The sequence below is a fragment of the Eupeodes corollae genome, chromosome 1 (assembly GCF_945859685.1).
Source record: "Eupeodes corollae chromosome 1, idEupCoro1.1, whole genome shotgun sequence".
Taxonomy (NCBI): Eukaryota; Metazoa; Arthropoda; class Insecta; order Diptera; family Syrphidae; genus Eupeodes; species Eupeodes corollae.
In genome coordinates this window covers 117,850,054-117,911,896 of record NC_079147.1, presented here as the reverse complement: position 1 = coordinate 117,911,896, position 61,843 = coordinate 117,850,054, and the positions used below count along the sequence as shown (strand labels likewise).

The window sequence follows — 61,843 nt, the reverse complement described above, 5'->3', positions numbered from 1 at the left end:
TGCAAAAGCGCTTAGCATACTCGTATGTCGTAGTCAATGCGAGAAAAACAGAGCATTCAATCGCAATTTTACTGCACATCAGCTTTTTATGCTGTATTATTCGGTGAACAGTTATATACTAATGGTAAACGTTGTAATATCAATTTGTATTATTTGTAACATAAATATAATCCATCTTTTTTAAATAAAGTGTTATCATGAGTGACGAAAAAGTAGAAGTTGTTTGTTTTGTCTGTAAAAAAAGTTATGAAGATCTAATAATATTTTCCGAGGAGACTTTAAAATTAAGAAAAATAAACCACCTGCAATATGAAAACATTATTTTACCCATTGAATATATAGACAGTGGTTATCATGGAGCATGTTATAAAGCGTTTACAGTTCCTATGAAAAAATACTTAAGCAGTGACCCGTTAAGTGCTGAAAAAAAGGAGAAAAAAAAATAAATTGTGTAGTTACCGGCAACTCATTTCCAACTTTGTCATCAACACCAAAGTTAAGTTCTGTAACAAACCAATACACTTACAATCCCCATCTTCAGAATAAAATCTCAACAAATTTTAATGCGCAGTCGATCGAGGCACAACCTTCAACATCATAAGATAAACCTGAGTTAAAGTATGCACCTATAGAATCTCCCACGACATCACAGCAAACTCCAATTTCTGAATTAATAGACCTACAATCTTCTACTCTTCAAGGTAATGTTGATTCATCTGAACCGGATGTCAGTGATAATAATATTGTAACTCAGGACGTAAATATTTAGACTGATAATATTGCTGGTAATAATGACACCGAGGTCGTTTGTATATTTTGTGCAGCTGATGTCCATGAAGTTAAAGCTAGTGTCAATTCCAAAATTGAAGTTCATAAAGAGTATAAAGATTTTTAAAATAATATGTAAATATACCTAAAGACCAATTATTAAACATTTCTTCAGGGAAGGTTGCATCACCGCCAGTAGAAGAGTTCTTGTTAAATATACAAGATAATGGAGATATCCTTCGAAACGCATTCATTTCTGAATGTAAATTTGACTAAAAACGATTTGAAAAACCTATTAAAAAACCATCCATCGAAAATTTTTCCAAAGATTACAAAAAGAAGTTCAAGTTGGTGGAAAAAATTAAGAAGTAAAAATTCAAAGGGATTTATTTGGACGTATGCTGAGAATCTCAATGCACTACAATATTAACATTTCAAAAATTTTATCCTACCCGATTACTTCAGTACCATTATCAATGTGCCATTTGGATGGGACCATTTGCAAGACCGACAAATCTGCTTAAATGCTTAGTGAAAGCGGTTTAGCATAGAGAGCCACCTCAAATTGATGTTTTAATAATTGACGGTTTTTTTGTTATCCCAAAACATTCGGTAACATTTCCAAAAAAAATGTTGCAGATGGTGACTCAATTAAAAGCGTCCAGAATTGATGTGGTCTTTGAATAATATTTTACACCATCGGTAAAAGATTACGAACATTCTCAACGATTTCAATGTGAACAATTGGAGTAGACCATACCTGGACCTGAACAAGCTCGACCTAGTGACTTTGTGAAAGAATTAAAAAATTCAAATTTTAAAGAAGCTCCAGTTGATTTTTTCATTTAACATTGTACTACTGAAGAAATGGCGCCATTTATTGGTAACAAAGTGACACATGTAAATCTCGAAAATTGTCATTTATTTACTGTTAATGAGGGCAACAAAGTAATGACAAGTATCATTGAGGAGTTATCTTGCCCGAAACATGAAGAAGCAGATACCAAGAAAGAGTGTCATGCGTGTAAAATCAACTAAGAAGCAAACATTGTAATCCGAACTGTTGATACTGATATTGCTGCTATAATGCTTAGTCATATGCATCGTCTAACTGTTGAATCGCACGTTTGGATTCTTACAGGAACTGGAAATAACTTAAGATATGTGGAACTAAGTAAGATACACGCACAATTGGGAGAATCTTTTTGTAAAAGCTTACCTAGATTACATGCCATCACAGGATGTGTTTAGAATCCTGCAATTTTCAGAAAAGCAAAATTAAAACCCTTTAAAATATTGAACAAATATGTATAAGCAAGCTTTCATGAATTTTGGTCACAGCAAAATAAAAGAAAATAATAAAAAACAGCAAGAGATCTTTAATGTTATTCAAAATTTAATATGCCATCTATAGTACTAACGCGAATGGAATTTTACGAGTGCTGTTGACTACCGGAGTGACATCACATTTTACTTTAAAATGACACTTTTCATTTAAACAACCTAATTTAATTTAATGGAGGGATTCCCATTGGTTATTCTCAAGGCTAGCTATTTCCGCGATAAATTTAATTTTTTCGATTTCAAAACGTATATTTTTCTTTTGAGAGAAAATAACGGCTGTCATTTTAGAAATGTCACATTGGAAGTGTCCTTTAAATCAACCTAGAAGCAGGCCTAACGTAACGCAGACGAAGCTGAAGCGTGTTTGTGTTTCAGCCATAAGGAGAGTGAGTTTTGTGTATAGCTTTGCTCACAGTAAAATATAAAGCCATTGACTTTCTTTCAATAAAATATGATCATAGTCTATTTTCCTTTCAAAGTTTGATGTCTGAAAAACTATTCCACCTCTGGCGAGAGAAAAAAAATGTTTGTTTACTTCGGAAAGATAAAATTAATAAAGTGTTTTTATTGTTGGGGACATTTTCAGTGCACCTTTAATAAAAAAAAAGAGGCTGGGATGCGACCCACACTGAATAGACAACAATATTCAAGTCAATTTGAATTAACGGGATTGTTAGTCAAAAACCAATTCTTACCAATTTTAGTAGTGTTTCTTAAAAGTTTTTCTTTCTTATATAAACAAATTCAAATTTGATGATAAAATTAATTTGAAATCAATGTCTTCTATTATTGACGAGAAAACCCAACCCAAAAAAAACAAAAACAACCGGAAACTTCTCTGTGAAAAAAATGATATTAACGTCATGCGAGTGAAGTATCTGAGTTATTGGACGAAAGCTATTTTCAAAGCTCACAGAGGACAGAGGCTAAAAATGGCGCATGCAGGTGCTGAAAAAGGTTTCCTGAAAAAATCCTTACTTTTATAAAAATCTGGAACAAAAACCTTAGACTATCACGACACCTTGATCTTCTGCAAATGGATCCAAGAACAAGATTTGCACAATTTGGAGGAACCTTCAGTTATTGTAATGTTGTCCATTACCACCACAATAAATACAAAAAAAATTACTTCTGCTACCAAGAAATCCAAGATGATGCAATGGCTAACCGAAACAAAACAATATTCCGTATACCATTCAGATGTTGAAACTTGAACTGTATGAGGTAATAAAACTACATCGAGCTACATACAACCCAAAGCATAAGATTGACGATATCATTTACGGCATGGGACATGAAGTTCTATGTTTACCACCCTGTCACCACGATCTCAATCGCATTGATAATTTTTGGCCAACTGTTAATGCACTGGCTCACAAAACACAAAATTCAAAATATTAGATGTTCAAAAATTAGCAGAGGAGGAATTTTCAAGAATAACGACTGAAGGTTGGCGAAAAGTATGTGAAAAGTCATAAGAGCTGAGGAAAAATACTTTTCTCCCGACCGAATGTGGGACACAATATCGGATTCGATTATAATTAATCCATGTGACGGTTCTTCAACCGAATGTAAAAGTGACATTAGTTCTTTTATTAATTAAATGGATAGTTTTGTTAACAAAAATTGTTTTTTCGACGTAAATATCTTTCTGTTTCAAACTAATTTTATCTTATAAGAAATATTGTGTTTGTTATGACCTTTTCAGAATTACCGATTAATCTTATAATAAATGTTTTAAGAAATATTAGTTGTTTCTATTTGATCTCTCAGTTTTAGAATCTTAAAATTAAATTTATTTATGACAAACTCAGATTATATATAAAAAAATGAGATCCGTTTGGCAATATAAGAAAGCTAATTGGGACGGCAAGGAATACTTCCGGAACTTTAACTCGATAGTGACGTGGATTCCAGCGCAGATATCGTTACAAATTTAATTCTTTGTGGCATGAGAAATTTTATTTCAAATAGAGTAAAATCTATCAAACCCAAAAAAAAACTCATGGTTTGATTTGAGTTGAAAAGGGGTTATTAGGATCAAAGATGTAAGTTTCCTTATTTATAGGCCAACCTCACTAAGGAAAACCGGAATAAGTTCAAACAAGCTAGAAAGACACGCAACGATCATATCCGACGAACCAAATTTTTGCTTGAACAGGAATTTAGGCAAAAAATACTACGATGTCCCAAAGGTACTAACACTGTCTGGTGATTTGTTACAAACGTACGAAATAACACGTCATCCTCAGTTCCAACGCTTGTCCACAATGACACTCCCTATGTGAGCTCGATTGATAAAACCAATTTGCTTGCAGCACAGTTTGCTGTTAATTCGACACTACTGGAAATTGAGAGTGTCATGAGCCCGCCTGTTCTTTAGAGCGAAAACGATTTTATGGGGCGAATCTTCTTTCGCACTCATGCAGTTGCAAGAGTACTAAAAGACCTTGACGTACACAAATGCGATGGCCCGGATAGTATACTCCCTATTGTTCTGGTGGGTTGTTGTTCAAGGCTGGCAAAACCATTGCGTAAGCTTTTTCATCTTTCCTACTCTACAGGTCTTTTTCCGAGCGGATGGAAAATAGCATCTGTCCAACCTAACCCTAAAAAATTCTAATCCTTTTCCCCCTCCAACTGTCGTCCAATAGCAATAGCGTCCAAGGTCATGGAAATGATCAAAAATGCGTGCTTTTGGTATTGATGGATCTTTTTTTCTTTGGATTAGAAACTACCTTTCGAATCGTTCAATATACTTTGTATTAGATGACTTCAAATCCTATACTATAATAATAAAATAAATGCTTCTGTTCTTCAGGGTTTCGTTTTGTCTCCGACTCTCTTCCTCATGTTCATGAACGATCTCTTGTCTGTCACTTCTAATCCATTAAACGACAGTACCCTCAGCTTTTCATATTCGTTTCTAGATTCACATCCTTGTCCTTCGGAACTTCAAGGGCAGCGTATGATAATCTTATTAAATTCTGATCTCGATAGCATTGTACAATGGGGAATTAAGATGCCTCAAAAATTTATTGCTATCTTCAATCTTTAAAGCGTAACCCACCCCGCTATCCATGAGCGGCACTTGCATCCAGGAAACTAATTAAATTTCAGTTCTCGGTATGTGTACCACAGATCACCTCTTATGGAATGATCACATATTCGATATCACCAAAAACACAGCAAGGTGCTTAGGATTTCTCCTACGGTGCAAGAAATACTTCATTCTTCTTATATGGCTATAATTTACCAAGGCTTTTTTTCGTCTAAAACTTGAATACAACTCACATATTTGGACAGGTGCCCTAAAACCAGTATAAGCTCTTTAAAAAGGACCCAAAACAGAGCTTTAAAACTTATAGGCGATAGAAGCATAATCCAAACATTTACATCATTTGAACATTGCCGCAATGTTTCATGCCTTTCGTTGTTTTACAGATATTTTTACCAACAATGTTCTGTCGAATTAGCCAAGTGCATTCCCACGCATAAACAATTCAGCCGAAATACTCGAACTTCCAGGAATGCTCATTAGTTTACCCTCGAACTCGAAAAAAAAAATACTTTTAAGAAATTGTTCAGTATAATAATTATGAACATTTTAAATGATACAAATCTTAGTTGAATTAGTTGTATGAACTAATAAATTGCAAAACAATTGTATGAAGCGTTTTCTTAACCCATTAGCTGCCATTGTACGCAATTGAGTACAGTATTTTTGAAAATTTCAGTTTAATTTTAATCGAATAGTAGGCCTTGATTTGAATTTCTCACAATGTGAAAGCAAGCATGGACATGTCTTTTGATTTGACATTATGAATAATTTCTTTTAGGTTGAAAGCTATTTTGAAGTTATTTGGTCAACTTTTGGGCCTTATGTTTTTTGTTTCAAGCTGTTTTGTGTCCTTGCGAAAGTAAAAGGTTAGTAAAATTTACAGTTTTGCCAAATTTCTGAATTATCAGTTCTGTTAAATACATTTTTTACCAAAGATCAACATTGTAAATAATTCACATTACGAAAATTGTTTTTTGCTCTGATAAGTGGTCTACAAAAGTGGTGTACTCAATTGAGTACACTGGCCAAAACCGTGCTAATTTTTTTCTCACAAAATTTGCAGAGAAATGGCTTTTCAACAATGAACTGCAAAAGTTTTTATGGTAGGCGCTACGCAAATCTCTTCATGGTTGTTGATGATATTCTAGATGATGGTAATGAAGTAGATGTAGTGGTTATTCCACCGGATGTTGATATACAAACGGACGAGGAAGATTTATGTGAGGATGACTTGCTTGATTCTCATATTCCTGTTGACATACCAGGAGCAGTAGAGGTTGAAGTCACCGATGAATTTGCCAGTGAAGACGATATTGCACTTGCTTGGCTAAGGGTAATCAACGAGAGGTGAGTTTCAAAATAACGCTCCTGAATGGTCAAAGCATGTGGTGTATTCGACTATTTGGAAAACATAGCAAAAATAAAAGAAAAAATAGCATTAGAAAACGAAGTTCAAATCCTTGAACAATTTTTCAATGATGAGGTAATGAACTTAATTGTTAAGCAGAGCCAAATATATGCACTGGACCAAAACTGTCACACGTTCATGTTTACAAAAGAAGATCTGAGAAAATTTGTTCGCATAATGCTTTTCTCAGGATATCATTCATTCCCTCAAAAAAAAATTTGTATTGGTGGCTAGACGGAGACACAAGAATTCCTTTGGTTGCTAACGCCATGTCCCGCAATCGCTTCAAGGAAGTCAAGCGTTTTATATATTTGGCCAACAATGAATGTTTTGATAAAATGGCGAAGTTTTGACAATTGATAAAAATCATTTGCAATAACTATCAAAATTTTGTTCATGAGAAACTATCAATTGATGTGGCTATGATCAAATACTTTGGTCACCATTCCGCAAAGCAGTTTATCCGTGGAAAGCCTATCCGTTTTGGCTATAAGGAGTGGATGTTGTGCAGTAGCGATGGATTTTTGTCGGTGCCAAAAATGTAATTCCAAGCAATAAGTGTTTACCACTTGGATCTCGAGTGTTCCTTGATTTACTGGAAGTAGTAAAAAGGCCAAGGGACCACATCGTTGTTTTTGACAATTATTTTACCAGCCATGACCTTATGGCTACGTTACGCAAAAAAGGATTTCGCGCAACAGGTACGGTTCGTGACAGTAGAACAAAAAAATGTCCATTGAAATCCTTGAAGATGGTAATGAAGGCCAATCGTAGTTACTTTCATTACAAATTCGACAAAAAAATAACATTTTTTTCGCGCGGTGGAAGGATTATGCTTTTGTTACAGTTGCAACAAACTACGACACCCTCGAACCTCTTGGAAGATTCAAACGATGGTCAGCAGTAGTAAAAGAAAGGGTAATCATTCCACAGCCAAAACCAAACCAAACAATGCCAAACTACTCTTTGTATGAAAAAAAATGCTTCAAAATATTTCATAACTAGGCAAGGAATGTACTCATATGTGGCCAGTGTACTCGCTTGAGTACACCCCTCTAAGGACCAAACTAAATTAAATATTTTTTTAAGTGTATTTTCGGTCAAATAAGGAACTCATTAAACAGGATTTTAAGGGTTTTTCATATATCATTATTTTTAAGGTGCTTGGTCTTTTTTATTTTAGTTTTAGTTTATTTATTTTTTAATTCGTTTATTTATTTATTTTTTTACTTTGAACTAATTGCTTTTAATAGTTTAATTAATACATACATATATTAATAAATAACAAATTTATTCGTTAATTTAATTTATTTGGTTCCTATTTATGTATTTATTTATTTCCAAGAATTTGGCAACTAAGTTCGACTTGCAATGCCTACACGAAGATCTTGCCAGTCTTAAAGTTCATCATGAAGAACTGACACAACGAGTAATCCAATTAGAATCCCAAAATACATTTTTGGAAGCGCAGGTCGACAGGATTATGCAAAAATCCACCGAAACAAATCTTGTTGTGCGGCTACAAAAAAACCATCCCGAAGCCTGTGAAAATGCTAAAGCTATCTGTGCTGGCCTTCTAAATGAACCCAACGCTGAAGCATTAGTTGATTCAGCTTACAGCGTTCGCACTCGTAACTCACAATCTGCAATGATTATTGTAAAAATAAAGTCTAGGGAATCAGCATTCAATGTTCTAAAGAAAGCTGGTACTCTGAAAGGAAAAGATATAAGCATCCAAAAGGATCTACCACGCAATGTACGTCAAAGGCGAGCTAAACTCTTGCGCATTAGAAAAGTGCTCCTTGAAAGAGCCCCGCATGCAAAAATTGCTGTTCGAGACTACAAAATGGTTATCCAAGACAGAACTTTTACCTGGGACTCCTCGCTGGGGCTGAAGTGTGGGGAATATGATGGCCTTAACATTTTAAAATTTATTTTTGGAGACATTTCTTTTCTAAATTTATTAATGAATGATCTACTAAAACAAAACAATGTGTACCAAATGTCAAACATCCCTAAAAACAATGAAGCTGTCAAAAATTTCGAACCAAGTGTCAGGCAAAACGTTAAGGTGGGAACGCAAAATCGATCTTTAACTTTGAATGCAAGTACAAGCAGCGGTTGTGTTCACGAAGCATGAGAACTCGCTGTCTACCAGAACAAAACAAAATGTAACGAAATTAGTATTTTAAGTTATAACGTGGCAGGTTTAAAAAATAAGTTATTGTTTGTAAATTTTTTCAACTATATACGAAAATTTGATATATTTTTCTTGTCTGAAACACATTTATTAGAAAATCAGGAAGTACAATTTAAGAACATTTTTAATAACTACGAATTGAAATATGTACCGGCAGTAAAATCAGCAATATATGGTCGAGGAAGTGGAGGTATATTATTTGCCTATCGTAAAAATCTAACTGATATAATAAGATTTAAAAGAGTGTCGGAATCATACCTATTTGATATAAGACTCGGTAAAGATATGTTGTACTTGGTTCCTGTTTACATAAATTGTAGCAACTGGCAGTCTGACTTTAGTAAATTAAGCGAAACGCTGCAGGAAGTAGATTCATCAAACTTAATGCTTATTGGAGATTTCAATAGAAGGGTTGGCGTATCCCAAAACAACTTTTTTTAACTACCAGTTGCCCTTCTTTAATACCGTTCGCAAATCAAAAGATGCTGTATGTGACAAGAAAGGTGAACAAATTTTGGATCTTGCCGATGCATACAACTGCCACATACTGAATGGCAGCTGCACAGGTGATTCTGAGGGTGAATTTACGTTCATAAGAGGTACAGCTAACTCAACAATAGACCTTTGTTTTATATCTGGTCTGTGGAACAATGCCGTGAAAGATTTTAGAGTGAAACTGAAACATTTTCAGACCATATGCCGTTAGAAGTTATGTTTGAATCTTCCCAAAATCTAACCCCAGCCGGAACTAAACGTCTTAACCTCATTCCAAAATTATTCTGGAACGAAAGAAACAAACAACAGTTCCAAACCAGCTTAAATAACGAAATACGTAAGCTTCATGAACTTAATGTAAGCTTTGAGTCTAAGGTTCTTATAACAATTATCAAAGATTCTAACCCTCAAATTCAACAAACAGAAAAGAAAATCATTTTTAAACAGTAGTGGTTCGACTCGGAGTGCACAAAAGCTAGGGAGACGTCTTTCAGTTTCCTGAAGCTCTTCCGATCTCACAACCTACCGATCTTCAGAAAACTCTATGCTGATGCAAACACCCAATACAAAAGAATTTGTCGCGCCAAAAAATCATCTTTTGAACAAAAGGCAGTAATGGCTATAAATAAAGCTAGCAACTCTGTTCAGTTCTGGAAAGCTGTTAAAACATTAAATGAATCAACGAATATCATCTCTCTTAATTTGGATGCACAAAGTCTTCAGGATCACTTTAAGTCCCTCCTTAATACAACATTATTTTCTCCTCTGTTCCTGTACGCGGCCCCAATTGTGATAGACAACTTCATTGATGCACCTTTTTCGATAGCTGAAGTTAAAAATATCATTGAAAACTGCAAATCAAACAAAGCACCAGGAGATGACCGAATTCCGTATGAATTCTACAAAAATGCCACTGATGAGTACATTGCCCTACTAACAAATGAATTTAACCGAATCTTCCAAAACTCAATAATTCCTGATGAATTCAAGAAGTCCATTATTTTCCCACTCTTCAAGAAAGGAAACGCTGAAGATCCATCTATTATAGGGGAATTGCTTTCTTAAACACCATCGCAAAACTGTTTGCTGGGATTATTGAAAATAGATTGTCGGATTGGGTTCGAAGAAAAAGAATTTTGTCAGAGTTCCAGGCCGGCTTCAGGAGGAGCTACTCAACGATCGACCATATATTTTCTCTATACAACATAGTTGACTATTATCTTCAGAACAAGAAAAAACTGTATGTGTTTTTCGTTGATTTCCGTGCAGCCTTTGACTCCGTCACCCGTGATCACCTCTTCTATAAGTTATCCACGATTGGTTTGTCAAGCAAAATAATAAATACGCTAAGAGCACTGTACACCAACAACACAGCTTATGTTTGGGACGGAAAATCTATCTCCGATGAATTTAGAACAGAAATGGGACTCAAACAAGGATGTATCCTAAGTGCTTTGCTTTTTGTCTTATATATAAACGACATAACAGATGCTGTTGGCGGTGGTATCTCGTTTGGAGGAATCAAAATACCAGCCCTAATGTATGCAGATGATATAGTTTTCTTCTCGGAAAGAGTAGATGGCTTGCAACTTATGATGAACAAATTGAAGGACTATTGCAAATGTTGGAACCTACAAGTCAACTTATCGAAATCGAAGGTAATGATATTCAGAGGTGGTGGTGGCAGAAATGCTAGAAATGAAAAGTGGTCTTATAATGGGGAAACGGTAGAAATAGTGCGAGAATATAAATACCTCGGGGTTTTATTTACTTCGAATCTTAATATGAAAAAACATCTAGAAGGAAAGTTGAAAGAAGCAAAGCGTGGAATTTCAGCAGTTTGGGAACGCTGTTTCAAAAATAGATGTATTGAGCATAGTGCTAAGCAAAAACTTTTTCGATCTACAGCGTCAGCTATCCTTCTATATGGCTCCCAGGTATGGGGATACAACTCTTTCGAACTAGTTGAAAAATGCCTCCGATACTTCATCAAAAGAATATTTTGTCTTCTAAATAATACACCAAACTAAATGCTGTATCTTGAGACAGGAGTCGCTCCAATGTTTATGGAAACATTATACCTACATTTTAACTACATCGTTAAAATTTTCGAAATGTCAGATGAGAGATTGCCAAAAATCATACTGAAAAACACCATTAGAACATCAGGAAGTATGCCAACAGAGTGGAGAAATCTTGCGGCTTTCTGTAACTCAACGCTAACGGTAAATCAAAATGAACAACTCGTTTTGCTCCAGGAAAAGTTCAAAGCATTATTAGAACGATTTGGAAAAGCGCTCTATGACAGATACTTATCCGAGGCACGAGAGTCAACCTTTAGAAGCTACTACAGTCGGTTGATTTTTGACAATAGACTCAATACATATTTCCTCAACTCGAACCAACTCGAACTTCAAAACACGGGGTGAACTTCTCCCTCTCAATTTTATTCCCCACCGTCCTGACCTGCCAATACTCTGCATTCTGTGCAATCGCAACGAACGTGAAGACATAAAGCATTTCATCGCAATTTGTCCAATTTTAAATAAGTTTAGGATCAGACACTTCGGTAAACAAAGTCTGAATGATACTGAGCTGCTTGACATACTAAACGGATCCGTTGGATGGGATGCACTTTACTCGTATGTTGTTGCTGCGTTTCGATATAGAAATTGTATAGTAAACGAAGATTTCTAGATACCTAAAATTGTTATTTGCTATAATTTTGTTTTAACCATTGCCACTATAAATATTATTTGTATATTTCAAAATGTCAGTCTGGTAGACGGCCATAGGCCAAACCATTGTGACTTAAGATAAGCTTTTGTTGAATATATAACAAATTGTTACTTTGTACTTAAAATGAAATAAAGAGTCAATTAAAACTAAACTAACTATTTATTTATTTATGAACTTATTTATTGATTTATTTTCTTAACTTAACCAATACTTCTGGCATGACAGTCCCACGCACTAACCATCACGTCACGAGTACTACAGGAGCATAAGGTTGATCAATAAAAAAACAGCTAACTCATAACTCATTCAATATAAAAAGTTTTAAACAAATTGGCTCACTTAAGTCAAATTATTGATATCAAAATAAAGTGTTGCTAAGTTGACAATTAAAATGTCCAATACCATCACATTTGAATTCTCAAGTGAAAGTAAATCAGTTGATGCAATACAATATAAACATGGTGTTAATCCTATTCGAAATAATTACACTTTATCAGAGAGCACAAAAACTTAAATTTGTTTTAGTGGTCAAGCCTTCCATTTATTTTAATCCAATTATTGAAAAGAAATAAAAAGTTATTAAATTTGACTGTTGTTCGTATCATTACCTTAATAATTTTTGTATTCATTAGTTGACTTTGTCATCAACAGAGGTAATACACGAATAGCATTTGGTTTTTTAATGATGTTTAAAATATCTGTGCTCATACAACACTTCTGCTTAAGTTAAATCAGAGTTCGAATGCCTCTTTCTTGTTGTTCCCAAATAATACACGATAAAATGTATTCAAACAAGTAAATATACCTGTCGTCACTGATATTTTTAACACATATCATGTTCGATCCACATGAGGCCATGACTCAGATATTTAATTTTGATTTTAATTTCTTATTCTTATTATTTACCACAGCTACGTGAGAACTTTCTATTGAATTAAAATATATTTTTATAAAAATAATTTAATAATATATTATTACAACAATCAAACCAAGTACTACAAATGTTCTTAAGATGACGACGTTGCAAAAATGTTCGTTAAAGAGTCCCAGAAAACCAACGATATAACTGAATACGTACAAGTATAATTTAAATTCCAAAATTTGAATTCATTTGCATATGTAGCTCTTTTAAATAATTTAACAGTAATGAATCTTCATCCACTCCAAACTTTCGTATCCAATATCGCCAAATCACAATCATCGACAACTTTATGTTGGTTGCCGCTTTAAGAAAATCCTTTTGACCTAACGCAAAACAAATAACAGATTGCTTATCTGATTTCATAAAGTTTTAATTTTTAGTTCTTAACATGGTTTCTGAAATAAAATTTATCATTTTCCCAAATTTAAAAACCTGTTAAATGTTTTTCAGTTTTTTTTTGCTGTGTCTTTTATATCGTCTCGTATTTTGTTCATTTACATTTCGTTGTTATACTTTTTATTTGTTCGTTTCGACAATTTATATTTTTTGTTATATAATTAATCATCTTGGATTGTTCCAATTATTTTGGTTGTATCTCATTTTAATTTCGTTGTTTGTTGTTGTTTTTCTTTTGTATGTAAGGAACCTTAAGAATTAAAAATTTTCGGGAATTGGTATTACAAATGGCCAGTAAAACTTATTATGAAAGTTTTTAAAAAAGATATAAACATAAACATATAGTGTCAAACAACTGCTAACGAAATAACCATTAAAACGGCGAAACAAGAAAGGTGAAAAAAGAATAAATAGTGAAAGGAATGAGTCCAAAACAAAGAACGTTGGTACAAAAAAAAAAAAAAAAAAAACATTTTAGAAATAAACATAAATAATAATGACAAAAACTAAATAATAATAAAAATCGAAATGGATAAAAGCGAACAAAAGTTAAAACAATACAATAGTTTTCTTTTAGAATTAAATTAAGTGATCATGTATTGAAACTAGGGGATTGTTGAGCACGTGTATTTTATGAAAATTTGATTCTCGGTCACCAAAAAAAGGTTCAATTCTTTTAAAACGTATGACTGGTCTAATTTAAAACAAAGAAGAAGAAAAAATAGTTTTTATCTTGAATACAATCAATAATATTGACATGAGTATTGTTAAATTTATGCGTTTTTGTATTAATTTCTAAATGGCGACTTTATTAACTGTCAAGGTTTAAATTTTATTAGTTCATGATTTTTATTTAATGAGAAACAAAAAAAAAATTTAAATGATTTCCACTAGTAAACATTTTACAACTTCTGGCATAAATATAATTGTAATTGAATATTTAAAAGTGGCAACCGGTGTATGAACTAACATGTCACATACATTCACAGGTACTTAGCGAAGATATTCGTAACTGGTTTTAAAAGCTTTATTTGGCTTGAGACAGTAAGATTCAAAATTCTGTCGCGTTCCCTTCTTGAATAAATGTTGATCGCATACGCACAAGGTAGTCAGATGATAATTTAATATTATTTTGATTTGAACGTACTGTATTGTATTTGTACAAAAAAAAATACGAAAGAAACATTGCTTTTAAATATGATAAATATTAGATATGATTTCTAGTTATTTAAGAAATTGCTTGAATACAATAGCGTTAAACTAAAAATATCTTAAAAAGCACCTTTTATTCTCTCTTTATTATTGCTTAAAATACAGGCAACAGAATTAGTTTACTACATATGTACATATGTACATATCTACATATGTGCATGTTTTTTAAATGAGAGTAGATTAATTTTTAGGACGACGTTTTTTGAAGTTTACTCTGTGTTTTAAATGAAATATATGGGTCTACCACGATATCTAGAAATTAATTATCTAGAAAGTAAAAATCTCGAATATGAAAATCTCGAAAACAAAAATCTAGAATAGAAAAAATTTCGAAAACAAAAATCTAGAAAATAAAATCTCGAAATGCCAAAATCTAGAAAAAAAATCTCGAATGCAAAAATTCAAACATTCATTCTAGATAACTTAGTTCTCCTTAACAAACTTAAAGTTATACAATTGCACATTGCTACTCATGCAACTATTTTTCTTGCTCAGAAAATAAAATATTGGGTAAACTGATTTATTTATGTTCTATTGATTTTTAACTGTTAAACATAAAAAAAAAAATCTCGAATTTTTATTTTTTTTCGAGATTTTTTTCTAGATACAGTCTTTCGAGATTTTTGTTAATTCTGGATTTTTGTGGATTCGAGATTTTTACGTTCTAGATAATTTTTTTCATTTTCGAGATTTTCGGCATTCTGGATTTCGTCATGATCCCGAAATATATATACAAATAATAGAAACAAAATTCATAGCTGCGTCGCGCAAACCTGCATTTGTATCTAATGAACCTGTTTACAAACAGTTATGTACATATATATTTTATAAAATAACTTTGTCTTCAAAAATTTAAATGCCAGTTAATTAATCAAAAAAAAGTTGATACATTAATTTTATTTCTAAAATCGAGTTTTTTTGATTAAGTTGTTATGCAAACTTTTTTTTGTTTTAAAATATTTTAGGATGCAGTTACTTATAGCTTTCTAATATACGTTTTACATTTGGTTTTCGTAAAAATCATAATTCATTTTCCTGATATCCAATTTTGAAAAAAATGTTTTTATTTTTGTACCTATATAAGAAAAGAAGACATATTCGATCAGAAACTGTTATTAAGACAGTACAAGAGCTTGTGCAAAAAAATTATAAATTATTATAAAAGTTCTTGCGAAAATTAAACTTATACATTTCTAGTAATATATTTTCCTTTCTTGTCTTTTCATTCGTTTGTTTAGCTAAAATACTCTTTTATACTTTTGACATAGAAAACAAAAGCATAAATAAGGTCTTTCAAAAGATACCCGATTTCAATTTTTTCAAAATTTCGATATCGTAGATATAAACGTAGATGTCAACAAAATTGTTATTATTATAATAATATTTAAAGTTAACTGACATTTACCAAAATCAAAGAAAACCAATAGTAGACCCAAGCAAAGTTGACCTTTCTTTTCAAAAGATACGCTAAAAACTTCGAACGTACAGCGAATACCATAATAGTTTTGGTAGAAAATAAAAGAATGCAAAAACTCTTTAAGATAATAATTTTATTGTTCTTCAAAGTATGTTCTTAGTAACAAAGTTAAACTTTTTTGAAATTATTTCGCTCGTGCTGCATCTACAAAATACCAATGATGCCATATACTTCTTTTGGTACTAATGCTGTTAATTTTATGTAAATTATTATATGATTAAATGAATATTTAATATCCGATTAAAACAAAAATGTATTATTATTATGATACTAAAATTCGTGAATTCTTTGATATAGATAACAACATCAGTATTACCAAGTTTTCAAAAAAAAAAAACTTCTTAAAAAATGCTTAATAATTGTGAAGTACATATATTCCGTACGAGAAAAGTTAGTAAAGAATGATTGATTAAGTTTTCAATTTTAGCCCCTTTAACATATAACATAAAGTTATCTAACGTTCGTGATCGTGACTTTTAATTTATTAATGTGTTAAGAAATAGTGGTAAAGAACAACAGTGGAAATCATACAGGATTATAATTTTTTTTTTTGAATAAAACTTAAAGTCCCAAATATAAATTCTTTAAATATTTTTTTTTAATTTTTAATCTAATGAGTCAAAAAATATGCGAATGCGACCTTCCTACACAAAGTTATGGCCCGTAATTATTTTGACTGTACATTTCAAACGAACTTATATGTTCATGAAACATGTAGTTAGATACCATTGATCTCGTATTGAAAGATTTAAAGGTTTAAATTATGCTTACATGTGTTTGTTTTGAATCAAGATTCTAAACTAAATTCTAAGAAATCTGTAAGAGCAGGTATAAACAACCAGTTTATACTTTAAATTCGTTGAGCCACCACAGTAACGCGCAGGATTATACCACCTGTCGATACAACGGTAGACAAGAGTCGGGGAAAAAATGTAGACAAAATTGATTGTTTATTCGATTTTCTAAGAAGACAGGTGGAGCAAAAGCTATCGATGCTGTTAGCTTGTTTTTTCTTTCCAATAAGAAATATACAAGAGGCTTTCGATCTGGTGTTGTTCATTACCATTAGACATCTTTAAGTCTAAATGAATGGACTTATACGGAGAGGTTTAGTTAAGTATCTATATAATTATTTAATTGACTCTAAAGGCATTGCGTATAAATTTCTTTAGTCTTGTGTTAGTGAGAATTTGAGAAATAAAATTACAAACAAATATGAGATTTCCATTCTTAATGTAAGAAATACAAAAAAAATAAAAAATAAAAATCACAATATATTCATGGAAGGTGTTTGTTGGCCATAGGTATGTTATGTAAACAGTTTATAAAAGCTTATTTTTATCCGGAAGAGTGTTTCAAAGTAAAAAACTGTGTTTGTTTGTATTATAAAAAAACAAAATTGACAAAAGTAGCAGCATCTCAACAAACAAGATATTTTGGTCACGTTATAAAATGCCAATATCAGATCAATTAAAATACTTCCAAGTTATTTTCTTTTTTTTCTTATGCAGAAGAGCATTATCCTGTCATGGTATAATAAAAGGTAAGTTTCGTTCTCATTTTTTATACTCATAACATGAACTGTTGGCGATGATATTTCATTCTCGATCAATAATATTGTCTATTAATAATTAAGTCAATATAAGACAATTAGGGACACTTCTATAAAATACCGAACCTTTTAGGATATAAAGCAATACAAAAGATACATGTAAGTTAGTGTAGAAAATATGGATTTTGGGTTGACTGGTCCTAAATGTGTGGCTAATTATGTAAAAAACATAATATTTCTAAGTATAGACTTAAATCAATAATCCAGCTACTAAAATATCCTATTGAGACTGGTATAATTTAAAACCACTAATCAGTGAATCTAGTTGAAGATGAAGAACATGGAAAAGCCAGAACTGTGAATTTGCGGCTTTCTACTTAAAGGTCCTTACCTTCAAAATAATTTAAAATAGGTTTCATAATAAAAGTAACAGTGTCAGGGAAGGTGACCGACCGGCGAAAAAAAAGCTGAGCTGTATTAAATTCTTGGTCAGGATTTAAATTCTTTGAATTATTGCAAATCCCGGTAGGACTTCATGAAAGGTACTTATTTTTTGAGTTAAATAACAAGGAATAATTTCAATACTTGCATTTTAAAACGTTTTCTGTTCATATGTGATATGTTCAGTTCTTTCTTTCAGTCAAATTTTGTAGAAGACTTAGACGCTTCAAGCCTTAATGGTAATATTTATAGGGGAAATAATATAACAAATATTGGTTATGTGATTCTAACTGTGGATAAAGTAAGGAATGAATTGTTGAGTTTGGACTCAAACCTTGATTGTAGTCCTGACAACATTCCACCCATATTTTTCAAAAATTGTTCAGAGTTTATAGCAATAGGACTTACTTCAATCTTCAACTTATCTTTACAAACTGGGGAATTTCTGGATTCATGGAATGTATCCTTAATAACCCCAATATTTAAATCAGGTTCAAGACAAAACATATCTAATTATCGTCTTGTATCTAAATTACCATTGATCCCGAAAATTTTCGAAGCAGTTGTAAAACGAAGAATTTATAATGAAGTGAAGAACCATATTTGCGAACCCCAACATGGGTTTTTTACCGGTCGATCTACCACTACCAATTTAACTTTATTTTCTAATTTATTAAGAATTGAATTAGAGGATGGTTGTCAGGTGGATGTTATACTTACTATTTTTGCAGGCCTTTGACAGGGTTCAACATCATACAACATACCTATAAGAAAATTACAGTTAATGGGGTTTCACTCTTCTTTGCTCTTATGGTTGTCCAGTTATTTGACTGGACGAAAAAGGTTATCTTTAACCGATCTGGAGTTCCTCAGGGAAGTCATTTGGGACCTATACTTTTTCTGCTTTTCATAAATGATTTGCCTTTGTATATTATGAATTCAAAGTATCTGCTTTATGCTGATGACCTCAAGATTTTTAAGTCTTTAAAAAGTATAGATGACTGCAGTCTTCTTCAAGATTATCTTAATAATGTTGTTTATTGGTGTTCACTTTAATATTTTTAAATGTAATGTTCTCGTTTTTCATGCTTCGTCATCCTTTTTTATTTAAATATTCTATCTCAAACTCAGATCTAGTTAGAGTCAATTTTAAAATGGACTTAGGGGTAATTTTTGATCAGAAAATAGCTTTTTACCGAATTATGATTATTTATTCTCGAAATCCAATGCCATGTTGGGATTCCTAAGAAGAAACTCTCAAGATTTTTCCGATCCTCACGCTTTGAAATCTATGTATCATTAGATAGATCTGTTTTGGAGTATTGTTCTGTTATATAGGATCCATATTATATTTGTCATATTAATAGAATTGAAAACATTCAGAAAAGATTTACACGTTATGCTATCGGAAAGCTGGATTGGGATTTTGCTCCTTCTTATAAAGACCGATGTAATCTTCTCGGGCTAATGAATCTTCAATCTAGTAGAAAATATTTTTTAATAATGTTTGCTAGAGATGTTCTTATGAACCATATTGTATGTCCTCCTATTCTTTCTCTTTTTAATATTTATGCACCTGAAAGATCTAGAGATTTTTTTTATATTGAGTATCATAGAACAAACTATGCCCGTAATGATACTATAGTCAAATCTTGTACTGCGTTCAACTCCATTTCCAATGTAATCGACTTTAGTCAAGAGAGATGAATTTTTAAACAAAATGTTCTTTACGGTATATATATTGGTGCTTTGCATCCAAAACTAAGTTTTAATTTAAGTTGTACATATTATTACATATTTATTTTTTTATCATTGTCATAATATTTATTGTTAATGTTAGTCTGATAGATGTAGGTCGACAGATGAAATAAATAAAATCTAGACGTGGGCCAATCTAGTCGTATTTTTGTAGAATTGTAATTTTCAAAAAAAAAACTGTGCATTGGATTTTAAAAATTAACTGTTTTTAAATGTAAACGAGAATATTTTCTGATGAAATGAGTTTAAAATTAATATTTTAAGGTTCTCTTTAATTCTTCTAGTTAAAATTAATTTTACCATTTTTAAATTGTTTTTTTTTTTTTGTTTTTTTGTGGGATTTTATTTTTCTGTCATTAAAATATATGATTTTAATTATGTTTTTTTTTTTATAAATTTATAATAATTTTGTCTGTATAACATTATTATGAATATAGTGAAGACCTTTCTTCCCCGTAGTGTGATGGTAAGTGCGTTGTCATGCAAGGGGTCTTGGGTTCAATCCCTGCCTGTGCCACCTAACTTTTTTCACGGGTACTGCCTCTTGCGAGGAATTGACAAATCCTCCAAGAGTAATTCTTGTCATGAAAAGTGCTTTCTCAAATTAGCCGTTCTGATTCGGCGTATAAACTGTAGGTCCCTTCCATCTTTGAAAACATTAGTCGCACACAGGAATGGTTGAGAATTATAAGTCACTAGGCCCTGGTTCTTCATGGAATTTATTGTTTATTCCTAGTCACCTTAGTTTTCGAGTAACGGTAAAAAAAATATTGTTTGAAATAATTTAAAATTATTAACTATTGGCATATTAATCCTTATCAAGTCCCCCCCCCCCACAACTTTCGTGAAACAAATTAGGTGGCTCAACAGTCCGTTGAGAACTTGAGCCTAGTGACTTACAACTTATAACCATGCGAGTAAAGCTGTGTGGGGTGGAGAGGACCAACAGTCATAAATGGCATTTATTCTTAATTTAAAAGTTTTTGAATAGTATTAATTTCAATTTTGGACAAAACATAAGTATTAACAATATTAGCTTTACCCAAAAAGAAAAAAACCTAATCGAGAGCGTCAAATTTCCTCGTCTCCGTCCCCTCGAAACCTTTTGACTTTATTTTTTATAACGTGTTGAATTCCTATATATAAACGGTGATTTTTTAAGAGCTTGAGAACTTTAAAAAAAAAAAAAACGCATAAAATTTGCAAAATCTCATCGATTCTTTATTTGAAACGTTAGATTGGTCCATGACATTTACTTTTTGAAGATAATTTCATTTAAATATTGACCGCGGCTGCGTCTTAGGTGGTCCATTCGGAAAGTCCAATTTTGGGTAACTTTTTCGAGCATTTCGGCCGGAATAGCTGGAATAGTTGCTGGCTTATTTGTGTAGACTTTAGACTTGACGTAGCCCCACACAAAATAGTCTAAAGGCGTCAAATCGCATGATCTTGGTGGTCAACTTACCGGCCCATTTCTTGAGATGATTGTTCTCCGAAGTTTTCCCTCAAAATGGCCATAGAATCGCGAGCTGTGTGGCATGTAGCGCCATCTTGTTGAAACCACATGTCAACCAAGTTCAGTTCTTCCATTTTTGGCAACAAAAAGTTTGTTAGCATTGGTTACTCTTCACTCCAAATGCGGCAATTTTGCTTATTTACGTAGCCATTCAACCAGAAATGAGCCTCATCGCTGAACAAAATTTGTCGGTAAAAAAGCGGATTTTCTGCCAACTTTTCTAGGGCCCATTCACTGAAAATTCGACGTTGTGGCAGATCGTTCGGCTTCAGTTCTTGCACGAGCTGTATTTTATACGGTTTTACACCAAGATCTTTGCGTAAAATCTTCCATGTGGTCGAATAACACAAACCCAATTGCTGCGAACGGCGACGAATCGACATTTCAACGTCTTCAGCAACACTCAGAAACAGACGCAATATTCTCTTCTGTACGCACTGTACGCATTCGTGTGGTTGGTTTAATGTCCAATAAAGTAAACTGAGTGCGAAACTTGGTCACAATCGCATTAATTGTTTGCTCACTTGGTCGATTATGTAGACCATAAATCGGACGTAAAGCGCGAAACACATTTCGAACCGAACACTGATTTTGGTAATAAAATTCAATGGTTTGCAAGCGTTGCTCGTTAGTAAGTCTATTCATGATGAAATGTCAAAGCATACTGAGCATCTTTCTCTTTGACACCATGTCTGAAATCCCGCGTGATCTGTCAAATACTAATGAATGAAAATCCTAACCTCAAAAAAATCACTCTTTACTTGATTTTACCTCGCAGAGTACACAAAAAAACTTCAGTTCTAACATTTCTCATTTGTGTTTGTGGCTAGCCAAGAATGCTGTGTTTTTTAAAGGCACATTACATTATTTTTAATTCTCATAGCATCTTTTCGCTTTTATATCTAGAAAAATACTAAATATAATTTAAATTAATTCTAGCAATAAAGGTTTGTTTGTCAATAAATTACGGAAAATAAAATTATAACGGTAGATCGTGGTGAATTTGTGTTTCTCTTCTCTTTTTCTGAGTTAAGATGGATGGCAGGAACAACAAAAAGAATGTGCTCAGAAAGAGTGTAACAAGGTTAAGATTTCTTAGATTAGACTTTATTTGTATATATAAGCGCGTAAATATTTTTCATATATTTATGTTATGTTTATTTCAAAAGTAATATCTTAACTTATAACTTTACTTATGTCTTATCTAAAATATACTGCATCAAATTATGTATTATTATTATTATATTTTATTAACAAATAATTAATATTACATGGTTTTAGTGGCAGTTAAATCCATTTACCCAAGCAAAAGTATTGTTTTATGTAAGACTGGAGAAAATATTGAACAATTATGTATTAATGTTAGCTTTTTTTGTAAAGATATTTTATTTATTGTAAAAGTACAACATATACGAGTATATATGAAAGTCATATTTATAACATAGAAAATATCATAGGCAATTTATTGGAAAATCAATGCCCATTTATTGTTGGGGATTTTAATTTAGGCGATATTATATGGAATTATTCAAATGAAGATAAATGTCTTATTCCATTTAACATGAAAAAAGATTATGAATATAATTTTATTGATTCCAAGTATTCTATGAATATTTCTCAAGTTAATCATATTTATAATTCACTTAATAGATTGTTACATTTAGTTTTTGTAGATATTATTAATATTGAAATTATTGAAGTTCAATTTCTACTTTTAAAAAATTCAATTCATAATGTTGCAATATGTTCTATTTTAAAACTGTGTTAAAAAATCTGTACTTTTGTCTAATGATGATTTTTTTGATTTCAACAAAGGAGATTTCGTTGCACTCAACAATTACCTTCACTCCATTGACTTCCGGTGTATCACTTCAAGGTGCGTTTGAAAAGTTTATAGATATTTTTTCGGTTGGCTTAAGAAAATATATTCCAAAAAGGAAATGTTTGAAATCATTTCAAACACCTTGGTCTAATAAACGATTTATTAATTTAAAAATTATTAAAAAAAGAGGCTGGGATGCGACCCACACTGATAACTTCCCATCCCGTCTGCCGATATGTCCTGCTTAAAAGTTTGTAGGTTTTCGTTATGGGACACAAAATTTGTCAGTTGAATTATTCTTAAAAATTTTAAAATTACCAACAATATTTTTCATATAAAGAAATAGTTTCATTTCGAAATCTAGTTTTATTAACGAGATTTTTAGTAGAAAACAAATTTTTACTAATTTTAGTAGCATTTCTTAAAAGTTTTTATTTCTTCTATAAACAAATACAAATTGGATCAATAAAATTAATTTGAGAGATATCATGAACCGAACTTTAATTTTTACCAAACGTGCATACTATTTTTTTAAGATTTAATTTTATTTTTATGAAAAAAAAACGGACTGTTAGATTCTTATAAGAAAATTACTGAATGTCGAAAACAGTATTTTCAGTGAGACTAAATAAGTTTGAAGCCAGTATTTTAAATTTTTGGAAAGATATTGAAGCCGAAAATCAATTTTTTACCAACTTTTATTATTTTTTGTAAAAAACTGTAACTTCGGTTTTTCTTAGAATTAAACTGAACGCTGACAACAATATTTTTAAAAAGAGAAAATTAGTTTAAAGCCAATATTTCAAAGTTTTGAACAAATATTTTAGTCGAAAATCAATTTTTACAAACTTCGAGTAACTTTTTTTTCGGTTTTTATTTTTTTATAAAAAAAATGTTTATTCGATTGTTTTCAAAATAGTACCGAATTTGAAAAAAAAAATAGTTTTTTAAAAATAAAATAAATTTAAAGAGAATATCTTAAAGTTTTAAAAAGATATTTAAGTCGAAAATATATTTTTACCAACTTTTAATAATTTTTTTAGGTTTTTATTTTTTGTAAGAAAACTGTCAATTAGATTTTTCTCAAAATCTTACTGAATGTTAATAACAATATTTTTTATAAGATAAAATTAGTTGAAATCCAAAATATCAAATGTTTGAAAAGATATTTGAGTCGAAAATCAATTTTTACCAACTTTTATTAATTCTTTTTTTAGGTTTTTAATTTTTTGTAAAAAAACTGTCAATTCGATTTTTTTCAAAATTTAACTGAATGTTTAAAACAAAGTTCCTATAAGATAAATAAGTTTGAAGCTTGAGTCTGAAGTTTTTGAAAAGATATTTGATTCGAAATTCAATTTGTCCGAACTTTGAGTAATGTTTTTTTAGGTTTTTATTTTTTATAAAAAAAACTGTCAGTTAGATTTTTCTCAAAATTTTATCAGATGTCAAAACCATTATTCTTCGTTGCACAGAATTGTTTTAGAGATTAAGTCATATTTTGGTCGTAAAATTTTCGAGGTGAACATTTTTTTTTCAGTTTTTTGATTTATAAAAAAAACGTTAATTGAATTTTTTCCAAAAATATAAATGTTTTGTATTACATTACATTATATAATATAAAATTTAATTCAAGTTTCTAGCGTCATTGGTTCATGAGGTATTTAGGGTTAAACAAAATGTTCACCTATTTTTTAAACTGCTACATTAAAAAAACCACCCGGGCAATTGTCTTGAGAGCCCTTTCTACATCTTTCTGCCTTATTATCTGTATAACAGAATTTATTTGAAGTCGATATCTCTTTTTGTTCTTGAGCTATGGACGACGAAAAAACACACGCACGCACAGACATCTTTCTAAAATTCTTTTATTTCGACTCTAGGGACCTTGAAACGTCGAGGAATGTCAAAATTTTCAATTTGATGAATCGGTCCCATTAAAATAACTTCCTATGGGAAGTTAATAAAGCTTTTAACAAATTTAGAAAATCAAATTCCGAAGCTGACAGAAAGCTTTTCTGCCAATTTCGTAAAGAATACGATTTTCTAAACAATTATTTGCACAAGCAATACATATTGAACATCCAAAGCCGTATTTCTTCGGATTCCAAAGCCTTTTGTACTTTTTTAAATGGAAAGAAACGTTCTTTAGCTCTTCAAGAAAATATGGAATTTGATGGAAGGATTTCTTCTGATTTACAGAATTGTAAATCAAATTGTTTTGAGTCGGTTTATGTTCAACATTCCGAATTAAAGCTTCATCAAACAGAAAATGTATGCATTAACAATGCTAATATCTCAAACTTCATCTCTTAGATGGAATTCCATCTCTTGTTCTGAAGCAATGTCAATTCACATAAGTGTTCCCACTACTAATAATTTTTAAAAAATCTCTCTGTACTGGCAAATTTCTTGATGAGTGGAAGTTCTAGTATATAAGTCCTATTTACAAACCAAAATGTTGATCATATCTGTTCTTTAAAATAGTTCGAAGAGAATCTAAGACCATGGATATTTCTAATAGGAAATTGTTTTCCTTTCTAATTCTATGGCTTTTTCATTAGACATGAAAGCAAGTGAATGCACAAAGTACAAAAAAGCTTCAAATAAATCAGATTGAAAAAATGACTTTAAAAGAACAGGTTTTAAGTCTGTAAAATACGTTATTTACGCCTGCTCTATTTAAGCCTCCAAAATGTGTATTGCAATTATCTGCAGAAAATGAAATGCATTTTTTTCAATGTCAAACTTTTTTAAAGTTTGCAAAAGAAAATTGGAAATAGTTTCCGAATTTTCGCTACTAAGTTTGTCCAAATAAATGAATTTATTTGGTCTGAACACCAACTTCTTTTTTAAAATACTGTATTAAAATCGGAAATATTTTAATATTGTCATGGTTACTTAAATCGGTAGATATTGACAAAAAAGGTGTTTCACTAACATCCGGCGGTTAAAACACAATCGATACAAAAGGGAGCTATGACATGCTTTTGAATTGCATTTGTTTTTGTATGTGCTGACGAAAGGCGTTTTTCCATTTCCGAGTCGTTAAAGATTTCCTTAAATAATTTAGTCGAGCAATCTGTAGACCGAAAACTGAAGTGGTGTTTGAGTGCATGAAAAGCAACGGCTATTTTATCATCTAGTTTTGTAAATCTCGGGATGAATGCCGAGGTAATTTTATTTTAAGTTTCACCTGCTCGCAATGCATTTGTACCAGAAAGCTTCATGCTTTGAGAAACCTGGCTTTGTGGTTAAAACTTTGAATCTACCTTTTAGCTCTTCATTGAAAACACACTTCCTCTTGCACATCTACTTTTTTCTTGAATTTAAAGAACTAAAAAAAATTCAAATAGGAACGCTTACACTGCTACTTTTTATTTGTATTGTTTTAAATTACGATTATGTATTCTTTGGTATCATGTACCTATTTATTTTTTGAAATTAGATCTTGTGGAATGAAAATTCATTTTTTAAATTACATAAAACAGAAGCAAAAATTGGGTCACTTTTATTTTTGTATGAATTCAGGTCTAGACAATATTTTTTGCGTTTAGATGGAAAGCCTTTTTTTACTAAAGTACCTATGCCCTGTTTAGATGTCCTGTTGATGGGGCTTTTTCAAAATATCCAACGTACTATTTAGAAACAATCGGGGTAGAGTTTAATGGGCAGTGCGTCTCTGTGTTTGGATTGGAAGCTCAACCTTCGTCACTAACAAGGGACTTGGTCCCGTTTGGTCGGCGATTATGGCATTTGCCAAGGAATCGTCATTGAACCGCATGAAACCGCGGTTCTCAGATCGCCATTGTGTCACATCATTTCGAAGGTAAAAGTGATTAAGTAGGGCTCTGTTTTCCAGGTCGTGGTTGGGGCGAATGTTAACATTCACCTTGTACACTTGCTGGAAAGCAGCTCCCACCGCCTCCACTTTTTCCTTCGGATCTTCAATTACATAAAAGTCATCGTCAAAGATGGCTTCTTCTGGATCTATTTGCGCTGTCATGAGTACGTCTCTTTTCGCTTCAGTTCTTTTGAGTTTAAGACACGGAAGGTCATTATCGTTTTTTTTTCCTGAATATCTTGTTGATTTTGGGGAACATACTAGGGTCACTCGAATTAACTGACCGGATCTTGCGGTCCCAGTACTTGTTAATTGATAGCTTGTAGTTCTTCTTAATCAACGGATTGACATTTTTTATTGACGACTTCAGTGTCCTAACCTCCAAGTCGCGTGGGTCTGTAAGTCGTCTGTACAAGTTTTTGAGTCTTGTCAGTAAGCCACTCTTGTGCCTACGTAGTGCGTCAATTGTCGAGTTTCTGTAAGCGTCCATTTGGCCCGCTCTCTGTATTTTGGAATTGTCCGTTACATCGTTCGTTTTATTGTTTCGTCCATCTGTTGTAAATGTTGGTCAATTTCTGTATTTGTCAGGTTTCTGTTGTTTGGTGGGGCACGAAGTTCTCTTGCTTAGGCGTTGGTGAAATGAGGCCAACGCATCTTACTGTAATTGTAAGAGTGCGTTGCAACGTATTCTACCAATTACAAGCGTTCGTTCGGAATCTGCATTACAGCAGCCAGTCCGCAGTGATCACTGTCGTACTCGACTGTCTGTAAGCAGTTTCGAGGGTGATTACCCACTCTGTCTGTAACTGTTATTCTGGTGTCGTACAGCAAAAGATCCAAATAGGAGCTGCTTCTTGAATACGATGGCTTTTCAGTAGCCAGCAGGTCGACGCCATATTCAACGCTGTAAAGAGTCATCAAATTAAAAAGATGATTACCTCTGGGATTACTATGTTGATTTCCCCAATCTTCATGTTTTGTGTTCAAATCACCGGCCAAGATGAAATAGTTTTCTTCCAAGCTCAGTTTCAGTTCCCTAAAAAGAATCTCGAGTTCTGAAGCAAAGTAAGTAACCTGCGGAGCTCCAGCCGCATAAGCCGCAATCATATACATCCGCTTCCCTTGAGTGAGAGAGATGCATACAACGCAAACTTCTAGCGTCTTGAGCTTTCGCAATTCATTGTTATATACGACTTTATAATTAATGCCTTTTCGTATAAAGAGAGCGACACCGCCCCCTTGAGTGGAGTCGGGTTGGTCTCTTCTTACGATATTGTAATTTTTATGAGTCAATTTGTGTTTGTGGTTTAGCTTAGTTTTGCTAGCCATAAACACATCGGGACTGTAGTCTGTCAACAATTGGAACATATTGGCTCTTCGTTCAATCCTGATCAGTGAATTTACATTCACAGCTAGGACTTTTAGGCGCGTCTCCGGCAGCGCGCCCATTATTGTCTAAATTGCGCCAGGCCAGGCAACAAAGAGTAGAGTACCCTTTTGCTTTGCTCTTTTATCAGACATTGCAGTCCTGTTAGTTGACCTTGAATGCTCAACAACAAGGCTACAATGTCAGGCTGCACCTCTGGTGCCTTAGGCGCAGGGGCCTTTGGGGCAACCGTTGGTGGAGCCTGTCTCGTGTTCCCATTCCCTGACACCATTTGGGCGTAGGAAAATTTGGGATTTTTTGCCACTGTTTAAAATAACTAATCGGTAGCCTAGTGGAGTTTTTGGACGCCAGCTCCACTAGGCTCCCGATTAGTTGTTTTAAACAGTGGCAAACTGGCTACTTAACTGCCAAGCACTACAAATGCAAGTTGTCGTTGAAAATTGTTGTTGAGTCTTGGATTAGTTCGTCAGATCCAAGTTGTGACATTAAACTTCTAAGGTAGAGCGTTTCTCTACTGCATTGTGAAATCGTAATATATTCTGCTTCAGTGCTGCTGAGCTCTTGCTCCTCCAGCAAGAATAAAAGTAAATCCGGTGTACGACTTCCTGTCATCTGTGTTGTTTGCCCAATCAGCTTCAACATAAGCTATACAATTCTTAGAAGTCTTCTTAAATTTTAGTTTGTATGTTAATGTTGGTGAAATATATCGAATCCGGTGTTTAAGGGCACTTAAATGGTCTTTATTTTTGATTTGAGTTAAATTGAGCTAATTGAGTTTTATCAGAGTTTTAATGAGTGACTGATAGAGTGTTTGGTCAACTTTTTCGGTGCTTACTTCTGTGGTCTTTTTCAATTTCGTTGTAGGATCTAACGGTGCATAGCATTTCCGAGTAGTTTCTTGAGAAATACTTATCGAGCCTCTGTCCCCTTCTCTTTCAATTTCAATACCAAGGCTCTTTGAAATGGGCCTTTGTCAACGATGCCAACCTCTGAATCAATTTGTCCTATAATTGATTCCATTGATTTATTGGAACTGCATGCTAAAATGATGTCATCTACACACACATCTATGATGTTGATTTCATCTTCTTTTGTTTTCACATAAGAGCAACTGTCAGAAACACATCTTGTGAATCCAATCCTGAGAAGTACTTTATTCAGTCTTTTGTTCCATTCTCTTCCAGATTGTTTTAGACCATAGATGAAGTTCTTTAACTTACACACCTTGTTTGAATCTTTGGCATCTTCAAAACCTTCTGGTTGTTTCATATAAACCTCCTCCTCCAAAACACCATTAAGGTATGCAGTGGTAACATTTCACGTGGTGAGCAAACGCTTACTCAACAGCGAGTGCTGGAATGTCTTATAACAGGTGAATAAGTTTCAAAATAATCTACTTAGTATTTCTGTGAACAACCTTAAGCGACTTGTCTCCATTTATACCTTTCGATTGATTTCTTCTAAATGTTTAAGATCCATCTATTGCCTATGGCCTTACAGTTGTTAGGAAGTTCAACCAAATCCCAGGTACCATTTGAAACTAACGCATCATATTCTTTCTTCATTGCATATTTCCATTCATCCACGTTTTGACTCTTGAATGCTTCTGCGCCGTTGGTGGGATTTTCTTCTTGGGTTAAGTTTAAAGTTTCGATCACATTGTACTCTTTCCTTTGTCGCCCGGGTATTCCAGTTCTGATCAGTTTTGGACGGCCTGGATCAATTCTAGGGTTTAATTTGGTGTTTCTTGATTTTTGAGGGACGTCTGAGATGTTGTTTGATTCTTCAAAATTGAAAATAATTAAGTCATCTTTGGTTTTATCTTCAACTGAAACGTGTCTTAATAAAAAACAACATTACGATCCTTTACCACATTTTTTGTCTTTGAATCAAACAACCTAAAAGCCTTAGACTCTTCAGAACAAGCAATCATGATCATTTCTTACCCCTTTGCTTGAAATTTATATTAACCTGATTTTTTGTTTAAAACAACAGCTTTAGAACCAAAAACTCTCAAATGCGAAACGTTGGGTTTTCTTCCGTACCAGCACTTAAACAGTGTAACATCTGGTAGTCTTTTTGAAATGGACCTGTTCCTGAGGTATGCAGCTGTGTTAATTGCTTCTCCCCAAAGATACTCTGGGAGCTTTGAGTTAAGAATTAAACATCTGGCCGTTTCCACAGGGGTACGGTTCGCCCTATCAGCGACTCCATTAGACTGTCAATTGTCGCTGGATACCATGGGCTTCTAAGAAGGGTGAAAATTTGGCACTTAGATACTCACTTCCATTGTTACTTCGTAAGACTTTGATCTTCTTAGAGGTTTGGCACTCTACCATCTGCTTGAATTTTCTGAAGACATCAAAAATTTCGTCACAACTCTTCATAAAATAAACGAAAATCATTCTACTTTTGTCGTCGATGAAAGTGATAAAGTATCTAGCTCCTCCAGATGAAATTACTTGCATCGGTGCACATTATGTCACTGCGAATAAGATCCAAAATATTCACACTCCGTGTTGTTGCCTGTTTTGCAAACGGTTTTGTTGTTATCTTCCTCTTAGCGCAGATAATACATTCCAAATCATTGCTGGAACTAGTTTTGTCAATTCCCATCATCATATTATGGCAATAAATCTCCTTCAAACTTGAAATGTTGAGATGGCCAAAACTACTGTGCCACTTGATTAAAGAATTCTTTGTTGACTTCATCGCATATACAAACATTTTCCGTTTCACCACATAAACATCACCAATCTGAATGGCTTTCATCACTACATTACCTTTAGAGTTCTTGATCAAAGCATTTGTACCAACTAACTTACATGAATGATGATTGCTAATAATTTTCGTCACAGATATGAAATTACATTTCAGTTCTTGAACATAGATTACATTTAGTAAATCTATGCTAACGGTCTCGAGTTCCAGATGAAAATTTCCTACGCCATTTGCCATAATGAATTTGTAGTCGGCAAAATAGATCCTCTGAATAATATCTTGCTTTAACTCTGAAAACATATTTTTTTCAGAACATATATGCATACATATATTTTTTCAGAACATATATGCGATGTTGCACTAATGTCAAGGCACCATTCACCAAAATTGACAATCCTCAATTTCTTTAATATTAAAAAGCCCAAACGAAGAAGCCGATTTCTGCTGGTGTCGTTCATCTTGCTTTTTAGGCCATTTTGATGTAAAATGACCAATTTTCTTACCTTTTGATGATTTGAAATTGCTTGTATTTTATTCTGCTTAAACGTGTTTATCACAGTTTTCTGCTTCCTTTTCAAGCTTTCTTGAATCTTCTTGTAATAATTTTGCCTTGAGCACTGAAAGCGATGGGATCTCATCTCTGCTTTCCATTGCAACAACAAAATTATCAAAACGGCCAGGCAAACTACAAAGCAATATGATTGCCAGAAGGCCCTCTGGAATATCGATTTGGATTTTCCTTATCCTTTCCAAAATTAAAAGTTTCTTGAAAAGGCTTATTTTGCTTGAAGGTCCTGAGGGTTGAAAAATTTCGCATAAACTAGTCCACGCCTGCTTTGAAGTCTTGCAATTTTTCACATGAATCAGTTCGGTCGATTTTATTCTCAGAAAAATAAAAAAAGAGCCTTTTCGTCCTGATTGATCCATTTTGCAGCTTCAACTTCTTCTTCCAAAAACATACGGCCATAATTCTTGAAAAATTGAAATGCTTCTCATTTGAATCTTCCAGCTGGCGTAATTGGTTGCATCCAGCTTTTCAAGCTTAAAATAGATCCAGCCATACTTAACGAAAATAAATATATTTATCAAATCAATTTTCTAGAATTTTCCAATTTAGAACGCCTGGGCGTTCTTTGTTTACTGAACAAAAGATTTTTATTGGCTGACAAAATATTATTATTTAAGTAAATAGCAACAATTAAAAGTAAATAAGCTTTGATTTGATTAAAACTAAAAAACAATATTTTAGGAGGAAAGAATTTAAGCAAAGTAGTTTTATATAATATTCTATAAATAATTTAATTTAACAGTAAGGTAATGGTGCGTGGTGTTATTCAGGGCATCTACTGGGAGCGTTTTATATACCGTGGCATTTTGCAAAATGTAATGCTGAAATACGATGAGGATCAGTTGCCTCTAAAGTTGATATTTCAGCAGGACAACGACCCAAAGCACACGTCCAATATGGTTAAGGCGTGGGTTGAAGATAGTTCCCAGATCTCAACCCCATACAAATCTATGGGAAATTGTAAATCGACGAATTGTAAGGATTAATTGCAAAAATGAAAAAAGGCCACGATGCCGACACTGATAACTTCCCATCCTCTCTGCCGGTTGCTTGCTTAAAAAGTTTGTAGGTTTTCGTGTTTTGTTAAAAATGTGGTCAGTTGCATCATAATAAGAAATTAAAAATTATGGACAATAATTTGCATATGAAAAAATAGTTTGGTTTCAAAATCATTTTTTGTTGACGATATTTTTAGTCGAAAACCAATTTTTACCAATTTTAGTAGCATTTGCGAACTAGTTTTTATAGATTTTAATTTTGTATGAAAAAACGGGTTGTTGGATTTTTATAATAAAATTACTGAATGTCGAAAGCAATGTTGTCTATGAGATAAAATCAATTTGAATCCAATAATTTAAATTTAAAAAAAAAAACCTTGTAGTCGAAAGTAAATTAAATTATTGCTTTTTTTAAGTTTTAATTTTTTGTAAAAAGAACTGTCAATTTAGTTTTGCTCACAATTTTAATTTTAACAAAGTTTTAGTAATGTTCTTAAAGGTTTAATTTTTTCATAAGACAAGAAAACTGTCAATTCGATTGTCTCAAAATTTTACCAGATGGCACAAACGTTATTTTTCGTGGCAAAAAGTATAAACTATAAAATTTATTCGAAGTCGCTCGCGTTATAGTTCGTGATATATTTTGGGTTTTGGTAAAAAAAAAAACAAATAACTCAATTTTTTGAGAGACTTTTCTGCACCTTTCTGCATTATTATCTGTATATCAAAATTTATTGGAAGTCGATATTTCTACTGTTTCTTGAGCTATAGACGTCGAAAAAAACTTACCTTGAAACGTCAAAATTTTCAATTCGGCAAATCGGACCGATTTCAATAGCTTCCTATGGGAAGCTTAAATTAAAATGGCTTGGGAAAGTGTCCCAAAGAGCATAATAACAATTTAATTGGCTCAATACTTTGAAGATGTGCTGAAGTGATTGAAATTAAAGGTTTTGGTAAAAAATATTGGTCTAAAAAAATAAATAATTTAAAAGTAATATTGAACGAATTGTAGATGCTAATTGTGCTATATTTAATGAACTATTACAAAAAAAATATTTGTGTTTTACTTTTAAGTAGAAACTATTTAAATTTCAATATTTTACCCCTCAATAGCTGGGAAGAGTCGAAAATGAGGGAAAATTCACAAAAAATTTAAGAATAGAAAATAGAGAAAAATATATGTAGTAGGAGACCGAGGAAGACAATAGCAACAACGTTTTGACATTAAATGTGTGTATGCATATAATACATGAAGAGCAGAGATGGCAGAAATGCGATTTTTCTTGATTTACTACATTTGTTACGTCTACTTCATAAATGAGGTAGTTAATGTAGTTAAATGTAGTTAAGGTAGTTAAATGTAGCAGACGTAGCGGTAGACGTCAAAACGTAGTTTGAAATGTCCATTCAACCACCAAATTGACAAATCGCATCGAAAATAGAACAGTGAAAGTGTGAAACACTAACTCTCGAAAATTCGGAACAGGCTTAACTAAGAACATTACAAAAAATTGATAGATATCATATACACTTTACTCTTAAAATGAACGACAAAAATAAAACTGATGATTATTAAATTTGCATTTTTCTTTTATAAAACTTCGAATTCCTTGATTTAGTTCATTTACGCAACACATTTGGTTCTTATGTATAGTTCAGTGTTTTTCACTCGTTAGTCGTACTTATTCACTTGTTTTTTTTAAATTCTTTTTGAAATTTAACGTTTTTTGTGAAGGTAGCACACGTAACAAATGTAGGGTAGTAAATGAAACAAATCAAACGTGTAGGTTATCCAATTAACTACACGTAGTTTACCGAGTAGATTACCTGACGTAATCTACTCTGCCATGCAGAGGAAAGTTTTTACGGTTATGCTTTGGCAAGAAATAGTAAAAGTATAAGAGAAACAATAACAACGCAAAAAAGTACTGCAAGAGTATTTTTTCCGGTAAGTAGTTAATATAATATATTTTGTAATATATTTGTTTTTCAATTCAATAGGATGTTCCTGATAAATATCTTTATTTTTGATATGACTCTTAAATAAAAAAAATTATATTTTATCTTTCTTATACAAAAAATGTATTTGTACATCTATATTTGTAAAGGGTGAATTTTTGATTCAGAAAAATGCATGAAATCTTTATTTGAATCGATAGTACGGTCCATATTGTTTAATTTTTGAAGATTATTTCATGCAGATGTTGAACTTGACCGCGCCAGAGAGAAAAAACTAATCATTTTAGTCAAAGAGAAAAACTAATCAAGAGAGCCAAATTTCCTCGTCTCCGTCCCTTTGAAACCTCTTACTCTCATTTTTATAGCGTGTTGAATTCGTATCGGTGTATATATGTTTTCACCTCGGAGAGTAGAGAGAATTGAGACATTTGATATTTCTTTCTCTCTCTGGTTTTCACAAATTAATATTAGCAAACAATTTTCGTTTGTCAATAAATTACGGTAAACGTTATAAGGGCAGATCGTGGTGAATTTGTTTTCCTTTCTCTTTCTTCGAGCTACAAATAGATGGCATTAACCACCAAAACCAGAAAAGATGTGTTCAGAAAGAGTGTAGCAAGGTTAAGGTTTCTTAGACTAAACTTTATTTTTTATGAACAAGTATATGTTTTTTATAAATGTATGTTATGTTTATTTCAATAGTGATATCTTAACTAATAATTTAACTGCTGCTTTATCTAAAATATACTGAATTGAATTATTTTACATCGAATTAATTATAATAGGCGGAAATAATAAACGTCTACAGTCTACCGGGAATATTTATATAAAATATCCATATCTTTTGCAATTGCGGTATCAATCGATATTTTCTGGAACTTGGTGTTAACGTAACATTTATTTGTCATTATTTAGTTTTTCAGGTTTTTATATACCAACAAAATTAATTATGAAATTTGGCTGCGATAATATTCACATATCACAACATATTCACAAATCTTATTCGATGAAAATTGGCAACAGGAGTAACAAGTTGACAGTCTTTTTATTTAATCTCTACTTAAATCACTTATTTTCAGCATTTTGGAAATGTCAGTAACGTAAAGAAAATAAACAACTAGTACACACAAATAAAATAGGAATGTAAAAAAGAGATGAGTTTATAAAAATGATTTCAATGTTCCTGCGTTGTTTTATTTTAATGATCCATGTTTACATTCCTTAACTCTCGTTTTCAATGTTCCTGCAACTCTCGAATCGACAAAATTAAGACGATGAACTCTGGAAATTGAACTAATCTGAATTTTGTTTGCATTTTTCAATGGTCTGAGTGAAAATCAAACGCATAAACGCAGCTAATAATAAAAAAATAATAGTTTTAGTGCTTTCAGAGTTTTATTTAATTTAATTTATTTTACTTACTTAATGAATAAAACTATCGTCAAATAATAAACTTATCTTTGTCTAAATGCGTAATTTAGAATTGTTTCTAAATCTTCATTGTTCTGGCACCTAATAAGAGTAATTAATTTCACTTCATATTCGAATGCTATTACTCCCAAACGAACAGAATGAGAGTACCAAAAAATTGTTTATCCACAATTTTGAATTTTCTTTGAACACCTCTGAACAGCTGACTACATCCGCCATTTTTCAAAGGTGGACGCCATTTTTTTTAATGTGGGGAGTATGCACATCTTCTTGCATAAGTACTCGTTTCCCACATTTTTTTTATATGGAGTTAATACATATGCAAGTTTATCTGCGAATCGCAGCTTGTAGGCAAAAAGAAAGCAAACATCGAAGTTGGTTCTCTCGTTTAGTTTTTTTCTCTCTGACCGCGCCTCAAGTGGTCCATCCACTTAGTCCAATTTTCAATATTTTAATTCAGCTGTTTTAACCAGAGTTGCCAAAAAGATAACAGGTACGAAATCTCCCATCACTTTAAAAGGGACTCTTTTGTTTTCAAAAGGATTTTTTTCTTGATAACCTATTCGTTAATAATTTTGATTGCGTCAATACTTGCAACTATATGTACCAATTCCTTGATATGTTCTCATGTACTAGAGTCAAATGGGCTATATGTTCTAAAAAGATATCCATTTTTGAGACTTTTTTGTTGCTAAATTTCGAGACATGATAATTAAAATTTCCGCCGATATGAAACTAATGTGGAAGCATGGTCATGTTAATGTTGTAAGTAAGAAACTCTTGAAACAAGGTGCAAACTCGGCATACAATTCACTAACAAGTGTGTTTTATAAGAAAAGACCTTAAAAGATTAAAACCGAAAAAAGTAAAATGTTCTGAACTATATGAATCGAAGAGTTCCATAGAAGCAATTAATGTTATCATGATGATATATCCACACAAAAAACACTTCGATTCTGTCCAAATTACTACCATTTCATCATAATACCTCATATATAAGGCTTATACCTTTCCAATTAAGGCATTAACAATTGTAAGGTTAATTTTTCAACCTAGTTTTATATTATATTGTATTTATTTATATGTTTTATATGAACATTTAAAATTAAATGCAGTATACCCTATTTAGCCGTTAAAAAAAAAAACAAAAATCGACCTAGTTTTGAATACCTACCTTTTAATTTTTGATTGTGTTTGTACTTGATGCATACAAATAACAAATAATACAAAAGAATAACAACAACAAAATAATTGAATATATTTAAAATCTTCAATGCATCATATGCCAAATATGGCAACATTTCATTTTTCCAAAAAATTTAAAATGAAATGAGAATTATTAAATTCAAAATACCTACAACGTTAAAGTATACATAGCTACAAGCACATGAATGCATACGCACATATCTCTTTTACATTCACACATGAAAGCAAAAAAAAAATTAATTTTAGGATCTTTCAGTCTTTCCAATTTAACTCATTGTGAAAATACCAATAATTTTGCGCACATTTAAAAAGAAAGTGTATTTATGGAGCAAATTATTTTTATTATTCTTTGTAAAAGCTGTAAAATTTAGGCACGTAAATTAGCTGTACACATTGAAAACTTACAAAAAACTAAATAGTGCTTAAATTGTTCTCGCTTAGCATTTGAGAGTTTTATATATCCTTAAGGTTAAGATTATTTAATTCGAATATTTGTCTACATCTTTCGCAAAGTATAACATAAAGCTTTATGTCCAAAAAGACGATTTTATGGTAACCACACCTCCCCCTTTTCCTTATTCTTCTCTAGGCCCTAGTAATACAGGGTATCCCATAAGGTATTGTTTCAAACTGTATATTGTACTGTATATAACTTGATTACGTATTTAAATTTTTTTTCAAGTAACGGTTGCTTAAATGAAATTTTCAAAAACACTCACTTTTATTCGATTTTTTACTCATCCTGTCGAGAAAGGATTTTTTTGGTATGATATGTTAATATGTTCCAAATCTTGAATAAAAATGCAACATTTTTACATTAATTTTTTTTATTTTCGGCACTATTAAAAAAATAGTTTTAATATTTGGTTACATACATTTGCCAGATTCTACATAATTGGTTCACCTGTGTTATCCCTTTAAGATTCTGCTGGTATTCTATCCGCATACATATGCAGCTTTCCCATCAGAGGGGAAATTTATTGCTACGCGAACTTTCTCTTTTAATATAAGAGATCTTAGTATAAAAAAGGATTCGACAAATATCACTGGAAAATGTGTAACTTTTGTAAACATAGTTTTATTTATAATCCACAGCTTCAGGAATTACAGCAGATGAAAAAAAAATTATCCTTCAGGAACACAATAGGTTGAGGCAACTAGTTGCAACAGGCGGTTATCCCGGTCAACCAGCCGCAGAAAATATGCAAGAGATTGTCTGGGACGAGGAGTTAGCAGCTCGAGCTCAGGAATGGGCTAACAATTGTGAATTTAGACATGATCCAAATAGGAATATAAGTAAGTAAACAATCAAACACACTTTTTTTTCTTAAAAAAAATGCAATGAGTGATATGAGTTCCAGTGAAGTATGAATGTTTTTCTGGTGTCAATTTCTCCACTTGAAAAAATGGTGGCTAGGGCATGTTATTTATTTGAAGATCATTTTTGTAGGCAAAAACTTTGTATATTGAAACCATGGAACTATTTATCAAGGAAAACATTTAAAACGAAACAATATGCCGTACTGTCGCTTATTTTGCACAACGATGTTATTTTCTGTATTCTTCTAAGTACCTAGCGGTGCAGGTGATATAATAGTTTAGGAGATAAAATGAAAAAAAACTGGCCACAACAGAACATTTTTAATTTTGAAACAAAATATTATTCCTTAGAATAAGTGTAACTCATGAATAAAAATGTACTGTCGATTTTTGAAAGATACATATTTTGAGCAGCACCATTGAAAATCCGTCAATTCATGAGAAAATATTTTTTTATCTAATTTTGAAGGATGATCATACTGAAAAACACCCTTACCATAAATAATCATCCCTTGAAATCTCTCATGAACCTGAAACATTTAGTCAAATATAAATATAAGTTAACTTTTCATGGAAGACGTAGCCGCGGCATGACGGTTCAGTCGTTTCTTGACTTTCGTAGAGAGAAGAAGTGGTTAATAGTTATTTTTAAATTTTAAAAAAAGCATTTGTAGTATTCGCCAGTTAAAAATGCAGTGTGCCACAGTTTTGAATAACGAAAAGAGAAAGGACAACTCCAACCCATCAAATCTTTGGTCGATAAGTCTTCTTCCGAGCATCAGCAAGGTTTTCGAAAAGATCATCAATAGGGCTATGACCAAGTGGGCTGCGGAAAACAAAATAATTTCGGATAAGCAGTTCGGGTTCAAGGCGGGTCATGACACAATTCATGCTGGGTCTAGCTCGTTTCTGATAACTAATGGAATAAATCAAAACAACAATGCACAGGTGCTGTTCTGTTTGATTTGGATATGTTCTTTGATTCCGATTCACGGGCAGCGATTAACGAGCAAAAGTGTAGTGAAGTACCTCTGTATCTGGTTAGATCAACATTTATATTTCGACAGACATACAAATGCTGCTCTGACCAGAGCCAGAGGAGCCTTCGCTCTGACAAAACGGCTGTCTTACAGAATTCGGCTTGACCCCAGAGTGAAGGTACTTTGCTACACGGCTACATAACGCAGATGATCCTTTATGATGGTACGGTGTGGTTCAATGTTGCCCCTTCCCAATTGGAGAAGTTTCAGGTGTTGGAGCGGCAGTGTTTACGACTCTGTACCGTCCATAACTATTCCAACGGGGTCCTATACAACGGGGCTCGAATCAACAGAATTGACAATTAAGTTTTAAAACTCGTTCGAAGTCATATTGCAAGAGCTATGTCTTCGACTAACAATTTAATTTTCGGGGCGTTCTATCTGAACGATGAGTATTTTGAAAGTGCACGCTTGAGCGGCTTCATTCCACCAGAGGCATTCCTCTTTCTAGACAGAAAGAGCGGTCTGATACAGGCTAGATTGGCAGTTCCATTAATCTACCACGTCAGACGAAAAAACGTGGATAGGCGACTTCCATACAATCGGGACGTCATGGCACAAGGCGGAGCAGAGCTCCTTCGTTCAGTAGGTTTTGGTGGCTTCAATGGGCACTTGATATTGGGTAGTCGTGGCCGGTTTACATACTTGTTTTATAGTATTAGGGTTTAGTTTTAAGTAGAATAGGCATGGTGGCACAAAAAAAATACAAAAAAAATTAAAAAAAAGAAAAAAAACATAAAAAAAGTTAGTTGTAAGTTATGGATAATTAGGCTAGTTTTATGAATTTTTGTCTAGCTTTAAGATAGGTTTAAGAATGAATTAATAAAAATGAAAAAAAAGTACGTTGGACTGTCATGCAAGGGGTCTTCTGTTCAATCCCTGCCTGTGCCACCTTTAATTTAAAAAAAAAAAATAATTTTCGCAGATACTGCCTCTTGCCAGGAATTGACAAATCCTTCAAGATTAATTCTTGTCATGAAAAAGTGCTTTCTCAAACTAGCCGTTCGGATTCGGCCTAAAATTATAGGTCCCTTCCATTCCTGACATAAGTACTCGCACGCAGAAATGGTTGAGAGTTGTAAGTCACTAGGCCCTGGTTCACAACGGACTGTTGCGCCACCCCATTTAATTTTTTTTTTGAGTTGAACAATCGTTTAGCTATTTTTTCAAAAAGACTGCACAACATGTCACACAGCTTGGGCTACAATTGAATTACTAAAGGTAACGTTTGCTAAGCACATAGTTGAATGTTACTAACCGCTGAGTTAGATACAAGATCGTGATATTTTGATATTATTAATGGTAGCAGTTACGGCCATATATCATAACAAAAATTGAGATTGTAAAATTTGAAGATTATCTTTAAACTCGTATTTGCTTTATTCCATTTCAGAGTTAAACACCTCTATTAAATCATCCTTCACTTTCAATTAATTCAAGTTTATTGTGCTCATTTAAAAAAATAGTAATCCACAATTACATTTTGTTTAGTATACGAACTCGTTAAAATACTTTTGCCTGTTGCCGCCAAAAAATATATCTGATCATAAATGCTTCACAGTTACTTTAAGTTAAAGTAAAGACGTATTACTGATGAGGATTTTAAAAATAAAATAAAATTCTGAAAACATTAAGTCGTAATATAAAAGAAAAAGGGATCATAGATACAAAAAATCATAAAAAACCATATGGCATACGAATTCGAATGAATGAACTTTTCAATTTTTTAAACTTATTACAGTTACTTTTGTGATTTTCCTTGCAATGTACATTCAAAAACTAAGCATTTTTAATTTAATAGAACGTTTTACTATGGGGCAAAATCTAGCAGTTATATGGAGTACGGCACCATTGGAACCTGACGATGGTGACTTTGTTTCGCGCATTAATAATTGGTTCAATGAAGTTCAAAAGTATTCGTTTGGTGCTTCTTGGTCACCAAAAACTGGGCATTACTCACAGGTAAATTAATTAATTTTCATTTTATTTATTTATCATAGTCAATCATAGTCGCACTAGTGCGCATGTTTAGTCGAAAGATACAAAAATTTGATAGGTTAATAGCAATGTACACTTTTAAGACAAGTACAGTATTCCAAGTTGTATTTTGTAAAATATCAGCATCATTTTTACAAAACTTCCCACTTTTTGAAGATCAATTATCAGAAATTGTTGTTTTAAATATAAAATATTATGGACATTATTTAAAAAAAATCCATTCCCTCTTCTTTAGCAATTCTAAAATTAAATTCTTGTCCATTCTAAAAACTTCAATTATTTCAAAAATGAAAAAACGGCTTAAAATTAGCAAATGTGCAGACAAGTATTAATTAAGATTTATTTAAAATTGTTTTAATCTTTTTTGTTTATTTTCACAATACAAAAATGGAGTTAACTAATAGTATTCATAAAACTGTTCAATCATTAATTCTTATTATGCATCAACTAATCTTTTAAATATGGTCCGATGAAAACATGTCCAATGAATATAACCTCAGTATTGGTCACCCGATTCTAAAAAAGGAGACAGTTTAAACTGATTTAGTCTCCTCAACATCGCATACAAAATCTTTTCTGCCGTAACATGTGAACGCCTTAAGCACACCATAAAGAACCAGTAAGATCCTTATTAGTTTGGTTTAAAAAACAGAAAATTCATAGCCGGTAAAATATTCACGTTATGACAGAAATAGGAAAAAGTGCAAGGAACATCAAATCAAGTCCCACGTCGTTTCATCGATTTCAAGACCACATATGACATTATCTACAGGGACAAACTGGAATCCCAGTCAAAGTCGTCCATTTGTGCAGGATGACCATGGAGAATTCACACTGCTCAATAAAGGTTAAAAAAAACTTAACCGAACCTTTTGATGTCAAAAAAAGCTTTACACAAGTTAGTACATCTCACTAAGGAGCAAGCAAATTGTCACTATATAAGACCCTCATCAACTCAATCCTTCTATAAAGTGTAGGAGAATAGACTATGACAAAAGCAAATGAAAGCACATTGGGTCGTTTCAAAAAAAAGTTATTCGCATGATCTACCGTTCCGCATGCATAGAAGGTGAATGAAGGAGAAGTTTGAACGACGAGCTGTACATGCTGAACAGCAACGTAGGGTTAAATCAAAAGGACAAAAGTCCATAGCCTGAAATAGCTGGGCCACGTAGAGAGTGCGCAACTGGAAATACCTAGCTAGGGACTGAGCTAGAAATGTGTAAGTTAAAGTCCTAGGTCACACACGATCATCCTAAGCAATTCTCAAAAGTCCCACAAAATTCCCTTGGTCTTTATAAAATTGCTGTGTAAAATTGTCACAAAATTCCCTTGGTCTTTATAAAATTGCTGTGTAAAATTGTACCGCCTAATCTCTATCCTCGTTAAACCTTCAAATTTCAATAAAGCTTCAAAATGTTAATTAAAGTAAGTTTAATCTTAAATCCACCAACATGAGATGAGCTCTAAAGCCCATAGAAAATAAGAAATTAAAGAACGTAAAAATTATTTAAAAACTGGTGATTTTATAAGAAACGAAAAAAGTTAAAATGTTGACGAAGGAGATAAAGGTGTCGAAACAAGGGAATAAATGCAGTTATGCAATTATGGTATCCAAACCCACTTTTTGCTTTTGTGGTTTCTAAGTTGGTTGCTATCCCTGATTTGAAATGGAGTTAATTGTTTACATTTTTTTTTCTTTTTCGGTAAAGTTTCAGAATAAGAAGATAGCAGAACCGGTTAATACTGTCCTTGTTCTTTGAAAAAAGCGTTAACGGGCGATGTTTTCTATGCTAAAAACCAGAAGCTCTTTTTTCCAATAATTTTACGTTTTCCCATAATTACTTATTAATTAAAAAACCTTCAAGAAGTTCCAGTTCCTTTGCTTATTTGTTCAAAAAATGTTCATCGTCGGCTCCGATTTAAACAAAAAATTACTGGCTGAATGTTTGTATCATCATTATTTCAGGAAAACAATTTTTGTATACTCTTAATTATATCAAAAGCTCAAAAACACCGGAATATTTGTTCATCGTGAGCAATCGATAATCTACTAGTCGAAGAGAAGACAACTATTTAAAATAAAGCATAAATTAATAAATATAAGAATTCCTATATAAATAATTTTAAATGTAATACTTTTTGTTACAATATTAAACATTTTAAGAAGAAATTAATTATACACGAATTTTGTCATCCTTTTTTTTTCATTTTTATTCATTTAGAAACTTTCTTAGAAAACGAAATTTTGAGTAATCTGCATTACTCAAAATTTTCAAAGATTTTAATATCAAATGTATTACAGCAGTCAGAAATAACAAAAGTTAGAATAGCAAGTGGTGATTTAATGCTTGATGTTAAGAATAATTAAAAAAAGAAAAAGTAAAAACTTTAAAAATCAAATTACTCTTAAAGTGATTGTTTATCAAAAAAATATTTTCAAATAATTCCGGTGTACTTGATAGTAATAATCATGAACATTTGATGATTATTGAGGACTTAAATGGTCGTATTAGTGAATACTAGAACTAAATTTATTTAAATAACTGTAGATTTCCTTCCAAAAGAAAATCCTTAGATACTTCTGAAAATCAAAACGTGCTTTTGATAGTAACAGCTTAAAAACAGCTATTGCTGTTTTAACTATTGATCAAATCTCTGTGTTAAGTACTGCAGTCAAGCGATTTATTAATACAAAGGAATGCCTGTATATATTTTTGTTGGCCTGAAAGCTGCATTCCACACAGTCAATAGGCAGTAATCTGCAATCTTTCAATAACAGGTTTATCAACTAAATTCCTAAAAAGATCAATGGTGGCTCCCGCCGCCAAAATCAAAAATATGTATGGCAAAAAATTCCCACAGTATAACGCAAAATACAATTTTCATTCATTCCTTTAAAATGTTTAGTTACCAAAGTTCAAGTTTACTTATTATTGTTTGAAGGGTATGTTCAATAAAAATGTTGCTAATAATGAAAACAAATTAATGAGTTTTATGTTTTTGCCTTTCTTAGATAACATTTTATAAATGCAGAACATAGAAAAAGATATACCAAAACAATAGCTTTCAGATATAAAGCAGAGGTTAGTGTAGAAAAATATAATTGTAAGTATGTTCATTAAAGAAATTTTTGCTTCAGCTAACCTTCATCAAATTAGCATTAATAGCAGCCAATTATTTCGATAGCATATTTAATTTTTCACATTGTAAAATGTCTAGAAATGTTCATATGCTACAAAATTTGTAATTTTATCCGTAAGCATAAAAGATAATAATATTTAGTCAAGAAGTATGGATTTTGGAGCGTTCACTGATTTTTTTTCTATCAGGTGTTCGGTTTCCTCATACTCGAATAAAAAAGTTACTTAAATCTATTTATTGCACTCATTTAGTTGGTATTGTGTGTAACCTATTACCTATTTCTATTTCAAAGCAACTTATTTTTAAAACATGGTTCCCTCAAATTTTGATTCCAAAATCTAACTTCAAACTAAATTCTAACTCTAACTCTAACATAGTCGCTCAAAAAGAAATTTTCAGGAATATTTCTGCAACAAACAAAATTAAATTTGGTCTTGCAATTATCGAACTGGTTAAATGAAGAAAATACTAATCTATTCGAGGAATCTGAACTAGCTAAAGTTGGCAATGGAACTTCACAAGTATGTTTCTCGTAGCATTGTCTGTACAAAAAAATACGGAGACACCCGCCTATTGTTTCCACCTGAACTTTTAACAACCTACAGCTGAAAAAATTGTCTGTTTTGTTGTTTTACAAAGTATTGAGTTACACTTTTGTCCATTTCCAATTAAACTTAACCAGTAGTTTTGCTGAGCTTCAAGGAAAGGACACAGACTTCTTATGCATCTTAAAAGTGCAGTGTGGTTTGGAAAAATCAATGTTTGGCAGCGCTAAAGATGGTTTAGATGTCTTAAAAGACTTAGACGATTTCCCACCATTTTAAGAATTAAAATTAGTTTGAAATGAAGTTGTATTACTAAAGTAAAAGTTTACTTAGTGTAAGTCCAAAATAAAAGTTTTATTTACTGTTTTATTATTTTATTTCTTAACTACTCTTTTTGGCACTTAGTGATTTTTTTGATATTCCAATTCGTCATAGAAAGTAATTTTTTAAATATAAAACAAATGTTAGACTAACTGCTTCATTGGCTATAGTCGATTATTGTATTTCATTATTGAGCTATGGAAATTTAATTTTAATATTGATTCTCAACTTTTTTTTTATACTTATTTCAATAAGGTTCCTATGTGTCGCAAAAGTAATATTTGTACATCTGCCTTTATTAAATTGAACTAATATATAACTTTTTTTTAAATAATTTGTTAGTCTTATAAATTTTCAATCAAAAACTGAAAACTAGATGATTTTAAGTCTTTTAGTTTTTGAGAAAATTGAAAATAACCACAACTGATATTTTAATTTAAATGTTTTTTTTTTTGCTTGAGTGGTCATAATTAAAACGTATTAGGAGGCATGCTGCCCCCTGCGACCCCCCTGTTTATGCGCACTGTAGAATTTGGAGTGAGTGCATTTAAATAAGCTGGATTTAAGAAAATTAATTTATGATAGATATATCTTAATCCATTTAGTCCAGGAGGCGACCATAGGGTACCCTACCTCATAAGCCGACTAGAATTGAGTGCAAGAAATGCATAGAGCATGACGTGGCATATACAAAACTGCAGGGCGGGTTAACTTTCGATTGTCCTTGTGGTGGCAAAAGGGCTGCTTTTGGTACATACCTACCTCATCAGCCGACTGCAAATATGAACAACGGGTCTATTGGGATGTAGATACAGATTTCAGAACAGAAGGGTGGGCACAAAAACTCAAGCCAAACTGCTTGTGCACTCATCTCGAAAAACGGTATTTTTGGTACAAACCAACCCCATCCGCCAACTAGACAAATGAGGTATCAAATGAAAGCGTAGACTCTCTAAAAACCCTTTGGGCGCGCTAACTTTGTATGGGCCAAACATGCGCACGCACAGCTGTTTTGACAAAAAAGTCAAAATTCTTTAACAAAGGTACCAAAATTTAAAATTTTTCTATTCAAATTCGCCTTGAAACCAAAGTTTAAATAACTCCCATTCAAAAAGTTCTGGATTGAGCCTTACACAATATGTCTCTGTTACATTTTTCCACATACAAGTTATAAAACTTATCCTATTTTTAAGAGTCAACATTTTTTGTGTTCTTAAAAAAAAAAATAGAGCCATGTAGGTTTTGAATTATTTGAACTCTTGCTAAATAAACGCTTTTGCAATTATTTAAATTTTCAATTATTTTAGTGCTTTTTTCGTCGGTTGAGCTTCGTACTTAGTTTTTTAAAAGAGGTCTGATAATGAAAATTTTTTTTTATAGTATTTCGAGAGGTTTAGCTTTTCCTTTTCGAAAAAAAAATGAACGTATAGTCTTAACCTGTAAATGCATAAAATGCAGATAATGGAACACACAAACTCATCCTTCGTTTTGCGGCAAGTTTTGTACAATTTACGCAACTAATCGTAACATTTGAATTTGAAAATACAAAATGTACATACATTTAATGTTTTGGTTCTTTTAGTTGATGTTTGAAGGGTTTCTAATAAAAATTCCCTTTTTATTTTTTTGTAACATTTGGCATGGTATCCAAATAAATTCGTATAGTCTGGTAGTATTGTTATGTCACCGTACTTAAAACCTTTGTTTTGTCTTATCAATATTTTGTTAACACATTGTTTAAAAAGACACAATTTTTGACTTCCGAACTCATTATTTTAGTACAAACAGAAATATTTTATTACAACTTTAAATATAAATTAAAATTAAGTTGAACACAAAAAAATATTATATAGTTTTTATGTTTTTTTTTGCACTTTAAATAGTAGGTATAGTCGCTCACACTTCTTGACAAATGATGAGAAATATGATTTACATATATCCAATATTAAAAAAATTATAAGAGCGCATAGTATATATTAAGTAAAAACAAAATAATTGTTTTGTATATTCATATACTATTTATTATTTATAATGTATTGTTATTTATAACACATTATGTATATGTTATCATTTAGTTTTAAAACGTAATTTACGAATCTTCTTGCGAAATTTTTTTTAATTATGTCAAAATGTATTATATTACATTTGTTTTTTGAAAAAAATGAAGATAAATACTTTTATATTTCATATGTGTTTTGTTTTTTTAATACTGAAGATCGACAAATTTATTGCAACAGATAATTTCATGTTTTTTATGTATATTTTTAACATATATTTAGACAAATAATACAGTTAAAAACTGTGGTAAAATACTTATTTTTAGTAATTTAAATTTTTAAAACTTCAGTTAAATGTTTTATTGAGTTGACAGTGAAACTAATCAACTCACCCTTTTTTTTTCTTTAATTTGAGATAAAAAAACTGAAATTTCAGTAAGTAAAAAGTTTAATGAATTTAGACTTTTTTTCCAAAAACAGCTGGGTGGGCATGTTTGGGCCATAAAATGTTAGCCCACTCAATGGATTCTTAATCTTAAAAGTCTAAGCATTCATTTAATACCTCATTTGTCTAGTCCGCGGGTGAGGTAAGTTTGTACCAATAATACCGTTTTTCGAGATGGGCGGACAAGCGTGTTATTTTTGCCCGCCCTTCTGGTTTGAAACCTGCTGGTAAATAACAATAGACCCTTTGAACATTTTTGCAGTCGGCTGATGAGGTAGGTATGTACCAAAAAACTGTACCGGAAGTAGCCATTCTGCCACCACTAGGCCCATCGAAAGTTAACCCGCCCTGCACTGAATTCCAGTCGGCTTATGAGGTAGGGTACCCTACGGTTACCTCCCAGAATAATATTCTATTATTACTATCAAGCAAGAAAAAAATTATTTAATTAACATATTTTTTTGAGTAATTTTTAATTTTCCCAAGAACAAGAAGACATAAAATGATAAAGTTTTCGATTTCGGGTTACAAACAAATAAATGCAATGAATTCTTAAAAAAATAGTAGAGTAAAGTTTAAAAAAATTACACTTTAAACCTTTTTTTTGGTGAATTAAGAACAAAGCTGATAGACAAAAATGTTGGCTTTAAAAAAATGTATAAAACTTAGTTGCAGGTATTACCAATATATTTTGATTATTTTTTCCCATTTAACGTACATATTTTTTGAAATTGCCCCTAACACCTAAACGGGGGGAGATAGACCCCCACCTTCCAAAAGGATATCATTTATGTTACTTAAAATCATTTCAATTTGTTTGTTTGTTGCAGTTCTCAACAAAAACATTTTTTTTTATAAAAAAGTAAATTTGTCGGAAGTTTTTAATGTACTTGAATATTTTTATTGATCACTTCACGCAGAAAACCACTTTAGCCTATAAAATAGTCAACTACTCATAACCTTATCCGATTACAACACATGACAATTTATTAGAAAATTCCTTTCACTAACATAATTTATTTTTTATTTACTTTTTAAGTTTTTTTATAATTTCTTTATAACTTTTAGTTGATCTGGGGAGAAACAAATTTAATTGGCTGTGGATTTTCAGAATATAAGGACACAGCCAAATACAACAAGTTATACGTGTGCAATTATGGTCCTGGGTATGTTTTGTTTTTATTAATTTAAAAAGATGAAATTTCATCTGATAAAAAGAATACTTGAATATTAAAATTTGTTTTTCATTAAAAACTCGTTAACATATTACAGGGGGAATGTTGTTGGATCTAGCCCATATGAAATCGGAAAACCATCTTGTAAGAGTTACGGTATGGTTCCATCACAACGGTACAGAGGTCTATGCATTCACCCACCAGACAGTGCTTTTCCAACCGAAATTGAGGCGTATGAATACAAACAAAATATAATTACAACAAAAACATCTTGCACAAGCTTAAGATTAAATAGCCAACAATCCCAGCAGGAGACAATTCAACAGCAGCTTTCCATTATTTCAAAAAACCCGACTGGCACCCCTTTACTCTTATCGTCCTTCCCCCGGAGAGAACCAATTAAGTCGAAAAATGTATCTTCAAATTCTCGATTGCAGGTGCAGCTAAAAACTCAAAACCAAGCATCCTTCATCAGGAGACCCAATAGCGAACAGCCTAATTTGAAAGATCTTATTGACCTTAAATTTAAATCTGCCGAAGATAAGTCATTTATATTTCTGTTTTAAAAAAGAGCAGCAGCAGCGGCAGCAGAAACATCAGCTACAACAAAAGCAAAAAACATTAAAATTGAAATCATAAACACAAATACACTCGAAATTATGTCAAAGCCCCAAAGGGCAGACTTAAGTGTGCTTACATGGAGCGGTTGAATTTATTTGTACATCTAAATCATTAGAAAGAGTATTATTAGAGTCATTGAATCTTAGAGCAACGAATCATTCATAAGCTCATAACAACTAAAATGAGTGCAACTGCCACACTACTTATAAATACAAATGTTAAGCAATATGTTTATTTGCAAAAAATAAAAAAATTACTTAATCTTACAGAAATGTTCACAATGATTGTATTAATACTTAAACGTTTTAAAGAGGCATGAGAGGTGGCCGTCAAGTAAATTTCATACCTCCTACCAGAATGTCCATACATATTCAATTTGTTGGTATTTTTTCCTTGGCAAACAAATTACTCCTAACTTTGCCATTTTATTTTAGTCCGGTATTACACAGTGCATGCAATTTCGGCTATTTTGTTTTGAAGAGTCATTCGGTGATGCGCGAGTTATGATTAAAACAAACACTCTTCGTTCATGTCAAAACAATGACTGAATCTTTATTCTCTATTCTTATGTTTCTAACTTAATAATAACTTATACATATAAAAATACTTAAAATCTAGATGACGGCATGGAGAATCTGATGCCGTCGTTATTATGTACATCGGTGTTGTTTATATTCATAACACCTTCACCGCCAGATTTTGAATTCTCCTGAATTCTATCATTTACAATTTTTACATTCACTTTATTTCTTCTGAAGTATATAACTATTATTATTACAAATATGACAACTATGATTAATATTGTCGAATTAAAAGCATAGGAAATATTTCTGTGGAGTTTTAACTCTTTGATTTCATTTATGTTTTCAAAATGCTCTATCATTATATTATCGAAATTTACAAGTTTTGGAATGGTGCTATTTACATCATTGCTAGGGTAAAAATATTTAGCTTCTATTTTAGTAATTTTATTGTAAAATTTTTCTTTTGCAATTTCTATACTACAGTTATAAAAACTTATCATATTATTCCTATTCAGTTTTATTACTCTGTCATCGCAATTTTGAATAAGATTTTCTTGTACAGCATTTTTGACTATAATTGTTTCTTCGTCAATTGATTTTATCATTGTTCTATTATTAAATCTTAGTTTACAATCATTTGTAAATATACAATGGGTACTTGTTTTTAAATCTTTATACATTTTATTTTCTTCATATGCTAGATTTTTTTTTTCAATTGTAACAAAATATGCATCTGACTCATCAATTTCATAGTTTTGTGAATTAGCTATGGGAAATATAAGCTTAAGATCTACTTTTACATAATTTCTTGGAATCTTAATTGCAATTATTAATGTTTGATTTGAATACTTAAGTATACCAACTTTTACTAATTTTAGCTTGTAGAAATCAATATCATACAACTTTATTTCCTCTGCCGTCAGAATGCTAGGATGGAAGACATTGTTCTTAGCGGCTGCAATACTATCTTGTATCTGATCAACTTTGTTTTCTAAATACCTTAGTTTGAGCATCTGATCTAAATACAAGGACTGCTCCCTTATTTCTCTATTTTCAACTGAAATCGAGGTGAGATATCCTAATGTTTTGTTCCTATCCTGCTCTATTGCTGTTTTGAGTATATTGAAACTTTCATCAAAGTGTCTGTTTATAGAAATCTGTTTATTAGAATTAAAAATAGCATTATGATTGTTTTCTTCATTGATCTTTAAATGTTCCAAAATTTCTTGCCTATCACTATCGTCCATAGTTCCGAATAGCCACTTTTGTACACTACCTACAAGGTTGATTAAACCTCTTCTCTGTCTGGTTTGTTTTGGAATAATTGAATTGATCTTTGTTCTGATATCATACACAACTGACTTTAATAATTCTTTGTTACTCATACTTATCTTTTTAATGTTCAACTCAAATCTTGATAGAATGCTACTTATGTCTTCTAGGTCTATAATGTGAAGAACGGTATTCGTTTGGTTTGTAACTTCGACTTCTTTTACTTTAATCGTTGTGTATCCCATTTCTTCATGTATGGGACTCACCTGCAGTAGCCCCTGTGCTACTGGGATTAGCAATAGAATCACTATTACGGTGGATATTACCTGTAAGTTTAAAAGGTCTTTTAATATTGGAGCTATGAACATTTTCCAAAGAATTTAATCTATAATACGGTTCATCTTTATGCCTTAACCTCTTGTAGTTTCTTATATGTCCCTCCTTTCTACCTTCTACGTAATCTTCCCTATTAAAATTTCTTCGATCAATAATATGCCTCTTCACTGCTTCTACTCTCGTAACTAAATCTTGACAGTTTTCTTTATCCTTCGCTTGCCTGGGAGAACATTTGATTGTAGAGTGATATCGATCGTTATAGTGCCCTATAGCCATCTGTATCTTCATTTCAATTGAGAGCTCACTTCCCTCTATTCCAGTTATTATCTCTAATAAGGTTGAGTGAAGCCGCTCTATGTCTGCATTCCCTGTATGATTATTTGGTTTTGTTAAATGGACCTCAACACCTTCGGCATTTAGAAAATCAATTAGTTGTTCAGCTCGAAATTCATTGTCCATTATAATCTTTTTCGGCCTACCAAATTTGGCAAACTGCTCAATAATCAAAGTTTTCTTGGCTCTCCAGTTACGATCAGTTATTTGATATGCTGCAGCAAATTTAGTGAGTTTATCTATCGTAGTAACAAAAGCATGTTTTTTAAAGTGAAATATGTCAAGGTGTATAATTTCATTTTTCTCTGATGGAGTCTCGGTAAATTCAAATTTAGCTTTTATAGGTTTCCTATCGTACTTTATTCCTCTACATTTGTTACAATTCCCTATAATAAGTCTTATTTGATCTCTAAGCTTGGGGTAATAAATTTTATCCTTAAGACTATGATAACATTCATTTATTCCGCTATGCATTGATTCTTTGATGTGATACAATGACAACTGCTTGTGTAGTTCTTCTTCTGTCTTAATGTCCCGAGCTCTTTTTGAACATCGTACAAATTTAATGTTGCTGTGAGATGAAAACATTGATATTAAAATCTTTTGAACCTTATTGTAGTCTGAATCATTGACTTCGGAGAAAATTCCAGCTAGACCCTTTTTAACATACTTCTTAAGAAAATCTCTAATTTTACCTTGATCTTCTAAAGGATTCAATTCCAAAATTGTTCTTTTATGCAATGTCTGTATTTCATGCTCTGGACTGTATGTTAGCCAAAGTTGCAATTTATACTTATTGACAATTTCATCTTTAATACCTATGTGATCCAATCTTTGCTCATCCACAGAGTGTTGAGTTTGGTCATCATTATCAGACATTTCCAAATTAGATTCTTCGTCATTATTTTTATTAATCTTTTCTGAATTTTCGAGTCGACTTAGATAGTCCGCTACCTTGTTTTCCTTACCCTGCAGATACTCAATCTCGTAATTAAACTCCTGAAGCTTTAGCAACCACCTTTGATTTCGTTGGGAGAATTCTTTCCCTTTGTATTTACCATCTAGGTACTTAATAGGTGCATGATCCGTTATAATCTTAAATTTATTCCCATATAAATATGGTCTAAAATATGTGACAGCATAAACAATCGCCAAGAATTCTTTATCTGTGGTGCTATAATTTTGCTCATGGTTGTTTAAAGTTCGTGAAATGAAACATACTGGATGACCTTGTTGTGACAAGACTGCTCCTATAGCATAATCACTAGCATCTGTCGTCACAACAAATGGTTGGTCATAGTCCGGATATTTCAAAACTGGATGTGATAGTACTAAACATTTAAGATTTTCGAATGAGGCAATGTATTGCGGATCGTTTATATTGATCTTAACCCCTTTCTTTAAGTACTTTATCATCGGGTATGCTATCTTTGCATAATCCCTAATAAACTTTCTATAAAAACCAGTTGTTCCTAAAAATCCTTTCAATTGCTTTTCCGTCTTTGGCAGTTTGATTTCCTGTATTGCTTTGATCTTTTCAGGGTTCGGCATCATACCATCTTTTGTTAATATATGGCCCAAGAACTCAGTATTTTTCTTAAGAAAGCTACACTTATCTGCTTGGATTTTTAAGTTGTGCTTCTTTAATCTCGAAAATACATTTCTTAGAGATTTAACATGTTCTTCTAAGGATGTCGAAAATATAAGGATATCATCCATATATACAACACATATTGTATTGATATATTCTCGGAGTATATCATTTAACATTCTCTGAAATGTGGCTGAAGCATTCTTCAAGCCAAAGGGCATCCTAACAAACTCATATAAACCGCCAGGAGTAACAAATGCAGTCTTCTCGATATCTTTTTCCGCCACCATTATCTGGTGATAACCTTTTGCAAGATCTATCGTACTGAAATATTGGGCTTTCCCCAACTTATCGAGAATACTCTCAATATTTGGTGTTGGATACTTATCGTCTACCGTAAATTGATTTAATCTCCTGTAGTCTACTACAATCCTAAATTTCTGAATTCCCGACTTGTCTACCTTTTTCGGCACAACAATTATCGGAGAGCTATATCTGCTTTTGCTTTTTCTTATAATGCCATTTTTCTCCATCTCCTCCATCTGTTTCCTCACTTCCATTTCATGGATTTTTGGATAACGATAGAGTCTGGAATTAATTTGGTTATCGGTTGTGGTTCGGATTTCATGAACAATTGTATTTGTTTTGGTCAGCACATCACCATCTTTATATAGAAGACTCCTAAACTCTTTAATTACTGGTTCAATTACCCCCCTCTCATATTCGTTAAGATGATCTAATGGAATGTCTTGCACTCTGCTTTCTTCAAGTACATTGATTTCTTGTGAAATTGTTTTTGTTAAAAAAGGAAGGCTAACTCCATTTGTCATAATTATCTCCTGAGTCTCTAAACTTATTTGCCTTACATTTTTATTCATCCAATCCATACCTAAGATTAGGTCATATGGCTTTTCAATACCCATAGCTATCCACTTCATTCTTGAATTACACGGATACATGAATTCTGTGGGACAAACTGTCGCTACTATTTTATTGGGTCTATTTACTTCGCCTTGTATGGTTGTAATAAGCGTGGGATCTGACTTCAGAACCGTGTAGTCAATTTTGCATGTCTTTTCATTTAATAAGCTGATTGTTGATCCAGTATCTACCATAGCAGTATATTTTTTATTCTGAAAAGTTAATCTGAGAATGATTTTGTTTTCCGAGGCTAGTTTATAAAAAACGAATCATCGACTACATTAACATCAGCGTCGTCACTTAAAGCGTCAACTGACATATGATCGGACTGTGTTATTTTGCTGTTTTTACTTGTACCACATTGATTTTTTTGTCTACTACTGTTTGTCGTCTGCTTTAAGTTTCGGTCGTTGAAAGAATTACCTTTACTATATGTGTTACTTGAGCTACCAATTCTCCTATTACTACTTGGAAGTTGTTCGTCTTTCCTATTGTAATGAGAATTTGAATACTTGGGCTTCTTTTTTTCAAAGACATTTTTCTCTTGAACTTCTTTTTTACTATTCATGAACTTAAAATTTAAATTTGTATAATCCTGTCCTATGAAAGATGCAACAATGCTTCTAATTTCACTTAAATTAGTTTTATTCATAATGCAATAACCTAAGGAACCTGACACTATTATCTTCACCCTCTGAATAGCTATGCCACTAAGAATATCTGCCATCGTCGTTCTATCTGTACAAAATGAAGCATATTCTGCAATTTCTTCAGCTATCTCAGCTAACTTATCATTAAGCTCTAAAATACTGTTTACCTTTAAAGACATAATCTCATTGGTGAGTGTCATCTGGTCCTTTCTAGGTCTGTAATGAGTTTTCAGCCTTTCCTCGCATTCTTTCCAGGTCTCTGGTGGGTTGATTCTTAGAAGGTTCTTTGCTGCTCCAGAAATTTTATAGTGGTATATTATTCCAAAGGCTGTCTTCTTCTCTTCTTCACCATTCAAGTCTTGTAGTTTTTTGTTGATGATGTCAATAAATGACGGTAATTCTCCTGGTTTCCCTTTGAAAACTGGAATGAATTCCAACTCTTTTTGGATCCTGGTTGACGATCTTGAATTCTGTACAACTAATTGTGTCAGCATAACTATACACTTTTGTAGTTGTTCTTGATTTTGAGCCATTGTGTTTTTTGTTTTTTTTTTTTTATGAACTGTTTTCTTGTTTATTAAAATCACTTCACTTCTTTTCTATTTATTTGCATTGACTGATTTTTAGTCTGCTTAATCGGTAATTGAAAAAAATGTTTTATATTTCCTTTTTTGTTTGTTCTTTTGTTTCTCAAATCTTCCAATTGTTTAATTCAATAGTAGAGATAGGGACGTAATTCCAACACAAAACAAATTTTCTTAAGCTTCGTTTCTTCACGATTTGTAAATCATACTTAAACCGCTTCGTTTCCACTGTATTCAAACAATTTTCTTTTTGCGTTGTTTCGTTTTCGGTTCTTCTTTTCGCGACTGCGCCAGTTATGATTAAAACAAACACTCTTCGTTCATGTCAAAACAATGACTGAATCTTTATTCTCTATTCTTATGTTTCTAACTTAATAATAACTTATACATATAAAAATACTTAAAATCTAGATGACGGCATGGAGAATCTGATGCCGTCGTTATTATGTACATCGGTGTTGTTTATATTCATAACACGCGCGTTATTACAGGAAGACTTTTCGGATTTTTAAATCTGTGCATTATTTTGAGAGATATCTCGGTGAACCCAATTGACACATTGGTCATTTGTGATCAAATTTGGTCATTATTTTTTCATATTTTTTAAAAACGAAAAAAGATGTTCAACATTTTGAGTAACGAAAATGTTCTTTTAACATACTCACTTAATCAGAATTGGACTTAGGGAACAAGAGAGAATTACCTACGCATTACACAAGCCGTAAAAATTCTCAAAATCGTACCTTAATACTTTTAACAAAACTATTGTAAGAACTTATATACTGTGATCCCATGTTTAAACGCTTTGTTTTTATTTCTACATCCTTATTTGGGTTTATTTAAATTAATTAAGTTTTTTAGGGACTTTGTGAGTTTATTTGTACCTACGTTATTAAAAAATAAATGTCATCTGCATAATATGGAAAATATGTTATACAAAGCGTGATGAATTCATTAATCTGTGTTTACAAATTTTTCGGACTTATGTCGGTTATTTACTTGTAGAAAGTGGTCATGTTTATTTTTAAATTTGGACACAAACTTTTTTTTTCCAGCAGTGGCAATCGTTCACTTGAATTCACACGGTGAGAAAAAGTCTCAACCCGCAGAATTCTGGGTTCAGGATTCTTGGATGGTTTTTGACGTTTCTCTTTCTTGCCTTTCTTTGTATCTTGGCGTTGCTTTATTATTGTCATGCAAGGGGTCTTGGGTTCAATCCCTGCCTGTGCCATCTTAATTTAAAAAAAAATAATTTTCGCTGGTACTGCCTCTTGCGAGGAGTTGACAAATCCTTCAAGCGTAATTCTTGTCATGAAAAAGTGCTTTCTCAAACTAGCCGTTCGGATTCGTTTTTTAACACGAATGTAGTAATGAGGAGCTCTAATAACCTCTTAAGGAGTCCTATGCTGCCTGCATTAAGCATTGAAAAGCAGTGGCAACATTTCCTTGCAGGCATCAGAGATGAAGCAAGTGCTAGGTTTCACACGGCAACCACAGCAAAACCCATGGTTTGACGACGAATACAAGCGCACGCAGCGAAAAAGCAAGCATACAAAACGGAGCTGCACAAAAGGACCAGAGCTGCTCGCAAGCTCTACGAGCAGAAGAGTAGAGAGGAATACCGGCTTCTTTGATGGAAAAAAAGATAGCATGAGAAGCACGCGATCGAGGAGATAGACGGATGTCACAACAGGAATGAGGTTCGTAAATTTTACCAAAAGGTATAAAAAATCTCCCAAGGGTACCAGCCACGAACCAAAGCCTGTAAAGACGATCAGTGGAACATCGTAGTAGAACTGCAGTCGATGTTGAGAATATGGAAAGACCACTTCTCCAAATTATATAACGGCGATTACGAACTGAATTCCGCTATAAGGGAGATAGACCCACTCAACCTCGGCGACGCAGGTCAACAATTTCGCCTACCCGATCTTGACGAAGTGAAGATAGCTATATCTAAACTTAAGTCAAACAAAGCTCCTGGAGCTGACGGCATCACCGCCGAACTATTCAAAGCAGCAAAGCGATGACTTGGTGGGGAGTTGGTGCATGACCAACTCATCTGCAAAATATGGTCGGCCCGATACATAAGAAAAGAGATCCTCTAAATTGCACCAACTACAGAGGCATCAGTCTCTTTAACATTGCGTATAAGATCCTCTCTGCCGTATTATGTGAACGTCTGAAGCCATTCGTCCATAACTTGATTGGTCCTTATCAGTGTGGCTTCAGACCAGGAAAGTCCACTATAGACCAAATATTCACACTACGGCAGATCTTGGAAAAACCCAGGAACTTCAAATCGAAACCCACCATCTCTTTATCAATTTTAAAGCCGCGTATGACAGCATCTATAGGGAAGAGTTCTACAGAGCTATGTCTAGTTTTGGCATCCCTGTCAAACGATGCATTTGATGTCAAAAAACGTTTTAGGTATGGCGATGCACTGTCATGCGACTTCTTCAACATCGTTCTGGAAAGAATTGTGCAAAACTCAAGCGTCAACACTAGAGGCAAAATCTTCCAAAGGTCCATTGAACTACTCGGATACGCAGATGATATTGACATAATTGGAAGATCAAAGCGTGATGTCAGTGGAGCGTTTTTGAGCATCGCGAGGGAAGCGAAGAAGATGGGTTTAGTGATCAATGAGGGCAAGACCAAGTATATGCTGTCATCAAAAAAGGACACTGAACAACGACGTGTTGGGCAAAACGTCACCATGGAGAGCTGTAACTTTGGGGTAGTTAAGGACTTAGACCTAGAAACCGCTTTTAAAACAGACAAAGACACCAGCGCTGAAATGAAACGAAAAATTATAAATATTGGTCCCGTACGCATAGATGGAGAATGGAGGAGAAGATATAACGACGAACTGTGCGGGTTGTACAGCAACACTGACCTAGTTAGGAGAATTAAAGTCCAACGGCTTAGATGGCTGGATCATGTAGAGCGAATGGACATCAACGCTCCAGCCCAAAGCGTCTTCGAATGCAATCCCGGGTGACGGCGCAGTAGAGGAAGACCGTGACTCAGGTTTGGCACCTGGGTGGGAAACTGGAGACAGCTAGGGACTGAGCTGGCTGGAGACGCATTTTTGTTGAGGCCCAGGTCTGCTCCGGACTGTAGCTCCACCTTAAGTAAGTAACTAAGTAATGAGGAGGGCCCAGACTCATTTTATTCGTTGACACTTTCCCTGGCCATTCAGACCCAAGCCAATTGGATCAAATAGAAGCTAGATCAATTAAAGCATTTGATAGCAATAGCATCAGTCTAAGTCGGACCTTCAGACGTGTAAGACGCGTAAACTCTGTCGTGTGTGAGTAATTAATAATCCATCATTACCAAGCGCGGTAGATCACCCAAACCCGAGGACAAACCATTGTCCTTGGATAAAAAACTTTGTGCAAACATGGATCATTTGACTAGTAAAAATACTCCAAATTGGAAAGATTCCAAATATTGGAATCCCCTACAGTGTCAACCCGATAATGATCCTGAAGAAGAAGTAATGGACGATGTTGTGTCGCCACCTTCTCAAAAAAAAAATTATGTTCCACCAATTAAACTTCTTAAAAAACCAATTGAATTTGTGCATAACTTAATGAAATCATTAAATATCGCAGAATATTCACTAAAAAGACTATCTATTGGTATAAAAATAGTGTGTGTATCCATTGAAAACTATAATTCTGTCCTAGTTAAACTCAATGAAGAAAATTGTCAATTTTTTTCGCATGATCTGATTAGTGCAAGACATTTCAAAGTAGTGCTTTATGGATTAGATGATGTTGAAGTAAATTCACTAAAAACAGAACTAATTAAACTTGGTCTGAAGTGTTTGGACATTAAAAAAATATCTAAAAAATATGATCATTATATTGACACTATATATCTAATTTCATTAGAAAATGGTTCAATCAAATTAAATGATTTAAAAAAAAACTTTCGTTCAATTTTGCATACGCAAGTCAACTGGAACATTCAACGTAAACTTAAAGGTAAATTAACACAATGTCACAATTGTCAGATGTTCGGTCACGGCGAACGTAATTGCCATATTAAAACATATTGTGCTATCTGCGCTGGTTCTCATCAGACTGTCGATTGCACAAATATGACAAATACTAAATGTGCCAACTGCAACGGTGATCATAGAGCGACTGACCCTACATGTATAAGTCGAACAAAATATTTGCAAATAAAAGAACGTTCATCACCAACAAAATCATTTTCGTCATCAAAACGGTTGGCTGCAGCAACAACAACAACACAATGTGCTTTCACTCCTAGTCACCATCAAGAACCGGTTTTATTAGAGTCAATGACCGATTTTCCTCCAATTCGTCAACGAAGACAAGCCCCTTTAAATCAAATCAGTTCGAATACACACCTTAAATCTCCAACGAATATTGCATGGTCAAATGGTGTCACTGCAAGCCCTGTACCTATCAGCAACAACAATGTATGCAACAACTCACTTTTCTCAATCGAAGAACTTAATTCTCTTTGCATGGAGATGATATCAAGTTTAGCTAATTGTAAAACTAGAGTAGATCAATTTAATGCCATCGCACATTTAGCAACTAAATTTTTGTATGCAAATAATGATAAGTAACATGATGTTAAACGAATATATAAATATTATTACATGGAATGCTAGAGGTATTCGCAAAAAATACATAGAATTTATAAATTTTTTAAATTCTAATACTGTTGATATTGCGTTGGTGACCGAAACTTGGCTTTCATCTGAAGTTAGGTTACCATCTTCAAATTTTAATTGCTACCGCGTCGATAGAACAGACCAAATAGGTGGTGGCGTTGCAATTCTAGTAAGAAAATCAATTCAACACTCACTTTTGCCAATGTTTCCTACCAAATGTATAGAAAACATTGGTATAGAAATTAAGCTAGGTAATGAAAAAAATATAAAGGTATTTTGCGTTTATTTTCCCGGCGGGTCATCATCTGAAGCTAAGAAAAAACTGCTTAAAAGAGATTTGTCTAAGTTATTTTCACTTAAAGACGATTATTTGATTGGTGGGGATCTTAATTGTCGTCATAGAGATTGGGGTTGTCTACGAGCAAATGCTTGGGCAATATATTGTCAAACCTTCTTCTCACATTTCCTGTCTCTGTTCTTTTTCCGTCCAGTCCAACTTATTTTCCTTCATCGTCCCGTGGAAGTCCATCCGTGCTTGATCTGTTTGTTACTAATGTTCAAACTAAAATTTCACCACCTTTTACTGTGAATTCGTTAAGTTCAGATCACGTACCAGTTTTTTGTCATCTTCTTTGGTCAGGGGTTGAGAACGTTAAATATTACTTAAACCTTAAAAATACTAATTGGTCATCCTTTCGTTCAAAAATCAAAAAGAAACTGCAAACGAATTCCGTAAATTTAGAAAATATTTCTAGTAATGCCGATGTTGATGATATTGTAGAGACCTTTACTGAAACTATTTTAGGTTGTGTTGATGAATGCGTTCCAAAAAAAAAGATTAAAAATCGCTCAAAAATACTTCCAAAAGATATTTTAGAACTGATTAAAATAAGAAATGTTCATAGAAGGAACTGGCAGAGGTACCACCAACCATTCTCTCAAAGTATGGTGTCGTACTTCAACAAACGTATAACTTCTGCAATTGAAAATCTACGAAATGAAGAATGGAACACAAAATTAAAATTCCTAGAACTTGGTGCAAAACCTTTTTGGAATATAGTTAAAATAATTAAAAACAAAAATAGAAATATGCCCTTCTTGAAAACACAGTCTGAAACATTATATACTGACT

General features: G+C 32.6%; 1 protein-coding gene across 5 annotated transcripts; it reads left to right on the top strand.

Annotated features, from left to right (window-relative positions):
* Positions 1 to 16,997: 16,997 nt before the first annotated feature.
* Positions 16,998 to 50,106, top strand: LOC129941695 (serotriflin). 5 transcript variants are annotated; one of them, XM_056050393.1, is made up of 6 exons: positions 17,038 to 17,326; positions 17,534 to 17,565; positions 38,324 to 38,524; positions 41,390 to 41,550; positions 49,107 to 49,204; positions 49,311 to 50,106. In XM_056050393.1, the coding sequence occupies exons 3-6, from the start codon at positions 38,431 to 38,433 to the stop codon at positions 49,777 to 49,779; spliced, it is 822 nt and encodes a 273-aa protein (XP_055906368.1). In that variant the 5' UTR covers positions 17,038 to 17,326; positions 17,534 to 17,565; positions 38,324 to 38,430; the 3' UTR covers positions 49,780 to 50,106. The 5 variants fall into 5 exon arrangements, with proteins under 5 accessions (XP_055906370.1, XP_055906367.1, XP_055906368.1 ...); XM_056050395.1 differs by lacking the exon at positions 17,534 to 17,565 and having other exon boundaries at positions 16,998 to 17,134; XM_056050392.1 differs by having other exon boundaries at positions 17,026 to 17,565.
* Positions 50,107 to 61,843: the final 11,737 nt, after the last annotated feature.

What these genes read in the sequence shown, in the direction of transcription:
- LOC129941695 (XM_056050392.1), top strand. Translation starts at nt 17,475, where the DNA reads ATGCCAATATCAGATCAATTAAAATACTTCCAAGTTATTTTCTTTTTT. An exon ending in CTGTCATGGTATAATAAAAG is followed by an intron (nt 17,566 to 38,323) that starts GTAAGTTTCGTT and finishes TATAATCCACAG; the next exon opens with CTTCAGGAATTACAGCAGAT. An exon ending in GTGTGCAATTATGGTCCTGG is followed by an intron (nt 49,205 to 49,310) that starts GTATGTTTTGTT and finishes AACATATTACAG; the next exon opens with GGGGAATGTTGTTGGATCTA.